This window comes from Erpetoichthys calabaricus, chromosome 10 (assembly GCF_900747795.2).
Source record: "Erpetoichthys calabaricus chromosome 10, fErpCal1.3, whole genome shotgun sequence".
NCBI classification, from domain to species: domain Eukaryota; kingdom Metazoa; phylum Chordata; class Cladistia; order Polypteriformes; family Polypteridae; genus Erpetoichthys; species Erpetoichthys calabaricus.
The window spans coordinates 140,202,630-140,271,268 of NC_041403.2; the positions used below are offsets into that span (position 1 = coordinate 140,202,630).

Consider the following 68,639-nt stretch of genomic DNA (forward strand, 5'->3'; position numbering starts at 1 on the left):
GTCTCCATTGTGTAGATTAGACTACCATACTAACTTACCACAAGTTGGCCCTTTCAGATGAGGTGCATTTAGACTACAATCAATTGAAACCCTGGACAGGTGATCTTCATTGAACTAATGATGTGACTTCTAAAATCAATTTGTTGCACCAACGATGATTTAAGTGTGTCATATTTAAAGAGGTGAATGCTTATGTGATTGATCATTTTGCGTTTTGTATTTCTAATTAATTTCAAAGACTTTTTAGAGATTTGTCTTTAACATTAAAGAGTCTTTTTCTGTTGATCAGTGTCAAAAAAGTCAAATTAAATGTAATGTAATTCCAAGGTGTATAACAAGAAAATATGAAAACTTCTAATGGGGTGAATACTTTTCTTAGGCATGGTAATTTGGACACTATATTGAGGATCAAAGTCCTCTACTTCTTTCCCACTGAAAGACAAAATAGTATGAAGCAGGCCAGGCTTCTGCTGCACCAGCTCAGTCATTCATTGTACTCTTAACATGTCTGACACCAGTATTTGAATGTTCTATTCCCAAGCACTTTGGATGATGTTTCCCATTCAAAACTGCTGTATAAATAAACAGTTTGCTGGAATGCAGGTTGGAGAGGCTGCAGAGGCTGAGTGTTGTTCCTAGGTGTTCCCACTAGAGGGTGCCTGTCCCTTTGTTACCACCGCTCACTCTTATGCTTTCTCCTCAGACCTATTGTTAACTTTTCTTTATAATAAACAGCAGCAGAGAGGACACAGAGTAGCCTGAAAGAGAGGAGGGTGTGCCATTCTTGACATCTGTCAAAAGAACCTTATTTTACATAAAAACATAAGAAAATGTTTTGCAGTGAGCAGGCCATTGAGTCCAACATGGTTTGTTATTTCCTGTTCACCCAATGTGTGTGTAATAACTTCAACTGAAGATGGCCGTTAAGGTGCTACTTTTAACTACCTTGCTGCTTCATGGATTCAGCATTTTGGATTTGTATCTTAGACCCAGATACCGTCCATGGGGAGTCTTCCTGCTCTCCGATGTGTGTTGGGGTTTGCCTCCCACATCCCTAAATATATGTAGATTAGGTTAACTCAGCGTTTCTCAACCTTTAAGTATTTGCAACCCGAGTTTTCATAACAGTTTTAATTGCGGCCCCCCTAACATTTTTTGAAAGGAGCCCACTAATACCAATTTGTTCTTTTTTAATTAATGATATATCATTGATGCATATTTTATTATGCCTACTTAACTTTTATAGATATTTATCTAATTCTATATTTATTTTTCTAGTATCAGAATGTAGTTTAAGTTCATTTGTTTTGGTTTCAATAGATGTATTTTTCATATTTTCGATTCTTGTTTTCTGTTTTTCACATCTTCGCGCCCCCGTTTTTGTTACTTTGCGCCCCCCTAGGGGGGCCCGCCCCACAGTTTGAGAACCACTGCGTTAACTGATGATTCCAAATTGGATCCTGTGATGGACTGGTACCTGGTGCTGCTGGGATAGGATTCAACCCCATGTGACTCTGAGTTTCTGAAAATGAGATAATGATACTATGCCATTTCTTCCATATGTGTGTTGCTCTGTGCCTGAAGAATTTATTGTGACATTTGCTCAACCTTCATTATCAGCCTTTATTATCAACCTTTATTATCATCATCTGAACAGTATATTCTTTTTGAATACCTCACTCATTATCTGCCATGTCACTTCCTTCACACTTTAAAACAAATAAATCATTCATCACTATGCACTGGGAAAGTGCTATATAATTATACAAAGAGTTTAATTCATTATTTTTCTAAACAAGACTCTGGTCACAGGGAGGCAAAACCTACCCAGGCAGCATGAAAGCCACCCTGGGTGGAATACCAACCAGCTTATTGCATTTTTCAAGATGTGACTCCACTCAGCTTAACAATACGCAGGGCACTAAACACTCAGGCACTTTTACTCTTGTAAAAGTAAACAGACATTCATATGGCTGCAACTCAATATACAGAGAATGCAGACATGGTCAAGAGGTTTAGCTGTTAATTTGACCGAACATTAAAATTGACAAAACATGTGATCAATGCAACCCTGACAGTGGTAAGATTGTTGATGCCAGATGTGTTAACAGCATCTCAGAAACAGCTGCCCTCCTGAGATTGCCATGCGCTGCCATCTCCAGAGTTTACAGAGAGTGGTGTGATAAACAAGAAAACATCCAGTGAGCAGTGGTTCTGTGGGCAAAAAAACAACCTAAGAAATGGAAGATGAGACAGAAATGGGCATATAGTCACCAAAACTGGATACATTTTCAAAAAATGTCATCTGGTGTAATGAATATTGATTTCTGCTGCAACATGCAGATGTTAGGATCAGAAGTTTGCGTAAACAGCATGATGGTGGTGGTGTAATGATATGGGGAATGTTTTCATGGCAAATGAGGGTCATTTGGTTGCCCCAGGGGCACCTAAGCACTGTTGCTAACCATTTGCATACCTTTAATGGCCACAGTCTAGCCTTTTTCAAATAGATATTTCCAATAAGATAACATGTCATGTCATAAAGCACACATCACGCCAAGCTGGTTCCATGAACATGACAGTGACTTCAGTTTAGTCTGATGGCCTCAATTCAATAGAAGTGCAGCAGGAGACTCTTAACATGAATGTGTAGTAGAAAAAGTAATTCAGCATGAATCAAAATCCTGAAGAAACATCTCCAGATTTCAGGCTATACCTGGAGCCAGAATGGCACTCTAGATAGGCATACCTAGAAAGGTTGCCATTTAGTTTATTAGCCATCTCAACTGTTTCTGTACTCTGTCTGGTGGTACTGTATAATGTGATGAAACCTCTAAGACCATAAGACTTTTCATTATCTGTAATTTCTACTTCCTAAACAACAATTTTACAATCATAACTAATACTTTCTACATGTTCCTGAGTTGGCTTTTTGAGTTGAATGGATAAATCTAATTAGATCCTTCTGGAATGTTTATTTCATGAACACATCCCTTCAAAGTAGTATTAGATTTGTGAACTGTGAACCATACACACTTGCTTTAACTGTTTTCTATATTTTCATTTAATTTTATTAAATGGAATTTAATCTGATCTGTGGTATCCGGGGAAAACTTATCCAGGCTGGTGGTAAGGCTGTCCTTCTGGCATTGCAAGCAATCTTTGTGTCCATCTGGGAGACAGGCATCACCCCAACTGACTGGAAAATTGGATTTTTCATCCCTATCTGGAAAGGGAAAGGTGATCGTCTGGATTGTGGGGGGATAACACTGCTCTTGGTGCCGGGTAAGGTCCTCGGTAGGGTCATCCTCAATAGGATCTGTGATCACTTGGTGACCTAGCAAGGACTAGAGCAGTCTGGTTTTATGCCTAAGAAGTCTACCATCGACCGCAATCTAGCACTGAGGGTTATCATCAAGCACAAACACAAATATCGGAAGAGTTTCTTTGCAGCCTTTGTCGATTTTCATAAAGTGTTTGATTCAATTGATCGAGCTTCCCTGTGGGACATCCTGAGATGTCCCCCCGAAGTTGCTGGATATCATGGCCGGACTGTACATTAGTACTGTGAGTGCTGTGCAGAGTGGAGGCAAAACCTCTAATTTTCCCAGTTGATTCTGGGGCTTGTCAGGGGTGCGTTCTTGTTCCTACTCTGTTCAGTGCTTGCATGGACTGGGTGTTGGGCAGGATCATGTCTGTCAGGCATCTGTTGGTAAAGAAAGATTCACTTATCTGGACTTTGCCCGTGATGCTGTGATCTTTGCGTAGTCAATGGGGGCTCTTGAGAGACTGAGCGAGGAGTCTGAATTTCTGGGCTTGCGAGTGTCCTGGATAAAAAACAAGATCCAGGCCTTTAATGACCTCTTGGGCACAGCCATCAGCAGATTGTCTGTCTACAGAGAGAATGTCAACAGCAAAATTCTTGTCTCTGGTGACTCTTCCTATGAAGTTAGTACACAGATTAGTAGAGTATGGGTGTCACGAGTTCGCTGGATGAGGGTGTGTGGTACTCCTGACATCTCTGCAAAAGGATGAAGAACCTTAGAGTCTTGGTACTTCCTGTTTTTCTATATAGTTGAGAGACTTGGATGCTACCCAGTGACATGAGACAAAGACTGGTCTTATTGTTTCTCTTTGGAGAATCCTTGGGTACCAGAGGTTCGACTTTGTGTCAAATGAGTTTTTACTCATGGAGTCCCGAATGAGGTATATTACCTGCATTGTGAAGCAGCATCAGCTACAGCACTTCAGCTATGTGGTGTGATTCCCTGATGGTGATCCAGCTCACAAGATCCTCATTGTTGAGGACCTGAGCATCTGGACTTGGCCATGGGGACACCCACATAACACCTGGCTATGGCATATAGATGGTCATTTCCGGAGGGTAGGACTGGACCGTGTGTCTGCCTGGGAAGTTGCCAACTGGGATCACGAGCTGTTCGTCATATGGTGGGTGCGGCAATGCATGTACTAGTGTATTCTCCCCAACCTTACCTGACAAATGTACAATAATTAGTGCCATTGCCATATGGATCTGTTGTCCATGGTTTTGAATTTCAGGTGTAGCTACTGTCTGCATGTAGTTTGGCGAATGTGCCACATGTGTGAGTGTGTGTGTGTGTGTGTGTGTGTGTGTGTGTGTAGTCAGAGCTGGTCCCAGAATGGACCTCTACCGCTGGTTAATAGGGTATGACGATGTTAAGTTGCAGTCAGTATTTTTACTATTCAGACCACCATTATCTAACTGGGAGCTGGAACCAGGCAGAAGGAAATAATTGTCCTTAGATAGGAGGCAAGTTCATCACAGGTAATGCTCATTCACAGTGAACCAAATTAAAGTCACCAAATTACCTATCATCAATATCTTTATGATGTGGGAGGAAATCTGGTGGGTTCTTGCGGAAACTCCACACAGACAGGAAATGAGCCAGTAGTTGAAATCAGATCTCTGAAAATGTGAGGCAGAAGTGTTAACCAATGTGCCACTGCAATGCCATGGAAGTAAGATTATCATTAAAATAAGCCTCCAAAGGGCCATAATGTTGCCTTTGTGCTGCCTCTTGCAAAAGCCTGGTCAAAGAGCAAGAGCATTATGGGTAAGAAACAGCCATAAACCCACAAATGAGCCCTCACCTCATTAACATCAGATGCGCTTAGTGAGAGCCTCAGCTGTAACCCTAGAAAGCATTTTTCTCAAAGCACTGTTTCGCTGCCGCTCACTTTGTGAACTCTAATTTTGCTTTTAGACAACACTGGCCACTTAACAAAAATACTTATTATTATTTTTTCCCCTTGTAATGGCTAAGTGATGAAAATATATTTAAACAGCCCCTTGGTAAATGAAGAGGCCTTTGTGAAGTCTTGCGAGACCACTGTGTGCTCAGTGCTATTGTCATGTAAATTCACTCCCTGAATATGTTCTTCAATTTCAAACGCCTTTGTTTTCCTTTTTATGTAACGCACTTAAATGTTGACAGCATAGAAAAAAGGGAAAGCTGCATTTTAAAATGACTAGCTGACTGGCATGAGGTGTTGGGTGGCGGTGGGATGAGGGCTTATGATCTCTTTTTAACCTTATAGGCAAAAGCAGAGCAGTCCATTTCTATTCTACCCTTTTAATGTCCATCCAATGAGCACTCACTAGGTGCACCAACCTTTGTTTACCCCTCTTGACTTAAAATTTATATTTCCACTCCTGCCAGGGCATGGCTGGCCTGGCCTTTAAAGGTTATTTCCAGGACCTTAGGCTCTCATCAAAACTTTGTTGTATATCCTGTTCTCATTATCAACAGCACACTGAGTTATTGCCTCTGTTATCTCCAGCTCCCTGTCAACAACTCTGTCACCTCCTGGTATTTGTTACTTCTAGAGCATTGGTAGCACCTGGCTCAGCACTTCATTATGCCCTTTGGGGTCATTATGGGCACTGTTACTTTCCAGTCCAATTTTCCCAAGCATTCAGAATGAAACTTCAGTTCAGCCATACTAGGGCTGACTTCTAGCTTACTGTCTGGTGATGTTAGACCCTGCTAAGGTGACTAAGCCTTAAAATTAACACTGATGGCCTATGGCTGAAAATGCAGTTGATTTATTTCATTTAACCAAGATGGAGACAAAATTATTATATATTTTGTAAACCACTCTATAAAATACCTTGAGATGATACATTCAGTGATTGGTTCATCATGAAATCGATTGGTGTAATTCCGAGTGAGGTTCTGGGGAGGGTACTTCAAATTGCTCAGCCTGTTGAATATCCCAACACCTTCTTCTGCTAGTAATTAAGGAGTCAGACTGGCTTGCTTACAGACCAACACAAGCCTTACTCAATCACTCCTTATTTTATATAGCACTACTGCAAAGTGCTATATGAATCATTTAACATGTAAGCAGGTCCCTAAAATGTATAATTACCTTTGATGAGTGTTTTATTACACTAATGAGTGCTCAAGTCCAAGTACTTACCGGATGGGGATGGAGGCAAATCTCTGAAAAAAATGAAGATTGAATGATTTGATTCATGAATAGTTGTGCATGTTAAGACCAATATATTATACTAGCTGTGCTACTCATCTAAGTAATCAACGTAAACCTCAGCATTAACATTTGTAATGCACCATACAATGCACATGTCTCTATTATATGCCATTTGGTATGGGAATTGTAAAAGCAGCGTTAATGTTTGTGATGTGACATCTATTGGAATGACATGCAGAGACATATCATGGACACACAGGCAGACAAACAGACACTTACCCATTTATTAAGGTGGATAGTTTTGCTGGTGCTTGTATTTGAGAAGACTTACAAGATCAGGATACAGTAGAGTTCATTAAATGAATTGTTGATTATATGTATTAGGTCAGGAAGGTTAAATTAAATGGCCCTTATCTTCATGGTTTAAAGTCCAATTTGGACACTTTGTCTGCTAAGTAGACAGCCTAAGGCACAGTAAAATCATGCTGAAGGTCTTGGAATATATGAGTGGAGTGAAAACATGCAGAAAAAGGGTTGTGGTCTAAACCCACCACTGAGCAAAAACATGAACAGTCTGGAGGTCTCACACTCACTGTGCATGGTCTGCAAATCAAATACCTACACATGTCAAAAGTTATACTCTTATCTGTATTACCTGAGATGGGCCCTCCAAATGAGGTATAAGATTAGCATGCTGTCTCAAAACCCAAAACTGTAGGTCAAAATGCAGCAAAGCACAATAAGAACTGAGTGCAATTGAGATGGTCTGCTAATGTCCAAGACACCACGTAAAAGAATGAACAGCACTCTTGAAACAATGGGAGGGCATTGCTGAACGGGAATCTCAGTAAGAGTTTTTAGCCCTTGATGGGGTTCAGTTGGAAGACCAGCTGAGAGCAAGATGAAACACTCATCCAGGCTCAGACGGTCATCACTCAATAGTGTCTTCTCACTCCACTGGACCCGGGTTCACTAATATTGCATTAAAAATTCAATCTACACCATTTATGAAAAGTTTAAAGAGGGCCACAAAGGGACAACAATAAAAACCCTTACTGGAGTACAGCAGTGTTCTTTCAGACAGATATATGAGACGGAGCCAGACCCAAGCGAGGTGACCACAGTCTGGCCTTCAAGACACAAAAATGCTTGTCTGCCCAGAAAAAGAGAAGGACTGTGGTCAATACAAGGCTTTTGGGGGGGGGGGGGAGGAGGAGGAGGAGAAGTAAATGAGAGCCACGTATTTCACACAGTTCCCAACATCCCTCCCCCATTTCTCACAAATGTCAGCAAGAGAAAAATCTAAGAGTGCTGCTCAAGGAGGGGTTAGCAGCTCCCACTAATGAAACGCCTGCTATGACCTGAGAGATAAGAGTGTGTATCTCTGTATACACAATGCTTCATATACATTTTATTAACGTTGATCTATTTTAGCTTTTGAACATGCTAGCTGATGCTGCTCCACTCTAGCGCTCCTCTCAATATTAATTTGATCAGCATTATCAGTCTTAATGGAGACACTGTTCCATGGTGCCAAGTAGACAGCTGCTATAATACTGAGTTCCTTGGAATTTTCCATAATTTATTGTTAAAAGCCATCTTGTTTCTGCACCTCTGTCCTATAAAGGGTCTTGATGAGGCCAAAGACTCTTCTAAAGCATCAGTAGCGTGGCAGAAATGTATCCTGACTGAACACCTGCCTGTAACAGGACACTCTTAGCAATACAGGAACAATGTATTTGTCATTTTACTGTTTAAAGATGAATCTTCTTCGAAGTTTCCAGTCTCTTGCTGATTGCAGCAGATTTTCATTCTGTATTTGTCTGCTTTCCTGTATACATTTTGTCTTTTGTCTTCACTAGCTTTGCATAAACTAAAGCAGAGAAAGCTCCTTTGTAAAATTATAATCCAACCACCATGCTTCAGAATAGGAATTACATTTTGGCAAGAATATTGCTAAGTGCTGAAACTGAAAAGTTCAGGTGGTCTCAGTGTACCACAGAATCTTAATTAGTTTGGTCTCAGCATCTTTCGCACATCTCCTGTAAAGCTGCAAGTAATATATGATGTGAACTTTTTTTTTCAGCTAATGCTGTAGCTTTGGTTTGACGCTCACTTGAAGCCCGCTTTGTTATTGTTATTGCTAGCACAGTCTTTTGGATCTCAGCTGCAGTAGATGGCAGCTCTGTTAGATCTGCCACAAGCCTGTTGGTAGCCTGTCTAACTAGTAAGGCTATACTCTGGTGCCACATTCTTTATTCATGAAAGACTTGGGTTTTCTTTGAAGGATTTTCATTGCCTTGGAAATGTTCTTATCTCTATCTCCTTTACTAATGTTTTTCACTACATTTATCTTGGATTTGCTTTGAATACTCATTTACATTTACATCTATTTGCTTCAAAGACACTTCTATCTATAGGGATATACAAGAGAAGTCAACATAATTGAGTAAACATCAATCTGGGGAACTGTTTTGGAACAAGTGTTACAGGACAAGGTTGCAGAATTGATCAACACAAGTTAAGAGCTTTAAACTAAACAGTGCACAAACCTAGTGCCTCTGTGATATAGTTGTGTTTGGCACCTAACCAACTATAGGACTTTAAGAGACCAGTTTTATCAACTTAAGTGCCCAGGGTTAGTTTCTCCCTTGTTCTTGGTGTTGCATATAATATGCTTCCTGTTAACATGAAATGGGTAAGCAGTTTCTGCTGGACCTGCCTAATCTCTATTAGTATTGTCAGTAGAGGAAACTTGAATGTTACAATTTTGTTTTTACTTACACATTACAGGTTTTTTGGGTTAAATGCACCTTTATAAGCCACTGCCTATGCTTAGAGCTTATACATATACACTGTTTTCCAGATTTAGTAATTCCACTACAAAGTGGGCTGAAGCCTATCCCACCAGCCCAGACAGAACATTAGACAATGATTAAGCACACTCAAACACAAACATTAGGCCATTTTAGGGTCACCAATAAACCTAACATGCATGTTTTTGTAATTTGACAGAAACATTGCAGTACATAGACCCAGGGGATTGCTAAAATATAAAGTGCAATATAAATAAAATTTATTATTATTATTATAGGACCCCAGGAAAAATAGTGCTGGGGCCCCTGCTTTGACAGCGAAACAGAAACATACATAGGCATCAGAAACATTCTGGGTCCCTATGCTCCTAGGGTCCCCAGCCAGTTCCCATTGTGCCCATACGTTAAGACGGCCCTGAAAGATATATAGACATGGAGAGAAAATGCAGACTGCACGGCTGGACTTTGAAGCCAGGACACTGCAGCTGTAGAGAAACAATGTAAACCATTGTGCCATGGTGTCACCACTCTTATTGTATATACTCCAATAGATAGATGTGAAAGGCATTGCTGGATAGATAGATAGATAGATAGATAGATAGATAGATAGATAGATAGATAGATAGATAGATAGATAGATAGATAGATAGATAGATAGATACCCTGCGATGAACTGCTGTCTTATCCAGGGATTGTTCCAGCCTAATGCCCAATGATTTCTGGAATAGCAACCCTGCTTAGGATACAGCAGGTTCAGAAAATAGACAGACAGAGCACAAGCGTTTCCAATTCCTGTAATACTCTAATTATAGATGTGCATAAACATATCTGGGTGTTTGGGCATATATAACACAACAGAATACCTAAATGTATGTATAATTTTGCTTAGATGAACAGCTAAATATTTAATTCGTTCACAACAATGACCTTAATGCCTATCAGGTATGGGAACTGCATTGTGCCAAAGAGACAGAGCCAGCTTGTGGAACAAGTTGATGGTCCGTAATAAAAGTACATTATATGCTGGATACCACCTTAAATTACGCCTTTCTGCTGACAAAAATTCCTCTTGAAGCGGTCGGTTGTAGGCGAGAAGCTCCCAAACCACCGGCAGGGAGGCTGGAGGACAATAAACGACACACGGGAATCTAGCGCTTGGCTGCGGTTATTTGTGTCAGCAAAACGCCAGCAACTGCGACCACAGTGAGCTTTTTTTTTGTTATTTTTATCGCGCTGGAGGTGGTTCTAAAGGCGGAGTTGTCGCAGTTGAAGTCCACTTTATGGAATCCCATGTCTCAAGAACAGTCAATGGGACATGCGCACAAGAACTTGTCAGACAGACTTTTTTTTTTTTTTTGCAGCCATACTACAGGCTCAAACTCAAAACCTTCCAGACTATCCTCCTCTATAGCGCCTGTTCAGCGAACTGCTTAAAAGACCCTTAGCCCATCCCCCACATCCCGCCCCCGTTTCGGCTTATTACCCTAGTTCCGCCCCCGGCGCCTAGCCATTGGCTCGTCCCGCCGCCACTCGGCGGCCCCCAGTCTAGCGGTGACGTCACCTGTCTGCCTTGGCCCGCACCGGCAGCGTCTCCTTGGACTTGAATGAGGGGAGCGATCCGGTCCGATCCGCTCGGGAGGAGCAGCTCCACACCGCCGTGTCTCTCAGGGCCGAGAGCAGCGGTGCCACCAGGAGCCACGTCCTCGCCAGGAGCCGGCTGCTCTCCGTCAATGTTCGGCTTCATGGGGCTGAACAGCACCGCGGCCGCAGCTTCGCAGCCCAATGTCTCCTGCACTTGTAACTGCAAGAGGTCGTCTTTGTTCCAGAGCATGGAAATCAGTAAGTGGGGCTGGGGAGCCGAGGGCCGCCGAGTAAACTTGATGTGAAGAGGTGGTTGGACAAGCATCCGCTTCAACTTGCTAAACAATTCGACCACCCAGGCTGGGGAAGAGCAGAAGAAAAGAGGGGGAGAGTATGAGCTGAGAAGACTGGTAGGAGACTTCAGGACGCTACGAACTGTAATAAGTGACAAGAGCAGAGGGAGGCGGCGGCGGCGGCGGCCCGCGGGAGTGAGCTGAGGACAGGAGCGGCTGGATTTAGATAAGCCGCGGAGACGCGTCTGAGAGTGACGGGGCTGATTGTCTGCGTCGCTTACACATCCTGCGGACACAGAGTTGTGTCACTTCGGGCAGCTGTTTCGGTGTCTCTTACATTTCCTGTGCACCCAGAACTGTGTCACTTCGCTATGTGTATTAAATGTCTAAAGGAGCTGGTCACCCTGGCGCGTCGATGGTGTGTTTGTGCCCACTTGCTGGTATTGAGCTACCTAATCATGGGGTGCTTGGTGTATCTTCGCTTAGACAAATCCGGAGGGTTTTGCCATATTGGTTGTTTTGTGCCTTGCGTTTGCTGCGCCCACAGGCGCGCTTAGTGCTTCCATGTGGGTGCAGAGGGCTCCGGGGTTCAAGAAGAGAGTACATGACTTATTACAAAGTGGGTGATGTGTATTTGGTATGTAGATAGCCCTGGATACTAAGTGCGTCTTGCTGAGGTGATGTGTCAATTCAAGATTGTGTTATAACTGATTTGTGGGGTTGGCTGGAGAATGTCACAATGGGTGATGGTAGGGTTCTATTTAACTATGATTTCTCAAGATTTAAAAGTGTTTTAACTGTTGTGATGGAAATCTTTGCACATTTGTGTTTCCTGGAGGTTGAAGAGATCCTGTGACCTTAGTGGCATGTCGTGTGTGTGTGTTTATTTCTTTCTGGTTGAGTTTAGATAAACCACTGAGATGTGACTGAGGCTATGTCATATCTGGGTGTTGAGTTTTGGCAGTAGGAGCTTTCTAAGCCTTGTGTGACGGGTGCAGTTATTTTATTTCACTTAAAATAGACAAATCTGGAGAACTGTTCATCATTTGAGTGGGATTTGTTCATGTGTAGGCTGTTGTGTTTTTCAAGCACAGAGTGCTTAGGTTGTGGAGGACTGAAGCACCCTGGGGTGATGCTTGAGCTATTCCAAATCCAATAAAGGTGTGACTAAGGAATATTTGTGAGTGTTAAGCTCTGGACAGTGATGAAGGGTATGAAGGTTTGGTGTTCAGTCAGCTGAAACGGGGCTTGTAAGAGAGGCGGAAAGTCAGCTGTTAAACAATGACAGCCCTCGTTATGCAGTTTGGGACCCCCTGCCCGACGATGCAGTTTTCCATCGTACAAGTTTTATCTGTGCAGATAAAGAGCAATTAATCACTGTGACTGTGTTAAGTTATTTGGTGTTTTACTGTCCTGTGTGAATGAACGTTTTTTAATTGCCATTGTGTTTGTCTACATATGTGTCTTGTGTGTACCCGGCACACAAATACATGTCCTTTTATATCTACATTATACATGTGTTAACGTGTTTGTCAGTACTTAATGTGTTGTTGTTGTCTAAGGTCATGCCTTGTGTGTGTGTGTGTACATGCAGAAATAATGTTAATATACTGTATGCTTCGTGTCCAAAGGCATGAAGGTGATCTTTGGATATGTGTCTGAAAATCCTTTGTATGTTAGCCCCTTGTGCAGACCTATGTTATGCATATGTGTGCATTACATGAGTTTGGAGCTGCTTTGTCTGTTCTTTCTTTATGTATAGAGGTATGAACATGCAATAACGTTTGAGTTCTGTGCAGTTTCTTTCTTTGTGTTATATATGTACCATAACCTGTGTGTTTTGGTTTTGAACATTCTTGTCTTGCAAATGTGTGACTATGCCTGTAGGCATGGCATGCTATATGTATGTAATGCCTTGTAGAAATGTGTGTTTGTCCTGGGATGTAAGTTTTTGTTCTATATACAGTATGCCCTTGTACAAACTTGAGCATACAAACATACAGTATATGGTGCATGATCACAACATGTTACTGTATGTTTGTTCTGCAGAAACTCTACAGTATTTCTGTGGCTTTGCTCATTTATGTAGAGTATACTTATGTATGTGCTTATGATTCAGTTCATGTTTAGGTGTGTATACATTATGTTTGTATAAGCACCTTATGTGAATTTTTGTCTTGCATTACTGGGCCATTTGGTTTATCATCGAGAGATGCACTCTGATCACTGGATTTGTGGACTGCTTCTAGAATGTGACAGTCCTGCTCTTTAGCTAAACTGGATCTCTCTGGTTTCTGAAATTCTCCAGTTTTCCACTGCATCAACCATGTCTCGCCTGGGTCTGGAGGACACCCTTACTTATGCTGTGAGTCAAACTTTGTTTTGGCCGGCTCTAGTGGAAAGAACAGCTCAGCTGCAATGACGCAGCTCTCCTTGTGTTGCCGAGTGTTCTCCAGACCGGAGAAAGCTGAATTTAGGGGGGCACTTAGACAGCTCAATGGTGGAGGCAGCCAGATGTTCCTGGCATCCTGTGAGGACTCCTCCCTTCCCTCTTGGCTTGGCAATACCGACTAGTGCAACGAGTGATCTCTGCACAGTCCAGCTGGAGACATTTGTTGGCTAGCGCAATGTTTAATGTTACTGGTTTTAGTTCCATCAGTGCTTATTTGTGCTGTTGACCTTTATTTGTGACATATCTGGATGTCTCTGTGAGGCTGTTTTTGACTTTGAAGGCCTTCTTTCTAAGTTGACCCTATGTGTCTTGGGTTGTCGTTAAATCAAGTAGCCATTCCAGTGAGTGACCTATTAAATCACCACTGCCACACACTAGTTCTTCCAAGGAGACCACTGACAAAAGCACTCCAAAATCTGTCCTCGAGCTGCTGCATTTTCTGAAATTCCCAGGGTTTTCACTCTACTTTAATGCAAGGCACTTTATCCTTGTGGCCTGACGTCATTCTGACAAAGACCATGGTGAAAAACAACACATCCATTCAAATAATGGTCAACTAGTACACCTCATTTACAGACCTGTCCAAATGGAGTTCACACTGTCACTGCCTTTGGAGCTGTTGCCGTGGCAACTGTATCTCATTCCAAGCAATTTCTGTGTTTTTTTTTTTTTTTTTTTTTTTTGCCCGGCACGTCCCGAGTCTGCAGACAGCGGGGCCATCAATCTGCTCTAAATGACAGCTTGATCACACAATGCACAATTGTTTGACTTCCGCCTTTGTTTCTTATGAAGGAGACAAAGCTCCCACTCTGTGAGACTGCCGGACCATGGCTGGCCTTACATTTTAATTTTGGCTACGTGGCTTCTAGCTGATAGGGCTGCATGGTCCACCTGTATTTGAGCACTGGCCACCAGACTGTCTGAGCCTATGCAGTGCTGTGATGGTGTCTGTCAAGTCCATCTTGGGTCCAGAGCAGGAACACTGTCGAATGATTTGAGGGGAGTGAGATTGTAGGGTTCAAAGTCTTTTAGAACTGCTTTTGTTGGGATCCATACACTGTCATTTGGATGTATAGCTTTCTGCATTGAAAGACACTGTATCAATCAGAGATTGGTTAGGGAGGAGGTAGCAGTGGATGCCGGTCAGCTAGGCTTGAAATAACTTTTCCCTGAAAATGTCTCTCCTGTCACATGGCCACCGCTATTTCTGTCTGCTTTGCTGCTTCTCTCCTCATATGATTTACTTATTACATTCACCTCCGGACGACACCTTCTTACTTTAACTCCCTGGAGCTTCCTTTTGCTTTCCTGGCTTTTATTTCCCCTTCTCAATTGCCAAGGTCACTGGTAGCACAGGTGTTAAGGGCAAATTAGCATTTGTCATTATTGCTGTTGGAAATATTACTGGACTGTACTGGTCCAAAGCAGCACAGGTTTCTATTTGTAAGAGCAGCTTGCAGTGCTCTTGTCCTGACCCATTTTACCCTAACCTCTTATTCTGCTAATGTCTTTGCCCACCCACTCCATGTCTGCCCTGCACCTCTAACCTCCTACATTCTCTGCCAGCGGAGGTCGGGACAAGAGGGCAGTCTCTGCTCCTTCACCCCTCCTCCTCCTGTCCAGCACAAGAGAGTCGGCGTCAGCCAGGGTGGCTACATTCCTAACTCTCCCGCTCAGGGTGTCCTGCTGGCATGGCTCATGCAGTTTGACTCACTAGTCATGTGAGAAGCAGCTTTGTGTGAATGCTGGCTGGCTGGCCCGTCATGTCCTGTCTGGGCTTTTGTTTACTGTGCTGCCAGGGTTATGAGTGAGTGAGTGAGGCTCTCACTAGTCTAAAAATAACTGGAGAATGTTGTAGTCCTGCCACAAATGACCATGTACGTGTCTGTCTGTCCGTTGCTGAACATGTCTGGGCCCCAGTGCTGCCTGTGAATCAACACGTACATTCTGGGTTAGAGTCACTCTTTTATACCCCACAGAAGGTACACAATGTTCCAGTCTGTAGCCAAGCATAGCCCTCTGAGCTGCTTAGAAATAAATGTATGCAATCCTGTCTATAGCAGCAGCTGAATTTCTCAGAGTGGGAGCACAGATACAGTATGTTTATAGCCGTAGTTGTATGCGTCTGGGCTACCCCAAAGTCCATGTCTGTATTTCTTTTTAATCCCTTAGTGTCTGCCCTTTGGGAGGCACTTTGCTAGAGTTCTTTCCTGAACTATTAGGCTAAGTGACCTGACCTGAACTTTGACATCTCACTTTTCCAAAAGTCACAGCAGGTGCTGCCTTCTTCTTCAGGTGCACAGAATCCATTAAGCATGCCTGGTATCTTGCTGGCTCTGTGAACAGCCCAGGGTTAATAAAGAATGTCTAGCAGGGATGGTCATTACAGTGCCATTAAGCAATTTTCCTTGTGAATCACCTTTCTGTGCCGTTGTTTTTGTTGGTATCAGCAGTTAATTAGTGACTTTTGCTGCCACCCACTTAAAGACTGGGCAGTCAGTGTAGGCTGCTTTGAGAGTAGGTGGCCACACTGTGTTTTTTTTTTTTTTGGTTTTGTTTTTTTCCCCCTTGCTTGACTCTTTGTTGCACCATGGAGCTGATTGTGACACATACTGAATGGCAAGGCTCAGGGACCCTTGGGGCACGTTTCTCTGCTCCACCCTGGCTCTGTCCACACCTGGAGTGGGTCATGTGGCAGTCAGCCCAGCAGTCAGGCTGGCTTGGACTGCTCAGAGCAATGCTTTAGAGCTGTGGCTGCCCATCCACTTCCCCACACTTCAAACAGCCTTTGTTCAGCTGTCTAGACGTGATGCAAACGAGCTGGCCTGTGCCTGTCGGAGGGGCTTTAACCCCTGGCTGACCGCCCTGCCGTAGCTCTAGAAGCAGATGGGTGGCTGAGTGACGTAGCAGCCGGCAAAGGCTTTCTGTGCTACAGCAACACTCCTCCCATTAGCAGAGTCTCAGGAGCTGTTTGACTGGGGGTCGCCTTTCTCTTCAGGGTCAGGGTTCAATGCTGGGATGGTGTCTGGCTGTGTACATGTCAATAAGCTCATTGACATGGTTTCCATAGCTGCTGCATGTGCACTGTCGCCGATCTTGACCCTGACACAGATTAGAGAAGGGGAGCTCTTTTAAGCATCCCCTTCCCAAATTTGGGAATGCATAGCATTTCTTTCCTTTACCTTATGTCATGAGGCTCCAGCTACTGCACACTCGCAGAGACCAGGAGCAGAATAAACAAAAAAGAAAAGGAGGCAGTGTGCCTCTTTTCTGAAAGAACAGAATAGTGGTGCTGGCCACTTTGAATGTCATTGTAAAGTGTTTAGAAATCAGTAGGGCTAAATGATTAGTCTCAATAACCTGCATCCAGGGTGTCACTGCTTCCCATTCGACCGTTCACTAATCATGTCGCCTCTCAGTAGTGCAGATCACCTGCAATCAAATTAATGACTTTTCCATTTTGCCTCTAAATGTTCCTGCCCAGTAGGTAATGGCTTGTTTTACTACTTTGAAAAATCAAGAAAGGAACTGGGAATCTTCTCCATACACTGCTACAGTGATTAGAAAGTGCCAGATTCAAATGATGTCAAGGCTGATAAATAATAGGGTAGAGGAGGTTTTGTTACTATGATTAACCAAAAACCAAAAGTAAAGGGCAGTTATTTATGTGGTATTCAGAAACACTGAATGCCGCCAGTATTGTGCAGAGTATTTAATCTGATTACGAGAGTTTGCCAATTCTTCCTTAATGTAATGAAATGTATTATTTTTATTATTAAAGCATATATCAAGGCAGCAGTGTACCTGTATTCAAGCAGTCTTGTAAAATGTCAAGTGCCTTCACACCTCCTCCACCAGCAGTGTTGTTTTTGCCACCTATATTTCATTTAGTCTTAGTCTTTAGACTAAAATATGTTAGTTTTAGTCACATTTTAGTCATGCCGCCTTCATTAATTTTAGGCAAAACGAGAATGATGAAAATCAAATTATTTTGGTTGATGAAAATAGCTTTGTTAGTTTCATTTCAGTCATACTTTTATTTAGTTATTTGGTTGTGAAAATTACACAGTTTTCAAGTATCTCAGGGCTGGCATAATCATAATCTGGATTAAGACACATAAGGAGTCTGCTGTTTAAGTTAAATAATATTAAGTCTCTCAATAAAATACTCACTAAATTTACATGAAATCACCCCATCTGATTCAATTGCCGTATTTGGTAAAGACAGCACATTTTGTTCTTAAATGTCAGTTTCAACATACTACTATTCTTATGTGTAAGATAATGCTAAGATGATAATAAATATGATTTTCAAAATTGTAATCAGTTCTACAGCATTAGTCAAGTTCAGCAAAAAGTCTCTTACTAAACATCAAGCCATTTGCTTAGTTCTAGCAGCATTAAGCACAAGGCACCGTTTTGGATGCACATACACAGACACTCCTCCATCCAGATTCAGCTTACACTGGGCTGATTTACAGTTGCCAGTTCACCTAAACTACACATCTTTAGGATACGAGAGAAAAACCAGGACACATTGACAAAGTCCCGACACAGACACCGGCAGATAAGCAAATTCCAGCTAGACAGCAATCAGACCAGAAATCTAACCCTGTCTCCGGCAGTTGGGAAGCAACACTGCTACCCACGGTGCCGCCCTATTACTAAACAGTAAAACCTAAATCAAATATACACATGAGGAATAATTAACAGTTGACAAGATTTGACAGGGAAAATTTTAGTTTTATGCTTCTAAAACAAATGCAGCACCTTTCCTTTTAGTATGTTAATATGAAAGCTTTTAAAGATTTATCACGGCAACAGCAATGTATTGTAATTATTTTTATTTTTTATCCATTTTTATAAAACACTTCTTTCCAGGTGACAAAGCAAAATATTTAAGAGAAGGTATCTTTCATTATTCATAACCTTAACAATGATAATTACAGGGTTATATCGGTGGTGTTTGCTGTTTTCTGTCACTCGATAGGCTTTGCAGCTGATCATCACCATTTGCCTTGCAGGTGTTGAGCCCGCATGGCGTCTCTGCATACATGAGAGTTTTTGGGGCTGTGATTATCTGTGCTACATAGACCGTGCATTCATCTGTCTGTTAACACTGCAATGTACTGCGGGACAAGGTGGTTTAAAAAAAAAAAAAAAAGATGAGATGAGACTTGCCTTTGTGTTGATGTGGGACTGGCAAGACTCCAGGAACTAGTTCAGGTATTTTTCCCCCACATGTTTTATAGGTGCAGTTCTCACATGATCTGAAGTCAACGAGGCTTCCTAGTGATTTATTTATTTATTTAAAATAGCTTTGTTATTCTCATTCATTGACAGTGACATCAAGATGGACTGAAAGATTCTATGGTATACACATTGTAGTTTGTTGAGCCATGATTTAAGGGACCATGGCCCTTTCTTTGTTAATGTATGTGCTTTTTAGAAATTTCCTGGGAGCCAGTCTGGAGTGACTGTGTTTGTAATATTCCAAAACCTAACATAACATAAATTAGCATTCTCAAATCCACTTAATTTCATTCTGGGTTACAGGGAGCAGAGTCCTGTCCTAGCAGCATTAGGTAAAGACAAGAAGCAACTGTATATGGTGTGTCAATCCATTGCAGAGACACTGAACAAAATTTCCACAAAAACTATAAATATGTTATTGGTCCTAGCCAAAAGAGTTCAGAAATGCTTGCATTTTAAACTTGAGCAAAGAGCAGGAACAATATAGTGTGGTAGGCAGTTAGTCCTGCCTCTTCACAGATCCATCATCTATCTCTCAATGTCGACAAGACAAAAGAGATAATCGTGGACTTCAGAAAATCACGTCCTGCCCACATCCCACTCAGCATCAACGGTTTAGATGTGGAGATTGTTAGAAGTACCAAGTTCCTTGGTGTGCACATAACTGAGGAACTTACGTGGACGCATAACAACTCATCACTAATCAAGAAAGCCCAGCAGAGACTACATTTTCTAAGGCGGCTGAAGCAAGCAAGTATTCCCCCTTCCATCCTCACCATGTTCTACAGAGGCACCATTGAGACTGTTCTGACCAGCTGCATCACTGTCTGGTATGGCAACTGCAACATATCCGACCGCAAGCACCTGCAAAGGATAGTGAAGACAGCAGAGAACATTATTAGGGTGCCTCTCCCTTCACTACAGGACATATTTTACAAACACAGTGTCCGCAAGGCCTGCAGCATTGTGCAGGACCCCTTACAACCCTCACATGGACTTATCACACTTCTGCCATCTAAAATAAGATACTGCAGCATCAGAGCCAGATCTGCCAGGCTGCAGGATAGTTTTTACCCCCAAGCTGTCAGACTCCTTAACACCAGGCTGCCCCCTGGGATCTTCCACACGGCTTCAACCACCTCTAAAAACAGAACTTTTATACATGCAAGCCAGTTTCCTGCAAAGATGAGTGTGCATGTAAAAAGAGAACTGAAAATCTCATACTGACCTTTAAGTATTTTGACATTCCTTATATCCTTCTGTGAAACATTCTGACCTGTCATTGTTTACACATGTCTTAAACAACTATTATCATACACTGATAATTTCTGTATTATCTATATCTATTATTTATTTATTTATTTATTATACTGTATTACATATCTATTGAGTATATTTAGATAGATAGATAGATAGATAGATACTTTATTAATCCCAATGGGAAATTTATGTATCTAGATTGCAAGTACCATACATTGCATCAATGTTCATATTGCTTACTACACGTCAATATTGCTGCTACTTCTTTGTCTTGTCTTTGCACAATGTCTTGTCTTGTTTGTGTTTTAATTTTAAATTTAAATTTTTAATTTATTTTTATTATTTGCACTTCATGCTGTTACACTGTGGACCCTGAGCTTCGCAATTTTGTCTATCTGTATACTTGTACTGTATATGGTTGAGATGACAATAACGTTCACTTTGACTTTGAGATCAATTCCCATACTTACTCATTGATAGTGTGGAGTTTGCATGCTTTCCATGTGTTTTCTTCTTTGTGCTCAAGTTAAACTTCCACATTTGCAAAAATATGCATCTTAAGTTTGTTAGAGCCTCTAAAGTGGCCTTGTATGAGTGAGCCCTGCAAGTGGGCACAGTGCTGCTCAGATAGGCTCTGACCCCCGTGACTTTGAATTGGGACTGAGAATTTAAGAATGTTTTGGTTAACGTACTGCATCCATTTTCCAAGACATGTCGTCTAATATTTTGATCATATGCCAGCTTAATTAATCATAGGTGTCATCGCTATGCAGTAATTTTGTACTGTTATCAGTCACTTAATCTTTAGTTTATATGACATCATTAACAGCACTCTGTTTCGCAAACTGCTTTAATGGCACTGTCTTACCAATGTCATTAAATGTCACGTCCTCTGGAAATATGTTTATGGTAAGTTTTAGTAGCAAAAAGTGCTGGCCCTTAGGCCTCAGTGAGAACAGCTTTGCATTTTAAACACAGTGTGTTGGACATGCACGAATAAACTGTGCATGGGACCTTTGCCTTCATTACGGCCACTTGAAATATCATCTATATGAAGGGGGTTCTTTTTGCCCAATACTACATACCTGTTAAATTCCAGTGTAGGAATGGTTCATAAGATGCAGCTGTCTTAGTCGTTACATTCAGAATTCTGCATGTCTGTTGTGAGGAACAACAGTTTATCACTTGGAGTTTACTCGGGGCCAAAGGGTTCAACGGGGAGCCTTACATTTTTTCACTGGTGGCATCTCGGACTGCTTTTAATTTGCAAACTGGAATTAGTTAGCATGCTATACGAGGGGTTGTAGACTATACTGAAATATTCAGAAAAGTTAAACTAAAAACTCTTAAGTCTGTCTTACCATAGGCAGGCATCACAAAAACTATGTTACATAAAAATATTGTAAATTGCATGACATCATCTGATATGAGACTGTCTTAGTGGTTGTAGTCAACTGCTGCATGATGCAGTAGTTTGTGCATGAAGGAGTCCTTGTGTTCATTAATTTCTTTTTTTTTTTTTTTTTTATAAATTTTATTAATTTTATTGTAATCATTCCATTCAAATAGATACATTTTTACACAAAAATAGGATTGAAAACAAATCAACCCCCACCCCTGAGAAAAAGAGCATGGCCAATGGAGTAACACTTAAACTCATCAATTTATTTATTTTTACTAGCTTTAACAGGCAGATAAAGATAAATGGAGAAGAAAAAGAAATGGGAAGAGAATCTGCTTCCTCAGTGCTTTAAGAGCTTATTCTAAAATATTATTGTCCTCACAGGTGGCGCAGTGGTAGTGCTGCTGCTTTGCAGTAAGGAGACTGTAGAGGATTGTGGGTTCGCTTCCCGGTTCCTCCCTGTGTGGATAGCGCTTTGAGTACTGAGAAAAGCGCTATATAAATGTAATGAATTATTATTATTATTATTATTGATTAGATCCTGCCAGGTTTTGAAAAAGTTCTACACAGATCCTCTAAGTGAGAATGCATTTTTTTCCAATTTCAAATAATATAAAACATCAGTTACCCACTGACTTAAAAGAGGAGAGTTAGGATTCTTCCAGTTTAGCAAAATAAGTCTGCGTGCCAATAGTGTGGTAAAGGCAATCACAGTTTGTTTGTCCTTCTCCACTTTAAGCCCATCTGGAAGAACACCAAACACAGCTGTTAATGGGTTAGGAGGGATTGTGACACCAAGGATGTCTGAAAGGCACTTAAAAATATTTGTCCAGAATGATGTTTATTTGGTGCAGGCCCAAAACATGTGACCCAGTGAGGCTGGAACTTGATTGCAACGTTCACAGGTTGGATCTTGCCCTGGAAACATTTTGGACAGTTTTATGCGAGACAGATGTGCTTGATATATACTTTTGAGTTGAATAATTGTATGCTTTGCACATATGGAGCTCGAGTGAATTCTCTGCATTGCTACCTTCCACTCCTTTTCTGATATGTTGAGTGAGAGATCCTTTTTCCCATTGTCCTCTTGGATCTTTGAAAGGGAGGGACTGTAAAATAATTTTATATATTGCAGAAATGGTGTCTAAGTCCTCGAAACTGAGCATTATTTTTTATAGCATAGAGGAAGGTGGGAGATGAGGAAAATCGGGCAGGTTCTGCTTAACAAAGTTTCTAATTTGAAGATAGTGAAAGAAATGTGTTGCTGGAAAGTTAAATTTGGAATGTAATTGTTCATAGGATGCAAAGATGTTGTCTATATAAAGATCTCTAAGCAATTTAATCCCAAATGTTTTCCAGATATTAAAAACTGCATAATATGTTTGCAAGGGTTGAAAAAGGTGGTTCTCATGCAGAGGTGCCACAGATAAAAGATTCTCCATCTTAAAATGCTTTCTACATTGGTTCCATATTCTGAGTGAGTGAAGCACAATTGGGTTATTAGTATATCGGCAATAACTTGTATTAATAGGGGCACAAAGCAAGGAGTATAAAGAAGTACTGCAGGATTTTATTTCTATTGTGCACCAAACCTATGTATGTTCATCTTTTTGTGTTCAGGTTTTTATAGCTTGTATGCTTGCTGCCCAGTAATAAGACTGAAAGTTGGGTAGAGCCATGCCACCTTCTGCCTTAGGTCTTTGTAGGGTCGCTCTTTGAATACGTGGATGTGTGATCATTAATTTCTGACAACATATCCACAACAACCCCTTGATGCACCAAAATGCTGCTGAGTACAGATTCCAAAGTCATTGTTGATGGACAGCAACCTATGAAGTACCTACTCACGGCTGGTGATGTGAAATGCGTTGTATTTCACACTCAGCTGTCTTTTGTTGTTTCATTAAGTAATCATACAGGTGATTGGCTGTTTAAAGAAATTTAATTTAGTGTGCTTCTCTATATGTATGAAATAACTTATTTTGACTTTTCTTTTTTAATTTAACAAACCTTTAATTTTCTAGCTTTTTTCTGAAGCATTGGTCTCTCTTAGAATATGTGTTTTAATGTTGAAATCAAGTAATCTATAAATTAATAAAGAAGTAATTCTTCCATCAGAAATGACACTATTGGAAATTTGTTGCATGATGGTTTCCATTTGCAAGTTAAGAGTTTTATTGTGCTCTGCCCACATGGCAATAATGACAGTAATAATCCTATGATTTGCCAACTCCATATTTGCCTAATGGTGATGTTACATTTAGAGTTGTAAAAACCCCCATTGTGTTCAGAGTTGTACTGGTCTGGGCTGGGACCGTAAGGGGTGGCCATTATACATGGGGTGTTTGTATCATGTGCCACTCTTATCAATTCTATGGAGTGTATTATATTACACAACAGCCTTTTAAATTTGTGTCGGGTAATAAATGTTTTGACTAGTCAGTCCTCCTCTAATTTATGAAATGCTTTTAAAGCAATTTCATTGCCAAATTATTTCGCTTATACAATGTATTTTGCAGAAATGCGTATTTGTGCCATGACTGGGGTGCCTTCCTAAGTCTGCATTTTTTTTTTCCTCTGAATTCTAATATGGTGAGCTCATTTTGTGATAGGGCTGCTGCCAAAGATTCCATTTTAAAATAAAGATTAATCCAATGGGTGCCTGTGTGTCAGCTGTGGTTGACAGCAGTGCCGACACTTTTTGTCATGCAGTTTGTTCTCCAGTTGTCTTTGGGGAGATAGCAAAGACTGTGTCTCAGCAAGTGGTCTGTGGAAGAGCAGTAGTGCATTTTGTTTTATTTTATATTTGTTCCATAACTTTATTGAAGGTGACTTACAAGATGAGGATGCAGCTCAATTGCTCACATGTTAATTTATTTTTACAATAGGACCCCAGTCTGGTTAAATGTGAATGTCAGTCAGAAGTGGAGAACCTTTTCCAAATTCTTAGTCACTGTACTACAGTTTATACTAGAATCAGTCATTTTTTTAACGGGCTTTAGTGATCCAGTTATCCTTTGGAAAGGTGCTACATAAAATACTGATTCATGTTTAATCCCACATCCCTAGCAGGTGTGTGTTAGGTTGATAAGCAATGGTAACTTAACCTTGTGTGGGTGAACAAGTGTGCCCTCTGATGGACTTGCACTCCATCCAGGGCTGCATCCTGACATACGCAACCTGCTGTGAAAAGCTCTGACCCTGAACTGAATTAAGAGGTTCCATAAGGGTAGGATGCTTGTCTGTATCTGAGCTTTACCTGATGGAAGGATATCTTTTTTTGTCGTCAACCCCATTCTCTGTCATCTCTAGTGAATTAATGTCTTTTGTTGCACTCTTGTAACAACTGTTGTGAATAAAGGTTTTTGAACCTTCTGTTAGTTTCATGTCTTGGTCCTTAGTTGTATTGTTGGAACCCTCGTGTATTGTGTTATACTAATTAGCTTTGACCTCCACCTTATGATAAAACTCACTCTTAATATTGCCAAGTAAAATAAAAAGTAAATCAATATTCTTTGTTTCCACATTGTCTGAGTGTGGTATTGTGTTCTGCCACATGTAACATGTCTCTTCCTTCGCTTTGTGGTTATTCGTTTTCTTCACTTTTCTTGCACCGTGAAGTGTTAATTTTCTTTAAAGATCACTTTATGAAAATGTGCCTACATTAAGTAATGATTGACTTTCTTTCTGTTGGCAGCAGACAATTTTACATCTTGTAACTCCCTGAAGTGTCGGGGTATGTCTAGTTTTCTTGTAACCCACCCTCCCTCAGCTCTGGGGGTCATTCATCTCTCACATGGAAAATGTTATCTGAGAAGTAGCAATGAATGAGTGAGTGAAGCACAGTGGCTGTGAGCTGAGCAGTCTTGTAGAGGCCAAAGTAACTATAGAAGCATCCTATGTTTTGTATCCCTCTCCCCTTTCTGCCAGGGGCTCTTCCCCTGCTGTGGCTCTGTCTGTCTCGGAAGGGTCCCACTGACAACTCCTAATGCTCGTGTGTGACATGCATAGATTCAGTTAAACCATTTTAGTGTGCCACTTTCTGTTTTGTTTGCAGAGCTGTTGGGAGATGGCATTGCCCTTTCCAGGATGGCATTTCCTTGCCAGTGGGAGTGGCCTGTTTTGCTTCCTCCTGCCAGCACTGACTTGAAAAGGCTTGCTGACCCTGTGCTCAAGTGCTCCTTTCGCCCCCGGCTGCTGTCCCGCACGTGTGCGCCGCTGCCTCTTTGTCCGCCCTGTCTAGACGTGCTGTCGGCAGAGTGCTTCATGTTCAGGGAGATGACAATACCCAGCGCCGTTGCTGAATTTCAATTGGGCCTTTGCTGGCTGCTTCATTCAGAGCACCTCTCTGAGGGGTCTGCGGCAGCTGCTCTGTCTGGGTTGGGGGCTATTGTGTGATTCCTTCTGTATATTGAGGGGAGTATTCCCAATGTAAGTGATGTCTGTCTGGTGTGTTATTCTTGGATCCCTTGTGTCATTAAAAAAAAATATAAGATAATCAGTTGAATGGCATCCTTTACAAGTATTTCAAGAGGATGTTGTAGTCAAGTCTAATGTACTGGGATTGTTTTTTTCTCTCTCTTCGTTGTTTTAGGGAATTTGAATTTCCCTCATCTGTCAATTGACATTGGAGTACTTTACAGAGATTGTTTATAACACAGCTTCTCTGAGGAACATCTATCTTGGTGGCATGATGAACCCACTGTTTCAAATGTCTGGCCAGTGATTCAGAGTTATCTACTGTTCCAATGTGCCTACTCAGTTTGACATGGGGGTTCAGTTCAAAAAGCATCGACGTTATGTTTGAAAAACGTACAATATCTAATAGAAAGAAATCAAAATTAAAGACTAATGAACAGTCCTCCAGAGAATGGCAATACCATATTCAATTTGCTGCTGCACCTATTGTGCCTGTATTCCTAATGAATTTGTATCAGCAAATAATTCAGTAAACTTTTACAGCAGCACCTTGTTTGTAATGTTAAAGTAAGACATTCTAAATTTGTGTACACATCCGATTATCTTTGGAACTTTCACTCTGCAACTCTTTTGCAGCATATATGAAGGTGTTAAGGATTTCAAAAAGCGTTTCTGCTTCCTTGGTGCTGATCTGCGACCCAGTTAAGTGATTTTATTAAGAAATGCTTTATTACATGGCGTCATTCTACTTTACCTTGTTACCCAGGAAATGTGTATAGTGTGGATGCACCTTTTACATTTTCCTTTGAAATCAGTCAACATTGCAAAGATAAAATCTTTACTAAATTTCAATGATTTTGTAGAAATGTACATATTTGCCTGTTTTTAAACAATGCTACCAAGTTATGATAATAGGTTCTCTGCATATTGAATGTGTTTAAAATATATTGATAGATATATACAGAGAGAGATAGAGATTATATGCAAAAGTTTAAAAGGAACCATTCAGTTTAAGATTTACATTGTGTCAGCTTTTGTTCATGCATTTAATATAATCTATTATTCTCAAACTCATTTAATCCATTCCAGGCTCATTGAGGGTGGTGTCTATCCTGGTAGTGTTGGGTACAAGCAGAAGCACAGGGTGTCAGCTCATGGCAGTGCACTGTCATTCACAAGCCCACATTCACGTATTAAACAAAACAAAAGATTATCAAATTTGCTAATAAAGATTTTTGATTAAAAAATACCACATTCATGAACAGTGTCGAGGCCAGTGGCTCATCTTTCGGCTTTGTGACATTTAAAGAATGTGGTGGTATTCCAGTTGTCTAGCTTTCCAGTTACACATACTGCAGCATGACTATACTGTTGATAGTCAACACTAAATTAGTCTCATGCAAATGAGTGTACCTTGTGGTGGACAGGAATTCTGTCCAGGTTTGCTTCCAGCCTTGTGGTTGATGCTGCCAGAACTGGCTCTTACTCCCAGAGATATTAAAGTTGACTTAGTTCAAATAGTAGATGGATGGATTAATAAGTGAATAGTATGCTTAAGTGTTTTATAGTATAAAAAATAACAAATGTCTAACTGATACACAAGCAAACACAATCTATAAGATATAAATGCAAATAACATTCAAGCTCCCGTCTAATGAACCCTCCATGTGGAAATTACAGCAGTCTATTTGTATGTTTACATCTTGTTTTACATGTTAAGTCACTGGTTACTGAACCTGTAAACAAGTAGGAAGAGGATCCCCAATCAATGGGTTGAGAACTACCATTTACATATACAATAAACCTATACAAAATGGGCAAGTTTACTGATGAAGCCCTGGAAATTCCCTGCATTCTCTGCACAACCCATTCTGCGGTGTCTAAGGCAGCACAACAACAAAAGTGTCCATATATCCATGTATTGTCAAATGCACTTAATCCAGTTCAGAGTCATGAGGACCGTACTTTATCGTGGCAGTACCTGCTGTGTGCAAGGGCATGTACATTTGCAAACTGTTTAATAGAAACTGCATATAATCTGTATGGTGAAAGATGTAATGGCAACATTAATTGAAATTGACAACCTGAGCATTTCTTGCTGTCCTGTCAAATTGCAAGCCTAGGTGATGCATTAAAGATTTGTAATTTGTGAAAGAATAAAAACAAAAAAAAACGGGGTAAATGTTACAAAAGTGTTATGGACCCCTTCCTGTGAGGTATCAATGGTGCCATGTTATCTAAACATATAATATACAGTGTAAGCTTGGAGGATATCGATAATGACAGACAGAAGAGCAGCTTCAGCGACAGACTGCTGTCACTGTCCTGCTCCACAGACAGATTGAGGAGATCGTTCCTCCCCCAAACTATGCGACTCTTTAATTCCACCCGGGGTGGTAAACGTTAATATTTAACATTATACATAGTAATTGTCTCTTTTTTCACCTGCATTATTATCATTCTTTAATATTATTTATTGTATCAGTATGCTGCTGCTGAAGAATGTGAATTTCCCATTGATTAATAAAGTATCTATCTATCTATCTATCTATCGATCGATCGTCACTAAGCTTTGGAAATCACGAAACAGTCACGTTATGTACAGTACTATAAAAGAGTACTATAACACGCATGAATAAATAATACACAGGTATGAAGAAAAGTTCTCACATTTATCGTTCCTCCACAACGCTTCGAGTTATGTCTTGTTCTGCAAGCTCCATTTCTTGCCATATTGGGGGGGGATTGCGGCGGGGTTCTGTCAGTGTCGGGAAGTGTTCTGTACTTGGCAGCAAAACTGACACCCTGTCTCTTTCTCTAAACTTCCTGTCCCACACTGACCATATTGGGTTCTTTGGGCTTTGGTCACTTGGCCTATTCTCTGCTGTTGTGTAATTTCTCCTTAAGGTTCACAGTGATATAGCTGACTTTGAGATTGGCTTTTTTTCTAGAGTTGCCAGTTTGACTTGCATTGTAATGTTATTCTCTTTTAGTGGCTGCTGAAGTGCAAAGAAAATTTCATAACAATATGAAGCGTAGAGGAGATCACTTTATATTGAACAACTTTTTTTTTTTTGCTGACCATTCACGCAGGCAGTCATTCAATGAAGAGACAAGTCATGTGAGTGTTAAGGTCCAGTCCTCCGAACACTCGCCTCTTTACACTGACTTCAGGCATCCAGTTAGCTTCAATTTGCATGCCTTTAAAGTTCCTGTCTGGCCTGCCATGTGTCAGGGTGACATTGTCCACTGTAGTTAATGGAAGAGTTCACTCCAATACCATGTAACTTGGCTTTTTCCCACGCTGTCCTGTCTTGGAATTTAGCCCCATCCCCACAGTGAAGGTTACACTGCCGTCTGTATCCTTTGCAGTTCACAAGAAAGTTCCCATAAAACTAGGGCACCTCCTACACACACACACACAAACACACTCTTAGTCTTTAGACATCGTTACAAGCATCATTGATTCTCTCCCCAGCCAATAAAAACAAGCCCTGTGTGCATACAAAGGAGGGGCAGGTTTTCTCCTTCCTGGGAACTCCCATGACCCCTGAACTTTGCCCTCAGAAAACTTTTCTTGGTGAGAAAACTAAATCTCCCACCTGCTGCTAAACTTTGAGCGGCGGGGCCTGGTGTGCTGTGTTTTACGAGCTGAGCCCAGAATGGAGTGAAAGGCATTTCCAGGGACATCCTGTGCTTCATGTAACCCCCACCAATTCTGAAACTGACTTAATTCAGTCGGGCTTTGGTTGCAGCTGCTCCTGTGTTTCTGTTCTTGGAGAGTTTGTTTGTATTACAGGCTTGATGAGTTTTGCATCTTCACGACTATGGAATGGCAAGATGCCTTCGTGAGTTGGATAGCTTTTGAAGTCTTAAGTTATATGGCACTGTTGGCCTCAGCCTCAACCACACAGCATTGCATTTGAGGTTTTTCTGGTTTTCAGATTTGTACCAATGGCTCACTTTTACAGAGACCACAGAGGCCCACTTCCTACACTTTACAGCAGTTATTCACAAGGGTACTGGCCTCATGTTAATTTTAATGAAACTTTTGAGCTTACTGCATCATGAGCATTCCACCTGCTGTGTCAACAAGTCATTTACACCAGTGGTTCTCAGCTGGGCCCTGGGGGGCACAGTCTACTAAGGGACCCCAGTAAACTTCCTGGGGGGTGACACAAGATGACAACTGAAAATAATTAGAAGTAAAATAGTTAAATCACTAAAAATCAAGCTTACGAGTGGGCTCTCAAGCTTCTCTTTTTAAAGAAGCCTCTTTCATCAATATTCAAAACATTTTTCATACATCATGCAATGACTCAATGTTTTCTCAAAGACCACCTTTAAAATGTGCTTTAAATATATAAATATAGTATATAATTGTGTGTGTATATTATTAAGATGCTTCTTCCAATGTCCTCATCATGTCTGAATGGAGATTGGATGGACTTTTGTTGTTATCAAAAATACTTGCAATGACAAATTCAATATTTTGGAAATTTACTGGTTATTATTTAACCCTAAAAAATGCCTAATTGTTTTTTGTTTGAGTACAAAATTCATGCCCTAGTAAAAATAACTTTTAATTAATGAAAACATGCAGGCTGTTTTTGAAATGGCATATTAATTTTGTATTGTACTTTAAATATACACTTGTGACAAATATACTTTTGTTAATAAACAGAAGTTCAAAAACAAGCACCTTTATCAAGATTGCAACAAAAGTATAAGAGGGTAAATAACTTATGCCCTGTGTAGGAGGACCCTAATATATTGTTGTGGTACACTGTGGGATCTTAGAGGAATAAAGGTTGAGACCACAGGTCTATGCCACAAACACCAGTTACAGTGGTCAGCTATTGGTTATTAACATATTGTATTTATTATATCGGTTATGTTTTGTATGTATAACATTAATGCTATTACTATCATTATTAAAAAAAATGTTTATATTAATCAAAATGAATATTTCAATGTATAGTTTAGTCAAGCTCTCACATTACTGGCATTCTTCTTTTATTCCCTTAGCTGAGGTAAGCATTTACTTCAGACAGTCCATTTCCAGTCTTGCTCCAAGTCTTAATAGGACCTATTCATGTTTTTAAAATTGTGGGAATGATTCTGTTTAACTCTTCTTCGGCTTCCTCTGGAGGGTAGTAAATATGGGTTTGACCACCCACTATTACTCGGAGCCTGGCTGGAAACAAAAGGCTAATGTCAGCTTAGTGCAAGTGTTCCTTGGTGCTGTAAAATCCGCCCTCTTTTCAACAGTTGTAGGCGACAAATCTGGAAATATGTGGATTCAACCATTTTCAACTATCAGATGTGAAGAAGCATATTTTCTTTATCCTGTAGTTTGTCAAATCTAACAATAAAATAACGATAGTGCAGATTTCCAAAGCAGATGATAAGGCCCTGAGCAGATCATTCAGGAAGTGTAAAACGTTATGAAAGATAGGTTTAGGTTTTTGTTTCAAAAATCGTTCCTTAATAAAACTAGATGAAAATTTTTCATAACAAATTAAGCTCTATAATGTTAAAAAGGGTATAAAAAAACCAAATGAAATTGGCCATTTTGGCTTATTTTCAGTTTTATGTTAGCTTCTTTGGTAAGAAGTACAGCATTGTCAGAGGCTTAAAATATGCAGCCTTCAATGAGAGTCATCTAGAAATATCCAGCTTCCTTCAACCATTATATATATATATATATATATAATCTTTTTTTTTTTCTTTTTTTCCTCTGCTGTCTTTTGAGTTGCTTGTCATGTTTAGGCCTTTATTATAAAAATTTGCCTGAAAGTGGGCACAGGGGAAGTGTGTTTCAGAAGACATTGCATGCAGAAGGATTTTTTTTTTCTTTTTAGATTTTAGAATTCAAAGTACACATTCAAACAATTAGTAATATGAGGTAATTATTAACAGCTGAGCAAGACTGAAAAATTAGTGACAAGGTGGAAGTTTTGTCGGTTGAATAGTCAAGTGAGAACTTGGAAGATGAGAGGTGTTTCCAGACATATTGTATACATGCTGCACTATTCTAATACTAATAATGTAGCTAATATAGCTACAAGACAATGTATACACAGTGTGTTCTTGTAAAATATGTTCAACAGATTATCAATAGGCGTAAGTTTGAAATGCTAACTTTGCATCAAGCAGCCCTTATTACTTTTTACTGCAATTACATCATTTTGTTTGTGCAGCCACACAATACATTTGACTCCTGCAGGAGCTCGTCTGCTGGTGTGCCATTTATTTTTAGTGTCTTCTGAATAGAGATGAGCAACGGCCAGCTGTGTCTTTCTGCTCTGCTTGCATTATTAGAGATTCTTCCAAGCACCTGCATTATGTTCCTGAAGAATTCCACATGTTGAGCCTGTTCTGGGCTCTACCAGCACTTACAGGTTTGGTGGATTCCTCGCAATACCATGAAACCACTGACCTCTTTGATATTTGTGTGTGGGTTCTAAGTTGCTGTGGCCAGAGTGCACTTGTTACCAGTTCTTTGAGTTTAATCTTGTCTACATTTACACTTAGAATATAACCCTGATTTAGATTAGCAGGAACATAAGTGGGATGATTATATTACTGCTGTGTTCCATTGGGTATAGTATTGGTGTTTTAGTATGACATAAGGGTTTCTGTTTTTGTCAGTGCTGTTTTTCATGCAGGTAGGGCACTTCTGAGTTTGAAATCTAAGGTCCTTGTGTACTAAAGGTGTTTGTGTAGCACATCTCTTATGCTCCCCTGTGAGAGCACCATATATTTAGAACTGAAAATGCTATAACTTGTTTTTGACTTGGCATTTCATTAGTTGATATTCAAAATAAGCATCAAATAGTCAGCTCTTGTGGTATTTTGTGCATTGTGGTAATAAGCTAAAGAAAAATAGTTGCTGTGAAATTCATTATTTGTGTCAGAGAGGTGGACATAGTGGTTTGCTTTCAATAAGTGGCCCAGTATAGTTGCTTTATGGCACATATATGCAGCACAGTCCATATGCTGCATTGTGTTGGTGCAAAAAGCACTTCGGACTGTTTTGTGAATATCGTCCAACATCCACTGATGTGGTAACTGTAGGTCCCATCTCTAAACTTATGAGAGCATTGTTTGGCACACAAAGGTGCAAATAAAGCTGTTTTTTTTTTTTTTTTGCAAAATTGATAAGAAATTGCATCTTAAAGCCACCACCAGAACATTTGTGGCCAGATGGTACATTGCCTACGCAAACAATTTGGTTCATCTTTGGGTAGGTGAAGCTTAATCACTGTGCTGTTGATCTTAACAGCAGGAATCCTTTTTGTTTGTATAAACTTTTTACAACTCTGGCAGGGGGTAGGGAGGTTCATGTTATTGAGCTTTCTAAGACAAGTTAGTGTGAAAGTAATTGCAAAAGGCAGATAGTGTATGCAGTGGTTAAGCCTCCAGGGACCTGGGTTCATATCTCAGTTTCCTACATCATTTGAAATACATGCAGTTCAGATTGATTGGTGGTTTGCAGTTATCCCAGTATGAGTGAGCCTAGCATAGTGTATGTGATTGGGCAGTGTTACAGACTTGAAGATTGCTTGGGCTTGGTCTGTGTCATACTGCTCATGCCATTCATTCCTTATGACCCATTAATTGCATGACAGGTTCAGAATATTGATGGCTGAAACAATATATGCAGCATATACTTATGCATAGATAAAACAATATTTGCCCATGGGGGAAATGTAGCTTTTTACACACACTATAGTGTAAACATAGACCAGAATGACTGAAAATGTCATAGTAAGGTATTATACATGTTGGTATAAAGTAGAGTAAGGATGTGCAGCATTGTTCATAATGGCACTCAGTTTTGTTTTAATTCCCTCCTTCGCTACCACCTCCAGTGGGTCCAGAGTGCATCCTATAACTGAGCCTGCCTTTTTAATTAGCTTGTTGATTCGGTGGGCCTCTATTGAACTGATGCTACCAGCCCAGCACACCACAGCATAGAAAATTGCACTGGCCATCACAGAGTTGTAGAAGATAAAGGAATGTTGTCTCTCCTTAAAAACAAAAAAAGAGGCTGTTGTGCCCTTTATAATATAGTTCCTCTGTGTTATAAGAACAGAACAGCATGTATTTGATATGGACCAACTCTCCATTGGCTCCCTGAATAGTAACCAGACTTAGTTGCAAAGTCAATATCCAGTTCATTGGTTTTGTTGATGTTAAGATGCAGACGATTATTTCTGCACCCAGAAAATCAGTTCTCCACCTGAATTCTATACATGAACTCATCACCCTTATCAAGACACCCCATAATTGCAGAGTCATCTGAGAATTTCTGCCAAGTGACATGACCTGGTGATATATTTATATGAGTGAAGAAAAAAGGAGACAGGACTGTTCTTTGTGGTGCTTCAGTGTTTTTCATACCCATATCTGAGACATAATCCTTGAGCCTCGCAAAGTGTGGTCTGCCTGACAGGTGGTCCATTATGCAGGACACCATAGGCTAATCCACCTGCATACAGATCTTACCACAGTAGGCTGGGCTTAGTGTTAATGGTCTTAAACAGTTCACCACAAGGATTCTGGTTGAACCCCTGCCACTTATTTATTGTGTAACTTGAAGTGTGGACTTTGCCTTTTTCCAAAAGAAGAAAAATATTTATGAAATCAACAGTACTGTGAGTTCATGGTTGTAAATGACTTTGAAATTGCGTTTTCTATAGATAGATAGATATATAGATAGATACTTTATTAATCCCAAGGGGAAATTCACAATATATTGAAATTCAATATACTGGTTGACTGTTACTGTCTTAAGGTTTGTTTTTTTTTTAGTTTGTTTTGTTTTTTTGGGTAATGGAGTTCTGTTATTCCACTCCAGGGAAATTTTAATCAGCATGGTCTGGAGTTTGTTTATATTTGCAAAGTCTTTCACTGAAATATTCATGGTAATTAATAATTTTTATGTAATAAAGTAGGATTTTGAAATCATTTCTCAGCTGATTGACTACCTGCTGGCACTATATTAGCTGTCACCCTTTAATTCCAGTGTTTGAAATGTTTAAAGGGTACTGTAGTGTCGGAAGAGAGAAAGAAGATTTTTTTGAACAGAAAGCCATTCCGTTCCTTTTTTTTTTGTCTGCAGTTACTCTTTTGTGAAATTGAGACTGGCTCCTAAAGTTGGCACATTAGAGACAGGTGGTAAACCTGGGCTAGCAAAAATATTACTACAGGGATTGAGCTGGAAGTAATTGTCAGGTTTCAAGTGGATAAAGAAAGGGGCATGAACTCTGAGTTAGAAGTTATAAGGCTTTGGGAAAGTCACTAGTAATAGAATTTGGTTGCACAGTATTCCTTCTCATGAGGCTCTTTAGCATGGATCTGTCTGATCCAACTCAGGTGAGACTATGAACTCTTTTCTGATATGTATGCCATTATTATTATTATTACTTATTTTTTGGCTAGCACCTTTATCCAAGGCGACTTGCAGTATTTGGGACACTGTTGGTTACATTTCTTTTTTTGTTTTTCCATTTAGGGTACTGGCAGGTGAAGTGACTTTCTTATGGTTTCATAGAATCAGTAGCAGAATTGAAACCTACCACCTCAGGGACTGAATTGTTCAAAGCGTTAACTGCTAACAAGTTAAATAACTAAAATTGTTACTAGTTTGCTCCTTCTCTGTTTTTCCTTTAGGTTAAGGAAAAAAATTGAGAAGTAAAAGAGAAAGTCCTGGGAATTCCCAGAACATACACGAGTACATCCTGAAAACCATCAGACAACCTCACTGTGCTTGTTGATCAGGTCCCAGACGTAACACAAGTTTTTCAATGCTGTAATGTTTAGTCTGGGTACAACCATAGTGTGAATGTGTCCGCCAAAAGGTTGCTGATATAGTTCCATTTGTTCAACTGCTTATGCTCCTGTCCACAATACAGTTAGCTTTGGAATATGAAGCTTCCATAATTATGTGCAGTATTTTCAAAGTATAAGTTAATATCCTGCTGTCTCTTATGGCGAGTGTACGTTGATGGCATTAGCTCTTTTAAAGCCTGTCTAAGGTTTTTCCTTTTGAAGTTTAGGCATTCAGTCTTTGACATCTTTGTTTCTTTTGCAGCCCAACTGGAGTTCGTCCAGATCATCATCATTGTGGTAGTGCTGATGGTTATGGTTGTGGTGATCACCTGCCTGCTGAACCATTATAAGCTGTCGGCACGTTCTTTCATAAACAGACACAGCCAAGTTCGCAGACGGGAGGAGACTTTGTCCTCGGTAAGTACTGAAATTGATCTCAACCCAATACAACGTACATTATCACAAAGTTGTGAGGAGTGGGTCTGCCAGGCAGCTTTGGCATGTGTTCGCTTCTTGGTACAAGTGGGAAATGTTTGCTTACCACTACCTGTGCATTTTATTTTTGTCTGTACTTTGATAAAGACTATGCCAAATACACTGCTCTTCCATTTCGGGCAAGGATTTTATTTTTGTCATATATTCAGGCAAGTTGTGTGTGTGTGTGTAATAGTGATGTGAACTTGGCATGAAACCACAATGTTAATAGGGCAAGTTAAGTTTTGCCATTTTAAAACAATGGCATGGTTCACATTCATCTATCAAGTTAAGTGGGCATGAGTATTAGTTCAGTGATTGACAGGTGTTCCTAATTTTTCATCCCTATTAATTTTTTTCTATTTTAAACATATTTTTATTATTGCTTTTGCCTTTCACAAAGTAGGAACTCACCTCAGAGTACCAGTCCATTGCAGCTCATAAAGCTGTATTTGTATTCTATTTACTTTCATTCTAATACTCTTATTGTAGAATGAGTACTTTTTGTTTTCGAGGGGAAAAAAACTATTTTTGGATTCTCTTTGTGCAAAGCTTTCTACATCCTTCTGTAATAGTTAATGGCACAAAGGCTTTTCACTTAATGTTTGCTAAGGCTAGCAGGAATCTTGGATCATTATTGTATGCAGATATTTAGCAGATGTTTATTGGCCTTGGTCCATGTTTGTGAATTGTCCTCTTCAAAATTAGAGCATAGGTTTTCAGTCTGTTCAGTTTATCACTGGAAATTGAGATAGTCATTGCAAGATTTGTATTTTATTTTCTGTCAACAGTTTGTTTGATATTTATGTTGTGTTTAGAGTCACTACCATGCCACTAGTTTGTAGCTTTCTGGCTGAGGCAAACATTTCATTGGCCATAAATACACTGTGGTCAGTGTAATTTATTACACTAATTTTTATAAATGGGGTCTGTGTTGACCAGTGATGCTAGAACAGACCCAAGAGCATCAATGCGGCCGTTTTCATATTTTTGACTTGGGATGTTGCATTACTGTGTGTTTCAAGAGAGTTAGCTTTTGGTCTGATCTGCCTGTGACTCCTAGATGGAATCAAAGTTCCCATGGTGTTTAGGGTTATTCCACCAACCTGAATGTGTTTGTCCTTATCAGTAAGTTATGTTTTTCTGGCGTCTCTTCCATGCCCTTTGTGGATGCCAGGACCATCAGATTGTTGAAGTGCATACTTCAAGACTCCAAGATACAACAAGATCCTGCACCTCAAACCTTAGGATTCTTTTTGACTCCTTCACCATCTTCTGTACTGTACATAAAGACAAAGTGCAATTGAACCTCTTGACAGTATTGATTACACAGGTCTACAAAAAAATATTTTTTGTTTGCTACTGGGAATTTCCGACCAGTTCTTTATTAAGTTTTTTTACACTGATTTCATATGTGAAATCGGAATTTAGCTAGCACATTAGGTTTTTGAGATACACATCATTGACATTTTGACACTTTTGAATATCAATATATCAAGACAATATCTGAAGTTTGAACTCTGTCCCACCAAAATTGTTTTGATGTGTTTATTCTGAAAACAAACCAGAAGACGATACCAGCAGGTTCTCCACAAGCTCAGCATAACTCTTTGCTCTGTAACTGCCAAGAAAATTCTGGACAACCTGCACAAATGCACATGCTGCTGATTTAGTTGGCTTCAGTTTCCTTTTGAACTCATAGTCAAGCATCAGTTCATGGATATTGGGACCAACAAAAACACCTTCCTTAGTTTTTTGCTTCACTTTTCTCGAGACCAAACTTATTTCTTAAATGCATTGCCGTTTCTGTCCATCTCCTTGACAAAATGTTCAAAGTAATGGTCAATCTAACAAACAAAATGTCCTGAAATGCAGTGTTATGTTAAGGAAACAGTAAAACCGACTACCTACTGCAGTGTCAAGTCTGAGTTGTGTCATTATGCTTAAGAGTCATATAAGACTTGGTAATCAGTAACAAATATTTTTTCCGCTAATTAAAAAAGAATAATTTTTAAATAAAATTAATAACGATAAAGTAAACAACTCACAGCTGTTAGTGGTGTGTGGCATCCCTAGTAGAATTACCAGTATTTATCAAAACGGTTATCCATCTTTACTTTCCAGTCACTCTAATTGTCCAAGACCTGGAACATCATAGCTAAAAAAAATGGGACATGCTGGACGAAAAAGGTTTTCAGATTTGCAGTCAGCAAGTGAAATTTGTTAAAGAACAGGTGAAAGAATCCCAGTAGCAAAATGCTTGTTGACCAGTGTTATTGGCCCCCTCAGTGAAATTTGGACTTTTTTCTTTAAGGGTAAACTAGAAGATCTATCACCTAACCAATACATTTTTGAACAAAACAGAACATTTTTAAATATTTGATTAAAAGATTATAGTGTTCTCAGTTTTGGGTACAAAAATATACTATATAGTCAGTGCTATTGTATGCATTTTTCTTTTAATTAAAATTCTTAAGCCCTTTTTGTATTGATGCCAATAATTCCTAAGCCTTCTATCTATTTATGCTCTTTGATGTGTTTGCTTTTGTTTTGCAAGGGTATAAAATATGCATTGAGTGGGCAGAAGTAAAAATCTAAAAGTTTTTTGTGATTTTGCAAATTTCTTGAATATACAGCAAAAACAATAATTTTTAATTTCACTGTATGAACACTTAGAAAGCTACAATAAAACTTTTTTGGTACTTTTGTCATGACAATGTGACATCTTTATGTGTTCAATTTCAGCTTGTTCTCGGCTTCCATCTTTGCCATATGGCTTGTTAATTAATCCCAGTTATTTGACTTGTCCTGTCAATGAACCGATTGTTGGGTGGCTTGCTGGTTGTGACCATCTCATGTTTTTTTTTTTTTTTTTTTTTTTCTTGCCCATACTACGATTTTTTTCCATTAGGCAACTTTGTGTCAAATATGAAGTGATGAGTACTAGTAATTAAACTATAAACAAAGTGTGTTTAAACTGTACTCCTCCTGAAACCCTAACCTAGCAGGGTTTAACTCTTACACCACTCTTCCAAGTACAGTTTGTCATGTCCTCCAAACATTTTTTTCCATGAAGTTCTTATCTGTTTTCCTTCTGTTCCCTCATCTTTAGGAAGGAACCTTGTGGCCTTCTGATAGTGCAGCATCCCAACACAACATGAATGAGGTAAGGCCGCAGGACAGCCTTTTATTTATTATGTCTATCAAGTGCATGCTGACATGTTTTGCTATGAATGGCAGATTAGGTCAGTTTTGTGGGCCTCGTTGAAGTTTTTTGGGTTAGGGTAATTTGTGGTTTAGGAGAGAAAGATTTTGTTTACTGTGCTAAAATCACTTTAATGCAGTTTTGTGTTTTTTTTCTCACTTTTGTCTTATTGGGATAATTGATAGATTGATAATGATAGATTCTCAGCTAAATAAAATATGATTTGGTTTAGTGAGTTTTTTTTTTTTTTTTAAACAGTTTTTATACACCATGTTCTAGAAACATCCTTCCTTTATAATACCGAGCCCTCTGCTGCTACAATAGTGCTGGCTGGACTGTATGCTAGGTTGGACTGATGCCCAACCTAATATTTTTACTTGTACTTTTGTTTAGTCTGAACACAACCCTTCCTTCCTTATCCATTACATGCTTTGTCCTAAGCACCACATACGTTTTAGGAATGATCCTTGTCAGTAATGACTTTTTTCTAAACATCCATTATGTAGACCAGCTGTGAAGTATGAACAATGATTTCAGTTTTAGACACAATATTTTTATCAGTCTGTCAAAAAGGAAGCAAAAGCGCATTGAAGTATATTGACTGGATTAAATACAGAGAATTTAGCACACCAGCAGAATTAAACACAAGTAGGCAGACAACGTGAGCCCACAAGATGAAGTGGTGCTTATTATAAGAGATTATTTTTTAACAATGTGAACCATGCCTTAACATGCTTCTCACCTATGTGGTACACTTTTTCATACCTATATTTGTTACTGTCGTCAAGGCCTTTTGAGCTCTGTCCTTCACGCTCAACAATTTTGCAAGAGTAACAGGCTTTTTAAACTGTAAAAAGAAAAATTTAATGTACACAATATTCACCCATCAATCATTTGGTCATCTGTTCAGAGTGTTACACTAATCAGTTTTGAGTACTTCTTGCCTGGAAGTATGTTTCCTTGTTTTGGCTGCTGTGTCGCTTATTATATGTCACTTGCACCTTCTATTATATTTCATGTAATAAAGATCCTTTAAGACGACCTCTCTTCCTCTTCCTCTGGCACGATCAAAGGAGTAGGTGTTTGAGGAAGTGAGAGATATCTGTGAGCGCATTTCTACATTCAGAGACTTTTGGTTTGTCTAAGGGAAAAACTGTTACAAATTGCATTGTGCAATGGGGTTGTAATTGCCTTGATGATGCCTACTTTTGTTCTTCCAACCACAATGTCCGGTTTGATCTGCATTCATTTGTTAATAGAACATACCACCTGACAGTTGTGTACAGTATATTAAACTGGTCTACAGTTAGAAGAAAAAAAAAACACAATGGCAATTAGTGGTGCTTTCTGAAACCCCTGCAAAATTACCTAAGTAAAATATAAAGGTACAAGCTTAGCCTATATTTCTAATTATAACAAAATCTGTCAACAATGGAAAGCCCGTAATTAAAAATGTAATGTAAATGCTTTTATTCACAAAGTATTTTATATTAGTTTTTTCATTTTACTTGTTGATACTGTCCACTTTTAAAGACTTCCCTCTTTTGAGCAATTATACATTCAGTGGCCTCTTTTATAAGTCAACCTACGGTGTCTACTGAAAGTGTTCACTTCATTGGAAGATTTTTTTTTTGTTTTATATTTGCAATTAATTTAGAATACTTTTTGGAGATCACTATGACATTAAAAGAAGTTTTACTGCTGATCAATGTAAAAAGAAAAAAAAAACAGATTAAATTCTCTCTGATTCACTGCTGCATAATCATAAAATGTGGAAAACCTCCAAAGGGGGTAAATACATTTGTAGTAGCAGGGAGGACCCCATATTTTCCTCCATTCTTGGATACATGGATTCAACAAGGTGCTAGAAACATTCCCTCGGGGATTTAGTCCATACTTACTATATAGCATTGCACAGTTTGTAGATTGTTCTGCACTACATTCGTGCTGTGACTCTCCAATTTCACTTTCTCCCAAAGGTGCTTCATTGGATTTGAGACCTGGGGACTGTGCAAACCAGTCTGACAAAATTAAAGTCACTGTGTTGTTCGTGGAACAAGCCTGAGATGATATGTACTTTGTGACATGACACATTATCCTGCAGGAAGTATCCATTTAAAAAGGTCTACATCATGACCATAAAGGCAGGCGTAAGCGCTCACAGGATACTCCGCTCTTATTAAGAGACCTAATGTGTACCAAGTAAATGTTCTACACATTATTACACTATTACCACCTGTACCACCTGTATGTTTGATACAAGACATGAAGGATCCATGGAGTCATGCTCTTTATTCTGATTCTGAATCTAACATCTGCATGTTTCAGCAGAAATTGAGCTTTGTGAACCTGATGACATTAATCTTTATTCATCCAATTTTGGTGGTCGTGTCTACTCCCACCTCATCTTCCTATTCTTAGCTGAAAACACTGGAACTAGACATGATTTTGTGCTTTCATAGCCAATTCACTTTACATCCACAGTTGTCCTTCTGCACACCACTGTTTATAAAAAGTTACGTGAGCTTCTGTAGCCTTCCTGCTAGCTTGAATGACTCTGCTCATTCTCCTCTGATGTCTGTCATTAATAAGGTGTTTTTAAACACAAATCTGTCACACCTTTCTCTGTAAACACTAGGGACTATAGTGCAGCTGTCTCCAAGACGCTGGACCATCATGTCTGACACCAGTCAGACCACAGTCAAAGCTAAGGAGATAATGAGTCTTGCCCATTCGAATGTTTGGTGAATTAAAATGAATTAATGAAAACAAGATCAAATAAAACACTTCTGTTCTTGCCTATTCAATGATTCCATAAATTCATTTTGTAACCCTTCCAGATGTGGGTAACTGGTTCCTATCCTGACACTATTTTACACAAGGCAATCATGAGCAGTGCTCCGGTCTGTTGTGAAGCAACCACACTCACATGAGGCTAGTTAAAAGTTGCCAGTTAAACTAACATTTACGTGTTTAGGATTTGGGGGATAACACAGAGTATCTGAAAAAGAATGAAGTAGCCATGAGGCGAGCATGCAGCCAGCACATAGAATGTGCACAGGCCAGGATTTGACCCAGGAGTCCAGAAGCACTCACCACCATTTCACCACGTTGCTAAATTCAAATTGTCCATCTAAAATGATTAAGCATTTCGGGTTCTTACTTGATTTTGTTTTGTTTTGTATGAATAGCTGCTTTTGTAAATCTATTTCTTTGTCTTCCTTGTAACATTTTGAACTCTTTACAAAGATATGTGACTGATGCTTTCTGTTAGAATATGTAATGACTTTTGTATCTGCATTCAGGGTTTTTTTTTTTTTTTTAATTTGTCAATGCTTGCGTAAATCAGGGTAGTTTGGTTTACAGCTATTGCATATATTTAACGTTTATTTTAAATAGGACTGAATGAGCTGCCCCATTGTCTGAGCCAATATCTCAGCATTTTTGATAATGCATTATGAAAAGAGAAGCTAGTCAAATGGATACGTGTAGGCATCATTAAGCCACATCTTTAACTTGCTCCAGCATTGCAGCAGTTTTGGTTTGTATATTTTACAAGTGTTTCAGAGTGAAAGCAGCTCTAAAAATGCAAATTTCTGGCTATTAGTCACCATGATTACATTGTTCCATTTACAGAAAAAAGGGAATTTTTGTCTGTTTTAGTTTGTTTCAAAAATGTATGTTTCTGTGACCATTGTGCACTCCCATGTACAGTATGTAGATTGTTCACCAAATTATTTTTTTAGATTGTCATGGTATGCATCCATAATTAACAGTGTGACATGCATTTCCAAGGCTATCTCCTTTTCTTTATTCTATAATACTATATGTTGCAATGATCACCATATATTCTTTTATTGTTTTTATTTTTCATTTTTCAGCCATGCTATTTATCTTGTTCAATCTATATGGTTTGTTAGGTATGATACACATTATTTATTAAATGTACTTTTTTCTTATTATCAGTATCCATTCCAACTGTTCAAAATTTTAATTTGTTAATTTTAAATTAATCACAATTTCATGAACAATGTTTTGATAAAAGAGTACATTTTTTTTAAGTCCATTACTCTGCATCGAATGTGTCCAACAAAAAGTGAGCAAAACCTGTGAATTGCAGCTTCTTTGTGGAAATGAGCTTGGCATGTAAACTGCATCTTTGGAGACAAATTAGAGTGCGACTGTGCATCAGTGGTTCTCAGGTTCAGTCCTGGAGGCCCCCTAACACTGCAGGTTTTCATTCCAGCCAATTTCTTCTTTTATTTGGACTGCTATGTTAATTAAGCAGGACATTGCATCCTAGTATATGTTTCGGTTCTGAAATTATAAACTGGTAGTTTCTTTTGCTGAATAAAGCAGAAATTTAGATGCAAACACTTCAATTCACTTTAGTTTTTTTGTCTGGTACCTCCTGACTCACCAGTAAGAGAAAATCTCTACATGTAATATACAGTGCATCCGGAAAGTATTCACAGCGCATCACTTTTTCCACATTTTATGTTACAGCCTTATTCCAAAATGGATTAAATTCATTTTTTTCCTCAGAATTCATAATGACAACGTGAAAAAAGTTTACTTGAGGTTTTTGCAAATTTATTAAAAATAAAAAAATTGAGAAAGCACATGTACATAAGTATTCACAGCCTTTGCCGTGAAGCTCGAAATTGAGCTCAGGTGCATCCTGTTTCCCCTGATCATCCTTGAGATGTTTCTACAGCTTAATTGGAGTCCACCTGTGGTAAATTCAGTTGATTGGACATGATTTAGAAAGGCACACACCTGTCTATATAAGGTCCCATAGTTGACAGTTCATGTCAGAGCACAAACCAAGCATGAAGTCAAAGGAATTGTCTGTAGACCTCCGAGACAGGATTGTCTCGAGGCACATATCTGGGGAAGGTTACAGAAAAATTTCTGCTGCTTTGAAGGTCCCAATGAGCACAGTGGCCTCCATCATCCATAAGTGGAAGAAGTTCGAAACCACCAGAACTCTTCCTAGAGCTGGCCGGCCATCTAAACTGAGCGATCGGGGGAGAAGGGCCTTAGTCAGGGAGGTGACCAAGAACCTGATGGTCACTCTGTCAGAGCTCCAGAGGTCCTATGTGGAAAGAGGAGAATCTTCCAGAAGGACAACCATCTCTGCAGCAATCCACCAATCAGGCCTGTATGGTAGAGTGGCCAGACGGAAGCTACTCCTTAGTAAAAGGCACATGGCAGCCTGCCTGGAGTTTGCCAAAAGGCATCTGAAGGACTCTCAGACCATGAGAAAGAAAATTCTCTGGTCTGATGAGACAAAGATTGAACTCTTTGGTGTGAATGCCAGGCATCACGTTTGGAGGAAACCTGGCACCATCCCTACAGTGAAGCATGGTGGTGGCAGCATCATGCTGTGGGGATGTTTTTCAGCGGCAGGAACTGGGAGACTAGTCAGGATAAAGGGAAAGATGACTGCAGCAATGTACAGAGACATCCTGGATGAAAACCTGCTCCAGAGCGCTCTTGACCTCAGACTGGGGCGACGGTTCATCTTTCAGCAGGACAACGACCTTCTAAGCACACAGCCAAGATATCAAAGGAGTGGCTTCAGGACAACTCTGTGAATGTCCTTGAGTGGCCCAGCCAGAGCCCAGACTTGAATCTGATTGAACATCTCTGGAGAGATCTTAAAATGGCTGTGCACCGACACTTCCCATCCAACCTGATGGAGCTTGAGAGGTGCTGCAAAGAGGAACTGGCGAAACTGGCCAAGGATAGGTGTGCCAAGCTTGTGGCATCATATTCAAAAAGACTTGAGGCTGTAATTGCTGCCAAAGGTACATCGACAAAGTATTGAGCAAAGGCTGTGAATACTTATGTACATGTGATTTCTCAGTTTTTTTATTTTTAATAAATTTGAAAAAACCTCAAACTTTTTTCATGTTGTCATTATGGGGTGTTGTGTGTGGAATTCTGAGGAAAAAAATGAATTTAATCCATTTTGGAATAAGGCTGTAACATAACAAAAGGTGGAAAAAGTGATGCACTGTGAATACTTTCTGGATGCACTGTACAGTTTGACTTGTCTTCATGTCTAGTTATGCCTGATTTTAAGCTTTTTTGGTGTTCACCTCTATTTTTTGCCCTCCATACCAGAAAACCCTTCATTTTGGACCATGTTTTGTGCAGGAAATTATGATAAAAAAAACCCCTATGATAAAGAGTAAACCAATAGGTTTAGCAGCAGAATGATCAGAAGGACTAGAAGTTGTGCCTGCTACATCAACCGACCCCAAGGGTTCAACCCTTAATGGGACACGAGGGGTCAAAGTTACTCCTTTTCGTAAAACTTCAAAAAAATGGTCAACGGTAATATAGACGTGTGGAGAGTTGTTTTATGCTATTTTCAGGGTGCTGCATTTTTGTTTTGGCCATCCTTTAATTTTGATATTTCATTCTTTACCGGTAGTCCTGGCCCTCTAAGAGCTAGTTCCTGAAGGATAAAAATGACAAATGTCAAGCATAAGCATGTGGGTTATCATTGTAAACTATTTCAAGGTCAGTGATTGTGAATGTGATGTTATTTTTCAATTTTGATCCTTTACTAGGAATCTAGCCCGCGATGGACCTTTTATCAGAGGGTGAAAAATTACAAATTTCTATTACAGTCGAGAATATCTAGACTTTAAAATTGAAGCACACATTTTAATATTTCAAATATGTGATACAACTATTCTTGTTTATTATGTACTTCTACCTGATTGAGTAAATCATTATATTTCAAATAAACAACCTAAAATAGGATGGCTTATGCTAATTCAGGCTTTTAGATTTTTGGTGTGTTATTCTTTTTAAATTTTCTGGTTATGACACTTATTACTAATAAGCACACAAATGGGAATCGGTAAAATGGCCGTCTTTCAGCAGTGAGTGTTGTTTGCCCTGGTGACTGCTGTGCTTGTCAGTTATTGTGAGTATGCAGATATAATTAAGTGAGCAAACTCCACAGAATACGTAAACTAAAAAGAAAATGGTGCATTTAAGCATCAAAAGATATGGTAAAACACAGACACCTGGCAGGCTTCAGTACTGACTTGAGAGCCTCTGATCTCAGTCACTAATATTTGGAGGTTTTGACGGGGGGGAGGTTTGGGGGATTGTGGGTGCAGTTCAGGTGGATTTATTCTATTAATGTGTTGTTCATACTAATTGCTTCCTTCTGGTTTTATCAGCAGATGTACACTCCAAGAACATCGGACAGACTGATAGTGCCATCATACATGCAGAGGGATCGATTTCACCGCTTCCAGCCCACATACCCTTACCTGCAGCATGAGATCGACCTTCCCCCTACCATCTCCCTTTCAGATGGTGAGGAGCCCCCTCCCTATCAGGGCCCCTGCACCCTGCAACTGAGGGACCCTGAACAACAGCTGGAGCTGAACCGTGAGTCGGTCCGTGCCCCACCCAACCGCACTATCTTCGACAGTGACTTGATTGACAGCTCAATCTATAGGGGGCCCTGCCCCCCAAGCAGCAACTCTGGCATCAGTGCCACCTGCTACGGCAGTCAGGGCCGCATGGAGGGGCCCCCACCCACCTACAGTGAAGTGATTGGACACTGCCCTGGCTCTGCCTTCTACCAGCACACCAACCACAGCAACAATCAGGGGACTCCTCCCATCCTAGGGGGCAACAGACTCAACCAATCACAGCTCAGTGGCCTTGACAGCACAAATGCACGCAACAAAGAGCAGCAGAAAGTGCGCCCCTTTTAGCATGGGTGTCCAAAGAGCTGGGGCTCCTGCTCCCTTTTGTACAGAGTCCATACCTGCGTGTCCTGTGTCGTCTGCGTGCTCACAGCTTGCCTCGATGTTCATCTTCTGTTCTTTCTCTCTTCTTTTTATATTAATTCTTATATTCTCTTTTTTAAGTGTTAAAGTTCTAAACTTGATTTTTTTTTTTCCCCCTTTGGTCAGTTTGCGTGGATGCTTTTGTTTTTCTTTACTTCACTTGACCTTTGAAGAAATATTTGCACAAAAGGAAGTTTATTTGAAGACCCGCAATATCTATAGTAAATGGTACATGTGACAAGGGTATTTCTGTACCAGATGGGATATTAGGGGTGGGTGGAAAACGAGGGGCAGAGAGAGTCATTTCTGTTTTTGCTTTTGTTTGATATCTAGGAAAGTGAACTGTCGATTATTTTTATTTTATTTTTTTTTTTGAGTGCCAACTCAAAGATGTGTTTAACCTTTGTGTAAAAAGAAGCACGATTATAGAGTTATTTATATAAATGTTGAAATATTGCACTATTTTTAATATAAATTGCAAGCCAAGGCTTGTCAAGTTAAAGCCTCTGTTGTGATCACACGTGCTAGTGTGTGTGGGAGTGTGTGTGTGTGTGTGCGTGTGTGCGCTTGCACATGTGTGGAAGGGTTAGCTTGATCTAAAAAGAGGCCCCAGCAGGCTGCAGCGTTAACGGAAACTGAAAGATACTAGCTCTTCCTTCAGCACAGACGTGCACTTTAGAGAGCCCTTTGGCTTGGCCATTATCCTCGCAGGGCCCCCTATGGTATGCTGCACTTAAGTGGATGCCCTGTTGGAGAGGAGACCCCCCCCCCCCCTTTCCCATTTACATGTGGCACAAGTGTATCATCCGTTCTCTTTCCATTCCACTGGGACCTCTGTTGAACTTTGGCCTAGGAAATATGGAGAAGAATTTATGTCCTTCAGTATGACAAGCAAGTTACAGTGGGATGCCACTAAAAGCACTTTTTTCGGTGCCAGGGACTGGGACCATCTTTAAACGTTGTGCTGAAAGGCCACCAAATTGGAGTACCACTGTTTAATCCTACTGGGTACTTCAGCATGGCATCTTATCCATGGTTCCCACAAGGTTTTTATTTTTTCATTTTTTTGTTTAAAGTCTAGTTCAAAAATAATGTCAAGTGTGTAGTAGTCTTTCAAGTAGATCTTATGGTCCCTCAAGGCATGTGTTGTGCCCTCAGAGTGGATCCAATTTATTATTTAATATGAATCATCCAAAGTTTACATAGCAAATGATGGTATTTATTGTGTTAAATTTCACTAAATGGTCTTAATGGAACTTTTGTTTCCTTTTTTAATTGCAGTTGAGTATTTGAATTTGTGTCCTCGGGCAGCTTAATCAAAGTAGACATGAGTGGTCTATAGACGTCAATCTGGCCATGTCTAGCGCAAAGCTGCTGAAAGTTGAGAGGAGCAGGCAGTTTTCATTCTGTTAATGCCCAGGTGTGGCTAGATTTCTGCTGGGGTCCGCATGACTGGTGTCTGAATGAGAGATGTGTTGGCAATAGGGGTATCTGGGAGGAAGCTGCAATATGCCATCCGTTTGCCTTTTGAAAACGTCGACGTTGTTTAACTTAGGAAATCTGAAGAAGAAGAAAAAAAGGGGTTTTGAGCTCATTTTACCCATCCAGACGCCATTTCATTTATGTTAACTTCAAAGATTTGCCCCCAAAAGGAAAGGAGGGAGACCACAGCCACAGTGCACAATTCTGATGACCCAGTAAGCCCAGAGCTTACAAGATTATGATTGCAATGACATTGCCAGTTTCTGGATAGCATGGTTTTAGGCATGAGTTGAGCTGCCACTTGAATTTGTTTGACGTCCACTGCTTCCATATTAGCTCCAGTCCAGCACTTGTAGTACTATATGGAGCTTGACTGAAACATTCAAAAGGTAATCAGTTTTCAAAATGACCTCCTGGCCAGTGTAGGTACACATCCTCATTGTATGTCCTGATCTTGTCCCAAGCAGGACATGGGACATGTGTGCACAGCTCTGCATGCATTTGAATTTCAGTTTTTAATGTAATAAAGAAGCCAAGCTGCTTAGCGGTCCTCACTGAGTGTGCACTTCTTGCCAGTTACCTGGTGCAGATATTCTAGCGATAGGAAGCTCAAGAGATGCCTTTGTGCTGCCGTCTGCTCTTCTGTCAGTATTGCTGGTGAAGTCGTCTTTATTGAAGCAGAGTTGAATTTCAGAATTTACGGAAGCTTTACGTCTAAACATGCGGGCAGACATGGTTGGAAGGTTGAGGGTATGGTGTCTAAACATATCGGCAAAGGTTCTTGTCCCCTTGACTTCTCCTCACATTACTGGTATTTATTTCTTGTCCTGGAAGGCTCTGCAGTATTTTTAAAAAGTTACCATTTAGTCAAAGGTTAATTTTTTTTTTTTGTTATCATTTGAAGAAAAATTGAATTTTCTTGCTTCCGCTTCTTGTTAACTTTTTTTTATGCTAAACGATGTGCCAGATTGTTTTGCTTTTAAAGAAAACTTATTTAGCATGACGTGTATTTAAACTAATGTAGTTAGCAGAGCTGCATTCCATCTTTTTGGTACGTTCTGTCTAGATGCTTCTTTTGGAAGTTTCACACAGCATTACTTCTGAAGCACAACACTTAAACGGCCAATAGCAACATATTTCAATCCGTTCGAAATGCTTCAAACTAGTTGCGATTCAAGTTTTAACCATTGCACACCTCCTGAATGGAAATGAATACCAGTGTTTAAATTGGAAGGCTGACTGAACAGCCGTCTCCTTTGGGTGCAGTGCGCGCAGTTGGCCACGGGGTGGCAGCCGAGCACTAAGCAGCTGGACAGCCAGGCTCGTCACTTGTCCCGTGAAGGAGGTCAGCCGAGCCTGCCGGTCCCCGGCTTCTATGAAGGGTCATCACACAGTAACCAAAACCTTCAGGTGAGATTAAATGCCATCTTGCCTGGGAAGCTATGCAAGACTCACCCATCATGGAGTAGCCGGGGGCTCACTAAATGAAAAGGAGGCACCGCAGAATTTCCCAGAGCTGTCTGTGTAAAGCCTGCTGGGAATTCTCGCGACATGACACTCTCCCTGGCTTGGCCATAGCCCATAGCACTTGGCGCCCTGCCCAGGGATTCTCATCCACTGCTCTCCTTTAGAAGTCTTGATCTGATCTGTGCTGTGTTAATAAGAAGCCCCAAGGGCTCAGCAGCTCTTGGGTTACTTCCCAGTAAGTTCTCGGAGACATTGTGCTGCATGGTGGTTAGGCGAGGTGAAGGACAAGTCCGGTGTTATGTGGGACAAGGTGAAGGCAATCTCTGTCTCTCTCTTGCTGCGCAGCCATGCCAGTTAAAGCTGCACTGCATATTGCAATTTGATTTCTGAAAAATTAGGGTTTTGTACAACTCAAAAACAAAGTGAATTGCACTACAGAATAAAATTACGTTGATACCAGGTCTGCTGAGAAATGGACAAGCTGAGCAGAATTGTAAGTTTCATCTTCTGATCTGATTTCTATTCAGTCTGGTGTTATGTGCACATGTCACGCAAGTGGAGTGTGAAACAAGCTGCTTTTCTTTCTCTTGGTACTGTATGTCCTCTGCCTGTCAGTCCTTTTGGTTTTTAATGTGCTGAGGGGTCTCTGTCCCATCAGAGTCTCGCAGCATGACTCTGAGTTTTCTTGTACTTTTCCCACATTGACAAAAAAAAGTGCTCAGGTGGCTGCCCCCCCCCCATGACACCCAAGACTCCCCATTGCCCTGAGGCGGTGGGATTGGGGATTGAGGCGGGTAGCCGGTGGTGCAGAAGAAGAAGAAGAAGAAACGCACCAAGCCTGGCCTATGAGTGTGGTGTGGTGGTGGAAGTATGTCAGCTATTGTATCCTCCTGGATGGGGGGAGCAGGTCCCTGGGGAGGGTCTACTAGATTTTGTTGCTACGTTTAATATGGGAGTCGAGTGGGGGTGCTGTCCCAGAGCACTTTTGGAACCAGGTTTTTTGATTTCTGTTCTTGTTTCTGTTTGTTGTCCTCCCTTGGTCCAGTCAGTGCAGCGGCCATGCACTCTGCAATGAACCTTCCACAACTTGATATTCTGTCCGCTTGTGTGTGCAGCTGAACACCTGTAACAAGATTTTCATTTGTAACAGAGCGCAATACCCAATAAAAGACAGTTTTGTTGAAACTGACTTTGGTGTTTTGATAAGTGTGTCTGATGTGTGTCCTGCGGTTGACTGTTTGCCTACTGCTGCTGCTGTAAAGTTAGATTAAGTGGGCTCAAGAAGTGGATAGCAGAGATCTGGAGCCCTTTGGAGGTTGGTGGAACCTGGAAAAGAATGGCTGCTGGACATGTAAATGTAATGATATTGGCAGATTTCGTCTGCTGGTCACCCCTGCCCCGGAAAAGGATGGATTATACCAGTCTGTTTATCCATCCATCCATTTTCCAACCCGCTGAATCCGAATACAGGGTCACGGGGGTCTGCTGGAGCCAATCCCAGCCAACACAGGGCACAAGGCAGGAAACAATCCAGTCTGTTTAGCTTGGTTTTAATATGTTGTATCCAGCAGGAGGCGCAAAATACCTGGGAATGTGTCCTTTAAGATTTAGATAGATCCTTTATTAATCCCAAGGGCAAATTCATATACTCCAGCAGCAGCAGTGGCCTTTTTTTTTTTAAAGCGTCACTGAAATAATATGGGTGCAATATTCTTTTTAAGGGGCAGGAGGATACGTGTAAGCCAAGATAATCAATTCCAGGAGATAAAATAAATGAAAAGCAATCAGTCAGAAGTGTGATCAGGGAATGGGGAAAAGACTGAGACTACCAAGAAGAAGTCAAAAAAATCCAATCCTTGAAACTTTTAATGAATCCTTAAGCCAGGATTTCATGCACCAAACATCAACCTTTTTCAAATAACATCACAAGGTACAAAATTGTTGGTTTTTTTTGTAGTGTGATTTCATTAAAAAAAAACACAAAAGGCAACACCATCTATTTCTCATTTTACGCTGCGGTGAAAATTCATTTTACAATCAAAACGACATTGGCCTTTTTTTTTTTTTTTTTTTGGTAAGAGCCTCCACACATTGAAACTATGAATTAAGGGAGCTATGATTAATCCAAAAGGGGTATGTGTTTGAAGTGAGGAGGTCAGACGAGGGACGTGAAGGTGGTTGCTGCGTCGTCTTACCTCCTGGACCCATATCGGTGCAGAAAGTCCAGGCGCGTATGGAAGTACACTGTAAAAAAAAATGTTTTGTTGGATCAACCTAAATAAATTACTTCACAAGGTAACAAGCAATTTAATTGATTTCTTTCAAATTTTAAAAAGTATTTGAGTAAACTTAATTCATTTGAGTTTGTTTTAACCTTTTCAAAAACTTGAATAAAAGCAAAAAATGTATTTAGCTCAAACATAATTTCTTTAAAAACTCAAATTAACTACAGTGGGCTGGCGCCCTGCCCGGGGTTTGTTTCCTGCCTTACGCCCTGTGTTGGCTGGGATTGGCTCCAGCAGACCCCCGTCACCCTGTAGTTAGGATATAGCTGGTTGGATAATGGATGGATGAACTCAAATTAAAATTTTGTCCATTATTGTATTCACTGTAATGCCAACTTAAATTCTTAATTGGACTCAACTAAATATGTTCTTTATATGGTGTTGAATTCACTGTTTGTTAGGGTGAAATTGTTTTTAATAAAACAAACCACAACGATGTTTTGCTTTAAACAATGGAAGCAAATTTATTTTTAAATTAGTGCTACATTTTGTACAGTGCCTTCAAACATGAAACATGTTTTTAAACTGATCTAATGGTGTTGAATGTTACTGAACCAGCTATAGCAAAACTCTTTTAGATTTATTACTGAATATTTGCAACACAAAAATCAATTTTTTGGTCATTCATTGAACATGTTTTTTCTGTAAATATTCAGAACAAACATTTCACAAAAACACATATTAAATACACAATATATTTTAAGCGCTTTTCACAAAAAATGTTTATAAAATTATACATAAAATCTATTTGAAATAATTATATATACATATATTAAATACACCTTATATTTTGAACTTTACATAACATTATATAGTATACATAAAATGTGTATAGTCACAAACTCGAGACAGAGTCATATAAAGGTTTGGGGCAGCCACCCATATAATTTGGTTTCCTGGCTGCAAAGTTGCTTTTCAAAATAATACAGCACTGATGTGCACTAAACCGAGTCCAAACAGAACTGAGGGAATAAGAAACGGGGGAGACAGGAAGTGAAGTCAAAGGGGTCAGGCTCATGTAGGTCTTCTGCCATTGGTGCGAGCCCGGACGTGACATCACAGGGGTCGGAGTCTGCAATGTCTCCCAAAAGCGACATTTTGCTTTATTTTGCTAAATAGAAGAAGTTACATTAAGCGACAGCAAGGTTTTTCAATTTGAAGTAAGGCAAAAAATTACGTTAGGTGAACAAACATATTAATATAGTTCATTACAACTACTAAAATTACCTTAAAATCAAAAAGAGCCCTTTTTCTCTTTTTAGAGTGTAGACTCGAATGGCACAGGTTTCTTCGAGGCAATACTCGTCAGTTCAGGATGTTTGTTGCATACGTACAGATGTCCAAAATCTTGCAAGTGAAAAGAGACCTTGAGTGCCTTATCACGCGTGAGGTCAATGAGATGTCCCAGCTGAGAAAGTGTCCGAGCCCTCCGCTCTGAATGGACTTCATACCCGGCCACCCGAAAGCAATACATGAACTGCTCCGGACGCCCCTCTAAGAGATTGCCGATTACTGCTTTTCAGCTTGTGCTTTGGTGTGGTCTCATTCTAGAAATCGTCTACTGGTGGGAGAGGTTAATTCAAACTGGCACAACTGCGATTTCCACTCCCAGCTCTTGATTTCATCCATAAGTACAAACAGATTTGCTCCGCACATTAATTCAATTAAATAAAGCATGTCTGCAAGCAACTCGCCATAATCTCCAAAGTCTGCAGCTAAATCAGATTGTTTGTCTGCGAGAACAACATGTAACTCTTGTTTTACCTGAGCTCAGGTAAGTGACTTGCCATTCATCCCTGGGGGTAGCCACCTCCCTGTGGTGTGATAAAGGAGTTGGTGGTATTCAGCCCCCATCCCCTCCTACACCATTTTGAACATTTGAAATTTCTTGCACACACCTCAATGCCATTAACCGCACACTCCACTTCGTCGGGACATTTGCTTTTCCTCAAGAGCCTGCCGATGAACGATCTGATGTGCCCACATTGCTTGTACGTGTGCTATTAAGACACAGGGGTGGCGAACTCCAGGACTGGAGTGCCGCAGTGGCTACAGGTTTTCATCCTAACCCTTTTCCTAATCTGTGACCACTTTTCACTGCTAATTAACTTTTTCCCCATCACTTTACTAGCCCTGTTAGAAGAGTTCAGCCCTCTCAATTGATTCCTTTCTTCATTAAATGATAGCCAAGCAGAAATGAGATGTGAAACGAGCTACCAGATGACCAACTAAACTGGGGCTTCAAACTCCAACCAGTTTCACTCTAATCACTTTCTTAATGAGAAGCCAATTCTTGCGGTTAATTAAACCCGTTATTTAATTCCATGGCTTGTTGCTGCTCTCATTCTGCCACGGCACACATTTCGAAAACTGCTGTTTTTCTGTTCTTTCTAAGAGCACCGTCAAAATGTTTTGGTGACCTGAGACATCAACCTTACCAAGACCATCACCTCTCTTTAATTTCAGATATTGTGTAGTGGGAACAGGGGAGCTGGTCATGTGGTGGCTTGTTTTGTGTCTCATTGTTTCTCTGCTAAGTAAAGAAAAAGAAACAACTATGGGGCCTGAGTCAAGTTAATTAAAAGAAGTAATCAGCAGCAAAAACTGGTCACTAATTAAGAAGATGGTAAGAATGAAAACCTGCAGCCACTGTGGCACTGGAGGCCTGGAGTTCGCCACAGCTGTATTAAGCCACAATCCTTCCCTGTCATAAGTCCGATCACAAGTATCCTATGTTTTCTAAAGTGGGGAAAGGTAGTACTTCTTTAAGGCTTGTTTTGAGTTCTTGGCTAGCACGTGGCTAATTTGCATACACAAGCTGCACTGCCGCAATAGGATCAGCTTTATAAGTAAAGCTTTGGGTCTTTGGGATCCATTTTTACTTTATTAAGTTCACTGACGACCCATCAATTGCTGAGCCCTGGAGTTTGAAACGTGTGCAGGTGGAAGAGACGTGTGCTTTTAGAGAAAGGCAAAATATCGCACAACACAGTTAAGTAAATAGATAGATAGATACTTTATTAATCCCAAGGGGAAATTCACAAAAAAAGGAGTGATCGATAAATAAAGTGCTACAGTATGGAATAATATCGCTATCAAAAATAATTCGTAATAAATATACATTTCACACGTGTGAATTACGCTTGCGCATCTCAAAAATCCCACTTCTGAAAATTACGAAAATCCTCGCGGCGGCTCATGGGAACAGGCGTAGAAGGAGAAGGAGCTCAGGGGGCGGGGTCCAGAGTTCAGAGGGGCGTGCGCATGTACTGGCGTGGTTAGGATTTTAGACCCACCCATGGAATATAGAACATTGTCTGCGTTTGCCTTGGACGGCCCGGAATTTCTCTCCCCATCCCATCCTATCCTGTTTGCCACTGCGGGGAGATTTACTTGATATGCTAAAGCAATTTTTCTGGAAGTGATCTGTTCATAAAATGGTGCATAGGCTGAAACGGTATTTTTTCCACATTGTGCTTGCAAACCTTATGCTGCGTTCGTCATACAGAAGAGCTGGGCTGGGAAGTCGAAAGTCACAATTGCGTCATTTGCGACCTCTGCACGTTCACGCTACCCAAAAGTAAACATAGATGCCCCCATGAAAAGCGTTTGGCTGGAGTTCCACCAACAAACGCCAACTAATAGTTATATAGTCGGATGGAAGACGAAACCAGCAAGTAAAAAAAGAGGAAAACAGTTTTTGGTCATGTCTAAAAATGATTTTAATGCAGTTGCTAGCAATAAATAGTATTATTTCTGCTTGGAATCAACAATTAAAAAAAAAAAACTGCACAAAGTAACCATTGAGCGCATTGTACGAATGCAGCACAAATCAAGCTAAACCGTTCTTGTTCATTCTGGTAATGTTAACAATTATCTTCTCAATATTCAGTGTTATGGACAGACGTTATTCATTTAAAATACATTCTTCTATCAAATATAAACCTATAAAGTGTAATTGTCCTTACTATTCGTGGTATACTCTGCGTTGCCATTTTGATTTGACTTCATAATCTGAAGTCAGACAAACTTGGCCTTGAGAGGCCAGGCCCAACTTCGCGGGTAGGATTTCTGAGTTTAGTGTTTGTTTTATTTATGTTTTCACAAGTCAGAGGTCAGGAATTACGAGTTCTAAGTTTTAGTGGACCAGACCAGTACAACAGGCATGGCTGGGATTGGCCCCAGCAGACCCCTGTGACCCTGTGTTAGGATATAGCGGGTTGGATAATGGATGGATGGATGCCTAAAAGTTCTACGCATGGCTGCTACAAACGACAAATCTCCAGAAGAAATTTTGGGAACAAGTTTACCAGCAAACACAGCATATTCATTGACAAAAATGCTTTTACGAACTGCACTGATTAATGCTAGTCTTCGTTAAGATGATCGCTGCTGCTGATTTGATGTCTGTTCTCCCATCAATTGTCAGTGCCTAGAAAGGTCTGTTTAGGCCTTCTGCTTGTTATTTGGGCTCCTCTCCTCCTCGACCCCTCTAGTGTCATTTGACAGCAGGTTGGCTGCTATTTTTTTTTCCATTGTTCTTCGTGTCCTGGCCAAACACGATCATCTTTAGCATAGCAGGACACAACAAAAGCTGCATATCCTCCCCTTTCATTCAATGCAGTTGCAGTTTTGAGTGCACCTCTTCTTTTTACCCCTGTACTACTATTTTTTGAAGATGCCCCAGTGATTTTTGAGAGCAAAATCAAACCTTTATTCCATTTCCTTGTCCAGGTGAAGAATTTCAAATGAACAAGTCAGCAAACCTGTTGGAACCCATGGCCCCTGCCACGGTGCTCATGGACCATTCCAGAGCCTTATCTGGCTACACTTCCGCCACAGCCGTAAGTATGGCTGGAAGAAGCTTGTTAGGTTTCCAGGTGCTCTATAAAAAGGGGGCTAGTCCCCACTATGCGATGGCCAGAGTCGGGAGGAAGAGGACAAAGCCTGAGGAGAAGTGGAGGCGAATGGGCTGGCAGCAAGGAAGGGACTGAACTGTGTGTTGCGGTGTTGGTGGTATGTGCACACTTTATTGTAAATAAACCGGGTGTTGTGTTTCAACCTTTGTCCTGCCTGTATGTGTACAGGTCTGGCTTCACACTCTCTATCATATTCTCAACAAGAATCGTTCAGTGTGAACTATAAAATCAGTAATTGGACTGTGGCATGTTGCTCTCTTTATTTGCAGCTGAAATATCTCATGATTTAGGTGTTTCATTTCCCTTGTATTTTTCTTTTTGTTTGTGTACACGCTAGGCAACAGAATGTTCTAAGCATTGATTGGTGTTTTGTTATAACTTTCTGATTCAAAATATAACAATATACAAACAATTGCAAAAAATGAGGCCTAAACCTCCACATGGAGCCTCAGGCTATCCTACCTGTAGGCTCCAAACTCAAAACACTAATATGAGACCTTGCCTCCTAAATCTAGTGCCAGGCTTCTCTGATGCCTAACCCTCATACCTGGTCCTTTCTCCAAACCATAAGACACAAAAAGGGGAAAGCTCAGACTTAAAACAACCCTTTAGAAATACTAAAGAGAAGAAACCATGAAAGCCTCTAGTTCAAAAAATATAAAGAAATAAAACTCATCAAAAAATCTGGAAAGTTTATTACAAAAAATAATTAACTATAAAGGAAAATGTGCAACCAAGAATTTGTGTAGCAAAAAGCAACCAAGGAGCAAATCCACAGAAATCAGAAACCAAAAAAGAAGGAAAAGTTAAAAATAAAACCATCAAAATCTCTAAAATGAAGAACTTTAAGAACTTAAAGATAAGTCTTCAAAGCTCAATGTCATCTGGATGATTGGACCCTCAGCCTACACTTAAATAGGTGGTCTTCCAGTGGTACATTATGGTCATCCTGACACCTGAAACACTATTTTATAGAGTGAAGGCACATAATTAAATATGCTACACATAACACGTAAATAACCAACAAAACAATAAACAAAATATAAGATGCAAAATGATTAAAATGGAATCAATGACAGAATCTACACAATAATAATAGTTTAAAGAAGAATAAAAAGTTCAAAGAAAGTAAAACTATATTTAAGCTAGGGTTGACACCTGGCTAAAACATGACATATGAGATGAGACACAAAAATAACCGGACTGGGCTTGGGGCTTTCCTGGAAAACAGTCTGGAGGTCGGCCGGACGTGAATCATAGAACTATATCTCCTCCTACACGTCTTGTCAAACCGCCGACTGACTGGGTATATCCTGTGAATAGCCCAGCCAGTATTCGCACAACAATCGCTACATAAGTTGCCTCGATAACGTTAGGTCAAAAAATCGAACAGCGAATCAACATCAAATTTCTTGCAAATTTTCTCTTTTTCTGTAAAGCAGTGTTTGAAAGACAAAAACATTCCTGTCCTCAATCATCCTCCCTATTCGGCCAATTTAGCTCCCTGTGATTTTTACTTGTTCCCGAAAATAAAAAGTGACCTGAAGGGAACACATTTTTCTTCAATGGATGAAGTGAAGACAGAAGTGAAAATGAAGCAAATACACAATGGACGGTCAGAAAATCGAGAGTTCACCTTATGAGAAGGATTTAGGAGTCATAGTGGACTCTAAGCCATTGACTTCCCAACAGTGTTCAGAAGCCATTAAGATGGCTAACAGAATGTTAGGTTATATAGCACGATGTGTGAAGTCCAAGTCCAAGGTGGTTCTGCTCAACCTTTATAATGCACTGGTGAGGCCTCATCTTGAATACTGTGTGCAGTTTTGGTCTCCAGGCTACAAAAAGGACATAGCAGCACTAGAAAAGGTCCAGAGAAGAGCGACTAGGCTGATTTAGGGCTACAAGGGATGAGCTATGAGGAAAGATTAAAAGAGCTGAGCCTTTACAGTTTAAGCAAAAGAAGATTAAGAGGAGACATGATTGAAGGGTTTAAAATTATGAAGGGAATTAGTACAGTGGATCGAGATGGTGACTTTAAAATGAGTTCAACAAGAACACGGGGACAGAGTTGGAAACTTGTTAAGGGTAAATTTTGCACAAACATTAGGAAGCTTTTGCTTACCAAAAGGACAGTAGACACTTGGAATAAGCTACCAAGTGGTGTGGTAGACAGTAAGACTTTAGGGACTTTCAAAACTCAACTTGATGTTTTTTGGAAGACTAGGGGGCTCTGCCCTCTGCTCGCTTTGCTCGCCCACTCGCAGGTTTGCTTTACCGGATATACAATTTAAAGAGATTGTTATTTTCATGGGAATTGTTACATATGCATTATTTTCACTTTTACTTTAAAAGTTTAGCAAAAACAATATTTGGAATTAAGTTTTCTTCAAGGTCGCATTGAATTTTGATTCTGTGTTTGGACTTTCATCATGACAATGGAACATATAACTGCCCTTGAGTGAATATTGTTTCTTTCTCTCTAATAAATAAACGACTTTCTCGATTGTTTGTCCATGCTCTTTCTTCTTCGCTTAGTCGTTGACATGTCATCTCTAGAACATATGAAATTATTTTCCTGATAAAGTTTATAAGAGCTGAGAGCGCAGGAAGTGTGTCTGACAAAAGCATTCATATGACTGAGGTTAGATGACGGTGGTCTTGTTTTAACATAGTTGTAAGTAGGGTTTGACTTGAAAGAATCTCATGTTAAAAGTCGTCCATCTCACAGGACTTCATATCATGCCAACATTTTTGGAATCTTTTAATTCTCGCTGGCAACACGAATTAGACGATCTACAAGTCTCCGACTTAAAGTTTAAATCCGAACAATATATTCAATCTCTTTTCGCTGTTCCGTTATTTCACCGAGTAATAATTTGTGTTTGTTTGCGCTAATGTGATCTTTACTTTCAATTTTTTAAGACTTTCAAATTTTCGTACATTCCATTATCTCTAACCTGCTCTGCATGTGAACTGCGCAACATTTTTGAATTCATTATGACGTTCTACTTTGTCATCTACTCTTATTTCCGGTCCCAGGTTGAATCTCTTGTCACAAACACTGGTCTCGCAGGACATATAAGTGTCTCTCCGAGAAAATCACGTCTCGTCTCCTTCCAAGATTTTGTTTTTATAATAGAGAGAAATAAGTGGATAGGACTGGCAAGCTTTGTTGGGCTGAATGGCCTGTTCTCGTCTAGATTGTTCTAATGTTCTAATGAAATGGCAAGCCTATTGAAGAGCCTCAAGCAAGAAGACTTCAAGCACTATTTCAATCAGTGGAAGATACATATGGAGCGGTGTAGATATCAGAAAGGGGAGTATATAGAAGGTGACGATATTTAGAATGCTGTAATTTATCAATAATTTTTTTTTTTTTTTTTACCAATCCAGTTATTTCATATTGTGAACTTAGTTGGCAACAGTCCTTATTGTCATATGTACTGAGTATCATGGACACAAAGAACCTTTGAGAGAGAACAGTGTAAATTCAGCCCTTATCCTGTAGAAAGCAATCAAATCTACTGAAAATATTTTGAGGTGTGTGAAATCAAGTTGCAGACCACAGTCACATTGTTTATGCAAGTGGAAGACCTGCCTGAAATGTGATTGCTGGCTCACAAAACACTCAAAAACAAGTCTTATTTCAAAAACTAGTCCTCAAGTCTCCAGATAGAGCCTAGGAACAAAATAAACCTGGTCCCAAAATCAAGAAGCAGGCTTTCAACCTGCATAGGCCCAAATGTAGGTTCTCACAGTTGCATCATCAGGGGTCCCACCCCCTTGGACTTAAGATGGACAGAGCAGGGAACACAAGAAAAAGAACAAATTTTCAGTTTATAGTATAAACAAGACAGGAATATAACACTAATAAGTAGAATATTCAGTAAGGCAGGTGATAATTTAAACAAAATACTCATTAATGAAATATGCATAGAAAAGGTAGCAAAGACATATTAAACAATAATGAAAATATTAAATAAAATCAAAATTCACTGGAGCCAAAGAGGGAACAGCATGAAGTTGGGTTGTTGTGTTTCATGACAAAAACCACCATGCTCCACACTTTCAAATCTCACCGACTACGCTAAACATTGGCTGCTACAGCTCTGTGATGCACTACTAGCCTCACAAAGCATCATTGGGTGCTAGGAAAAAATGTTCATCTAAGCTGGCCACACGGAAAAATTCCAGGAAAATCTTTGGCAAACAAGGTCAACAGCGAACACGGTATATATGCTTTGAAAAGCCCTTTGGTGAGTTTAGTTGATCAGCACTACTTGAGACTTTTCATAACTGTGTAGTCATAGGGGCCAGATATTAAATATTACATTTATCTTGACTTGTCCACCCCACCCAGGGTTGGTTTCACCTTTGTACCTGATACAATTGTGATGATATTCAGCTTCCTTGACCCTTTAAATGGGCCAAGCTTGTTCAAAAGAAATGGATGGGTAAGTCCACAGAAGTCTAAACTGGAGAGCACAGTAACACAACACATAGGGTGCCTTCATGTAGGCTTCATGTTGCTCATGTGGCTTTCCTCCAAGGATTCAAAAGTGTTTCCCCTCAGTAAAACAATTTGATGTCATATCTATTGTGGAGGTGAAATAGCCTTGGTTTGTGTGCTTTGCAATGAAAAATCATATCGCCTAAAGGACAAAATATGAGAGAAGACAGGAAGAAAATGCAACTTCCAGAAAGTGACCAGGCCTAGTCTAGAGCCCAGTAGTCTGGAGTTGTGAGGCAGTTATGCCAGCCAAGAGTAAAATATTTACAGAGAATTCAGATTATAAGTACACTTCTGCATGCTAAAATTCACAATAATTTAATACACATTTACCGTGGGCCCAGTGCAGAAATGGGACATTTATTTAAACAAGTGGGACCTGGCATCTAGCACCCCACACAGCCTGCTTCCTTAATAAATGCTGCCTCACACATTCTGCTGCTAACTCGGAGTTGTCTCCCTTGAGTTGCCCTCATCCATTGCCAACGCCTCTCTCTGTCAGGCACACTCTCTCTTTGATTGCACACCTTTGCCCTGCTGATGACACACTTTTCTTTCATCCTGAACAAACAGATATGAGTTTGTGCTATCAGTCTTACATAACTTGTTGTTAGCGTAATTAAAATGGTACTTTCTCCTTTAACCTTTAGACACCTTTCTGTGAACTATCCAGTTTAAACCATTCCAAACCAGGTGGGTCTGCTTTTGGGCCTCCAGTGCATGTTATCTGGTCTATGGAGAAGAAGACAGGCGTTAAAAGATAATTTAGAATGAGAGATGGTGGCAGGCATGGTGGCTACTAGACACACTGATTTGTCTGTCGATTGCTCCATTGAGAGTGATTTTCCTGCTGGTTGACTGTTGCAGTGTGAACAGTGTCCCATTTAGTTAAAAAAAAAAAAACATTCCTGAGTTAACTGGCCCAGTTACTTGACACCGTCTGGCATCAGACTGAATGCCATCTGCTCAGCGGGCCAACAGGCTGGCCTCTGAATGAATGACATTTATTGTAATTGTAATGTATAGAGGTGTGCTGTATATATATATATATATATATATATATATATATATATATATATATATATATATATATATATAGTGGGATATAGCCTGGACACAGACAGACGGACATCATTATGTCACCCAGCGCACATTTATTTACAGTATTTACAAGTCAATAAGTAAAGCACAATCCCCAGTGCCACTGCACCAATCACCCTAGTCCAGGCCAAAACCACAGTTTGCCTTCTCTTCTTCGGACCGCCTCCGTCTCTCGTATATATATATATATATATATATATATATATATATATATATATATTGTGGTAAGCAGCCCGGACACAGACAGGCAGACATCGTTTGAATCACACAAAGTGCCACACAACCTCAAAACTCCCCCAAAGTCCAGGCCTCCCACAATGATGCCTTTCTTCAGGCCGCCTCCTTTCCATTCCTCCTGAGCTCCGTCCTTTTCTGCTCCCGACTCAAGCCACTGAACAGAGGGAGGCGGCCCCTTTTATAATCAGCCGGATATGCTCCAGGTGCCTCCCAATAATCTTCCGCCGGCACTCCCCAGTGTGCCGGAAGTACTGGCCGAGCATCCGGAAGCACTCTAGGTGTCCCTGGTTGTCTTCCCCCCCCGCACTTCCAGGTGTGGCGAAAGTGCTGAGGACCAGGACTTTCCAGGCATCAGGGTGCCCCCTGGCGGTGACCATGGGCCCCTATAGGGTTGAGCTTCGAAAGCTCAGTTCCCGTGGTCCTCAAAGCCACCAGGGCAGTCGCCCCCTCGTGGTCTGGAGGAGGCGTAATCCCTCCTCTGGTCCTTCCGTGCATCCCGGCTGGGTGCCACCCCCAGCCGCTTGCCACAATATATATATATATATATATATATATATATATATATATATATATATATATATATATATATATATATATGGAGCGAAGGTCTGTGATACGGTTTGCATATTAGCAGCTGGAGATCCACAAAGGGAGAAAAATGAATCACGTATCATAAAGTACATTTTATTCCTGAGCTTTCAGCCCCTACCAGGAGCCTTCATCAGAGGATAATGCTTAAACTTACAAGAATCCAAGGTAATATATAGCACTTATAGCAATATATATTGCCTTTGATTACTGTAAGTCCAGCTGCTAATATATATATATATATATATATATATATATATATATATATATATATATATAAACTGCTCAAAAAATTAAAGGTACACTTTGAAAACCCATCAGATCTCAATGGAAAAATAAATCCTGCTGGATATCTCTACTGATATAGACTGATATGGTAATGTGTTAGGAATGAAAGGATGGCACATCATTTGATGGAAATGAAAATTATCAACCTACAGAGGGCTGAACTGAAAGACACCCCGAAAATCAAAGTGAAAAAATGATACGGCTAGCAGGCTAGTCCATTTTGCCAAATTTACATTGCCCCCATGTGCTTGTATGAATGCCTGACAACGTTGGGGGGAGGGGGGGCATGCTCCTAATGAGATGACAGATGGTGTCCTGGGGGATCTCCTCCCAGATCTGGACCAGGGCATCACTGAGCTCCTGGAAAGTCTGAAGTGCAACCTGGCGGCGTCAGATGGACCCAACCATAATGTTCCAGATGTGTTCTATTGGATTGAGGTCAGACCAGTGAGCATGGGGGCCAGTCAATGGTATCAATTCCTGCATCCTCCAGGAACTGCCTACATACTCTCGCCAGATGAGGCTGGGCATTGTTGTACACCAGTAGGAAACCAGGACCCACTTCACCAGCATAGGGTCTGACAATGGGTCCAAGGATTTCATCCCGATACCTAATGGCAGTCAAGTTGCCATTGTCTAGCCTGTAGAGGTCTGTGCGTCACTCCATAGATATGCCTCCCCAGACCATCACTGACCCACCACCAAACTGGTCATGCTGAACGATGTCACAGGCAGCCTAATGTTCTCCACGGCTTCTCCAGACCCTTTCACGTCTGTCACACATGTTCAGGGTGAACCTGCTTTCATCTCTGAAAAGCACAGGATGGCAATGGTGGACCTGCAAATTCTGGTATTTTATGGCAAATGCCAAACAAGCTCCACGGTGCCAGGCGGGTAGTGAGCACAGGATCCACTAGAGGACATCGGGCCCTCAGGCCACCCTCATGAAGTCTGCTTCTGATTGTTTGGTCAGAGACATTCACACCAGTGGCCTGCTGGAGGTCATTTTGTAGGACTCATTTTGGCAGTGCTCAACATGTTCCTCCTTGACCAAAGGAACAGATACCAGTCCTGCTGATGGGTTAAGGACCTTCTACATCCCTGTCCAGCTTTCCTAGAGTAACTGCATGTCTCCTGGAATCTCCTCCATGCCCTTGAGACTGTGCACGGAGACACAGCAAACCTTATGGCAATGGCACGTATTGATGTGCCATCCTGAAGAAGTTGGACTACCTGTGCAACCAAACTCTGTAGGGTCCAGGTATCGCCTCATGCTACCAGTAGTGACACTGACAGTAACTAAATGCAAAATGAGTAAAAAAAACAGACGAGGAGGGAAAAATGTCAGTGCCCTCCACCTGTTAAACCATTCATTCCTGTTTTGGGGGTCGCCTCATTGTTGCCCCTCTATTGCACCTGTTGTTAATTTCATGAACACCAAAGCAGCTGAAACTGATTAACAAACCCCTCTGGTACTTAACTGACCAGATCAATAGCCCAGAAGTTCCATTGAATTGATGCTATACTTGGATTAAAAAGTGTTCCTTTAATTTATTTGAGCAGAATATATATATATATATACTGCTCAAACATTAAGTGAACACTTAATCATCACAGTCTAACACCAAGCCAATGAAGCTTCAGGGATATCAATATGTCTAGTTAATAAGCATAAGTGATTGTGAATCAACTTCACCTGCTTTGGTGCAAATGAAAATAATAACCGGTACACTGGAGAGGCAACAGTAAGACAGCGCCCAAAACGTTTAATGGTTTTTCAGATGGTAGCCACAGACAAGGGTATCAAAGCATTCCAAATAACTTTGAATGCCTTTTCTAGCCGAGTTTATTGTCTTTTTTTTCTGTCCATACTAGGGGGCTCTGCCTCCTGCTCGCTTCACTCACCAACCCCTGTGTTTGTTTAATTGGATATACATTTTTAAAAGGTTTTTTTTTTCTTCTTTGGAATTGTTGCTTTAACTGTTGCGGGACCACAGAATCTCATAGCGTATGGTCCATAATTGTGTAAGTGCTCTATTCCGCCCTCCATCAATCGGACCTAACAGTGACTTAAAACAAAAAAGGCTTCAACTTGACTGGGACACTACAATACTTTCGAATTTTACTGCTTTCATATTCTGTACCTTTCTCTTCATGTTTATCACGCCATCATTTGTTTGAGCCTTTATAATTCCACTGCTTTCATAATCTTTTATCTGCCTTTTTTCTCACACAAAGGTCTCTTTTCACCTCGCTGCTCTTTCTTCTTTGCTGAGAGCACAGGATCTGTGTGTGCTACCGCTGGCTGTGCTCTTATTTGATAAGAAGGGCGTGTCTTTCGAGAATCTCATGTTCCACGTCCCCGCGAGACGTCCCTCTTGGCACCAAGTCTTATGGTTACGGTCCCCGCAAGACGCTCCGTGGCCAGTCTTTTTTGTCTCGCATGTTTTTTAAATGTCTTCCGAGAACTTCCGAGAAGATCATGTATCGTCACCCTGGAAATTTCCTGTCCAGGATTTTGTTTTTATATAGAGAGAGATATAAATGTAATCAACATTATACTGTATTACAAGACGGAAAGGAATGGGAGTGCATGACACATAACATTATCAACGCAACTGTTTAAAAGGTTCAGGCCGTGCACTTCTGATCATCCGAGATTGCGGATAGTAAAAAACAAATTATTTTTGTTAGTGTGTGCTTTGATTTAATAATTCTGTTATTGATCCTTTGCTTTGATTTTTTGACTAAGATTTCTGGTTAGCATTAGTGTTTTGATTTGACAGCAGATAGGACTGACTTGGTTTAGAACTTTTGCTCAGAATTTAACTACATTTTTCTTCTGATTGTTATTATTTCTATTAGCTTTTCAGGTTTGTTAGTATGCAATCTACTCTGATGAATACAAAACATTATTACTTTTGTGTTATGTGCAATATGATAGTTTATGGTGGATCTGTTTTGTGAGGTTTTTGAACTTCCCTTCTATTTATGTGGACAAAGTTTAATTTTATTTTGACATTTCCGTCTTTTGTTTATGGAACACACAATTATGTGTCAGTGACCACAAGTGGTGCTTTAATGGCCAGTGTGGAAGTTTTGCTATAAATCTGTCAGATCAAAAATGTAGCTTCATTCCCTGGTTGGATGACTTCTATCTAAAATCATATCAAGTAGGCCTAGGGCTAGGGTTCATTTCGTTTTTTTTTTTACTTCCTTCTGTTCCTGATTTCTCTTTCGATTTCCCTTCATGTTTTGCTTGCTGATTATTTACAGTTTTTTCAGTTCTGACCTTCGTTTGTCCCTTATTGCAACTCAGCTTAATGTGACATCTCCTGGTCTCCTTGTTCCGCACAATTATTTCTGGGAACGCTGTCTCTGCACTGAATATAATATGTACAGTAAATGGTAATTGTGTGCGATGGATGTCCAGAGATTGTGCCCTACTGGGAGACCTGGAGGAGCAGAGAACCAGGAGGAGGGCAGTTTATACCCTGGGACATGAGAGAGCAGCTCCCCTTGGTTGCATCGGGGCCACGGGCTTGGGGCTTTGAAGCTCAAACCTGTTGAGGTCCGTGGCCACTGCCTGGACAGCTCTGGAAGCAAGATCTGCAGCACACCCAGAAGTGCTGCCGGAGATTAATCGGGAAGTACCTGGAGCACTTCCGGGTGCACTGTAAAAGGGGCCGCCTGATTGCATTAGTCGAGCCGGAGTCGGGAGGCAAAGGACAGAGCTTGCAAGAGAGGAGTGGAGGCGGGCGGCAGAACAGAAGGGAGAAGAAAAGAAAAAGAAGAAGATAAGGACTGTGTATAGTGGTGATTGGTACACTGTGTGTGCTGTAAAAAGAAAATGAAAATAAATGTGTGTGCTTGGGGACAATTGGTGTCCGTGTCTGTATATGTCTGGGGTTCAAGTTCACACGTGGTATTCCTCCAAATTTTTCTGTTTCAAAGGATATCATACAACACTGTTACTCAATTCCTGTCTCATCAATCAATGTTCTCTATTTTTATAAAAATATCTAATAAAATCTCATCCTGAAGATAGTTAAGTTTAGGGTGTTTTCATGTAGAACGCACACATAGGATTACTTGTAGCACAGAACTGCCGCCATCATTTCAAACATACTGACAAATCAGATGGCCACAATTGTGGCTGCAGGGACTTGTTGATAAAGTGACCACGTTTCACACACACTTGGAGTTACTACTGTTTAGATTCCTGACAAATTTAAAAGGGGAGAATGCTGTCCTTCACTGTGATGTCGCTGACACTGCTATTGAAAGAGCACTTTCTACAATGGAGGAGGAACTGCCTTTCAGTCTCTTCAAGAATTTCTAGACATGGTGTGACAAGATCAAAATCCCAGGTGAAGTGCTCTTATTTGTCCAAAACCTTTTCCTTGTTGCTGCAATCAGCACATGTCCAGCTGAAGCCAAGACAGGTGTCACCCAGTA

The 68,639-nt window shown here is 40.3% G+C and overlaps 1 protein-coding gene across 3 annotated transcripts; it reads left to right on the plus strand.

Moving 5' to 3' along the window:
* Positions 1-10,515: 10,515 nt before the first annotated feature.
* LOC114659463 (protein TMEPAI-like) lies at positions 10,516-51,439 on the plus strand. Of its 3 annotated transcripts, none has more exons than XM_028811969.2 (4): positions 10,521-11,132; positions 36,056-36,210; positions 39,380-39,433; positions 46,684-51,439. In XM_028811969.2, exons 1-4 carry the CDS (start codon positions 10,898-10,900, stop codon positions 47,224-47,226), a joined length of 987 nt encoding a protein of 328 aa, XP_028667802.1. In that variant the 5' UTR covers positions 10,521-10,897; the 3' UTR covers positions 47,227-51,439. The 3 variants fall into 3 exon arrangements, with proteins under 3 accessions (XP_051789151.1, XP_028667802.1, XP_028667801.1); XM_028811968.2 differs by having other exon boundaries at positions 10,824-11,132; positions 46,681-51,439; XM_051933191.1 differs by lacking the exon at positions 39,380-39,433 and having other exon boundaries at positions 10,516-11,132; positions 46,681-51,439.
* The last annotated feature ends 17,200 nt before the right edge of the window (positions 51,440-68,639 follow it).

Excerpts from the sequence above, each read along its gene's own strand:
- LOC114659463 (XM_028811968.2), top strand. The coding sequence starts at position 10,898 with ATGAGGGGAGCGATCCGGTCCGATCCGCTCGGGAGGAGCAGCTCCACA. Across the intron at positions 36,211-39,379 it reads GGGAGGAGACTTTGTCCTCG|GAAGGAACCTTGTGGCCTTC; the intron begins GTAAGTACTGAA and ends CCTCATCTTTAG. Across the intron at positions 39,434-46,680 it reads CCCAACACAACATGAATGAG|CAGATGTACACTCCAAGAAC; the intron begins GTAAGGCCGCAG and ends TGGTTTTATCAG.